Below are 72,089 nucleotides of genomic sequence, written 5' to 3'. Positions count from 1 at the left end.
CGGGCATGGTGGCGCATGCCTGTAGTCCCAGCTACTCGGGAGGCTGAGGCAGGAGGATCGCTTGAGCCCAGGAGTTTGAGGTTGCTGTGAGCTAGGCTGATGCCACGGCACTCACGCTAGCCTGGGCAACAGAGTGAGACTCTGTCTCAAAAAAAAAAAAAAAGAAAAGAAATTTAGAGGACGATGAGGTTGGAGCGTGAAATGACGTGATCCAGGTCTCATGTGCTATGCTAAGGATTTCATAAGTTTCCAGGAAGTTTTCAAGAGTTTTAAGCAAGAGGGACATAATCAGTTTCATTTTTAATCTATCCTCTCAGCTGCCAGTGTTGGGTGAAAGGGTGAATGAATGGTTTCACAAGAAACTCCCATGACAGGGCAGGAGGCACTGAAACCCCATTTAAGAGAGCTGAATCCTCAAAGCTGGATTTTCCATCTTTCTCTTATAAGTGGTACATTATTACTATCTTTTAAAATAGTCTTCATCTGGGCATGGTGGCTTATGCCTGTAATCCTAGCACTTTGGGGACTAAGGTGGGAGGATCCCTTGAGGACAGGAGTTCAAGACAAGCCTGGGCAACATATGGATACACCACCGCTCCACCCCCTACAAAAAATACAAGCATGGTGACACAGGCCTTGAGCCAGGAGATCACTTGAGACCAGGAGTTTGAGGTTGCCGTGAGCTTTGATTATACCCCTGCACCCTAGTACCTGCAACAGGGCAAGACACCATCTCAAAATAAAATAAAATGTTCTTCAGAAGATGAAATCTTAAATTATCCTTCCTATAACGTAACTTTTATGACCAATTACACTAAAATGCAGTATTATTGTATTTTTAGAGAAGAAGAACTTGGAGAAACTGCCCAAGTTTACTGAAAAATTGACAATAATGCCATTTAGCAAGTTGATGGAAGTAAATCCTTCAATTTTGGTAAGATAATAGCATCAAAAATTAGCTTGCTATTCTTTTGCTATTAAGAGTACAGAAGGCTTATCAATAATACTAGATCAGACTAAGGCTTTTGTAAACTGCTTCACTGAAAATGAAAAATTGTTTAGCCATCATGTATGATAGGTGAGATAATAAATTGATATTTAAAGCACAGTTATATATTTTGTATCCAGACAGATTCCAGACCCCCATGTGCAACCACTATGGCCTACTGCCTTGTAAAAACACACAGGATCATTAACTTGTAGTATATTTTTTGTCTTTGAGGACCAAAACATTTTACCTGAAGGAGAGGTTTTTTCAAAGGACCAAAAAGTTGAAGAAAATACTGTCTTAAATATTTTATCATCCTAGATTGACAATTTTATTTCTTTGGGCAATTACTAGTTCAGAATGAAAACACATTTGATTTGTTTGGTTTAACTTCAAATGTGTTGTTGTTTTGTACATCATGTCTTTCATAGTAATGAAACTACTAAAAATGTGTATGAAGAAATAGCAGCACCAATGATCAATTCTGCCATACAAGGCTACAATAGTTTGTATTCACTCAGTGTTGCAGAAACATTTTAGTCTTGGGTGTCTGTGCAACAGGTATTGATAGTTTTACCCACTGCAGATTCATTTTTGATATTTGTGTTTGTGTGTATTTTGTTTGTTCAGGTACTACATTTGCCTATGGGCAGACTGCTTCAGGAAAAACGTATACTATGACAGGTTCAGAAGATTACTTAGGACTTATGCCCAGGGCAATTCATGACATTTTCCAAAAAATTAAGAAGGTAAATAACTTAGCTGAATTTCTAGTATATACTGGTAAAAGTAGCAACAATCTTAGTGTTTTTCTTGTGTAATAATAAAAGGAAGTAAATTTACAGTTATCTCTTGATTATCCATGAGGAAAGAAGAGAGGCATAACATAGATTTACTTTTATCCCAACAAACTTACTTTTTAAAGCTTAAAGTTCTTTTATTCTTTCCCTTGAATCCTGCAACAGTAATACTTCCAACAAAAAGTCATCATTAAGGAACAGGAAAATCTTATCAGAATGGTTTAGCTCCTGATTGCCTTTGTTTAACTACTAGTGATTATAAAGGAACAGTAAAAAGTGGGTGTAGGTAAAGAAAAAGGGAAGTAGAAGGCCAGGGTAGGCAACTTAATTAGTTAAGAGTTGGTTTTAAATTAGCATTTTCATTGAAATAAGAACATCTAATGGTAGAGTTTTATTTTGAGCCTGGAGAGTTGGAAAGAGTGCTCTCTTCTAATTTTACGATGTTACTTTTCATTATTTCTGAAACAATGCTTTTATATTTTTGTGTTTATTATTGTCAACATCGAATCATGGGTTTTGTTTTACAAACATAACTTCCTTCTTTAGCTCTGTCATATAAGCAAACAAGCATAAAATACTAGGTTTTCGTAATTTGATGCTCACTGATGTTTTTACATATTTTTTCTTCCAGTTTCCTGATAGGGAATTTCTCTTGCATGTGTCTTACATGGAGATATACAAGGAAACCATTACAGATTTATTCTGTGGCACTCAAAAAATGAAACCTTTAATAATTCGAGAAGATGTCAGTGAATAACAAACATTATAATCAACTTACTTATTGGGATTATTGTTCTTGAATATTTACCTTTAATTTTTAAAGTGTCTGCTGTTTCTGTGGTTTTCTTTCTTTTCTTTTTTGAAGTATTTATAGAGATTCATTTTTTAAATAATATGTATAGTTTTAAAATACTGGTAGCTCTAATAGGCTTAAGTGCCTAAAAATAGCAATATGGAAGTATCAAGTTAGAATTTAGTGTGCTTTGGTATAGGAAATAAATTGTATTCATGGAGTTGCTTGTTATATTCTTATAGAATAATGATTCCATTTTCCACCTTTAACTTCCACAAATGAAGTCTGTAATAGTTTGTACCTTCTTTTTGAAAAGCAGACTGTTAAGTGACTTTTATTTCTTTAATCTTTCCACAATTAAACTTGTTTCAGAGGAATGTGTATGTTGCTGATCTTACAGAAGAAGTGGTTTATACATCAGAAATGGCTTTTGGATTACAAAGGGAGAAAGTAAGACTTTCTGCTGTAATTCTTTAAAACCCTTATAAAAGGTATCTTTTCAATCAAGTGTGTTTAGGCTTCAAATAATACTTTATTAAGTTAAAATAACAATTACTGTTTTTCGTTGGATTTTAATATATGTGCAGCTGAAATATAACTCATTTTTACAGGGAACAGCGATTATGGAAAAACAAAAATGAATCAGAGAAGCAGTCGTTCTCATACAATTTTTAAGATGGTAGGTAATATTCACTCTCTCTCTGTCTGTCTTTCTCTCTCTTTTATAACATCTGATGGTAGGGTTTTACTTTGAGCCTAGAGAGTTGAACTGGATGTACTCCTCTTCTTACTTTATGATACTTTATTTTTCATTATCCCACGTAAGAATGCACTAATTTTTATACGTTGCCTTTTCTATCTAGATTTTGGAGAGCAGAGAGAAGGATGAGCCTTCTAATTGTGAAGGGTCTGTGAAGGTGTCCCACTTGGTGAGTATAAATGAGCTAAGATAATGTACTGTATGGGCCAAAATAACAGTTAATTTAGCTGCTGGGTATTTGGTTTAATATGAACTGTTAATTAAATGCGGGGCAGGGGAACTATAAATTGGCAGTTTCATCTTGTCAGTAGCATCAAATTACTAGCTGAAATGTTGTAGGAAAAATTCAGAGGGTCTTTCTTGCCGTTATGTTATGGCTGTCATCTCCTAAAAGTTAGATGTAGGAACTATAGGAGTTGAGGCTTTCTCTACCCACTGAAGTAGGGTTTTTTTTTCTGTACACATTTAAGAGTTTAAGTGCTCTTAGAATTTGGGGATTTTTTTTTTTTAATCTCAGCCAATATCATTTAGACTTGTGTGGTTAACAAAAATCTAGGTGGGATGGTTAAAAAATAAATCACATTATTGAAGAATTTTCTTAAGTATAAGATAATATATTTAGTATCATAAACATAGTGTTTTAGGCTACAAATCTCTTAAAGATGGAAGAGTGATACTGCATTCATGTTTGTAGCCCCAACACATGTATATTACATAGTTTATGTTCAATACATGTTTGTTGAATAAGTGAATATAAGCATTATGCAAACATTCCTTTTTTTCCACAAAGTAAACTTCCCATTTCCTTCTTGCTGCACAGTATCACTGTCTTTCTTACTCCTTTTCTCTCCTTTACCTTTATTGCTTTATTCTCTCTCTTCAGGGCCTTAGTTCTTTAGCTTGATGTGGATATGATTTAAAAAACTTCAGGGGAAGAAAGTAATAATGTTTATTCATTTTCATATTTTGTAAAATCATATTCTTAATATCCAATCCTAATTTCACCTTAGTTATTTTGCTATAAAAGTATATAACTTATTTTAATCTTTAATTTTTATTTTAATCTTTTGAAATTTAATCTTTAATCTTGTTTTAATTTAACAAAAGAAAAATCTAAAACCTAACTTCTGTTTTGTATTCCAACCCTGGCCTTTGATATTTCACTATAATTTAACATTTCTTTTAATAATTTAGCTTTAATACTCTTGGCATCATCAGTGATGTATTTGGTGATTTTCCTCAGATTCCTTGATGCTCTGTCATTTATGGTCCAGGTGGTCCAACCCTCCAGGCTACCCAATGACTGTAAGAATCTTCTTGGAAAGAAGTCTTCCCCAAAGAGTCATCTTCTGGCTCTTTAGAGGTGGAGATTTATTCTGTCTAGATTTTGAGGTTGTGTCTTGGCCTTGGTGGGACAATAATATTCAGTTTCTCTTAGCTCTGTTCCTTCCCTGTTTTCTGCTGTGGCTTCTTTTGTAATCCCCTACTAACAATAACTCGGAAGTGTTCTGTAGCCTTTCTTGACGTTCTTGCCCTCGGACATTCTATCATCATTTCTGTGTTGATTACTGCCAAATATATATTTTATAGTCTCTAAGTCCTAATTCATATCTTCCTAAAGATTGTTCTAATTGTGTCCCGCTGTTATCTCAAACTTCAGTGTACCTAAAACCAAATTAATTTCTTCCTACCATAATGAATATTCTTTTCTTCTGATAAAACAAAAGCATTATCTCAGTTACCTGGGCTGCATACCTGAGTTTTTGACTCATCTTTTTCTGCCTTTCTCCTTGTTCATTTGTCCCATTTCTTACTGATTCTACCTTTGAACATTCCTATGGGTGTTATACTCATTTAGGTTCTCATCTCTCTTGAATTACTACCTCAGTCTCCTCAACTCTGGTCTTCCTTTCTTCAGTACATCATACAGATTTTCTAATGTACTCACAACTGCTTTGTTATGTTGTCTTCCCTGGACAAGATCTAGCCACTCTTCACCAGTTTAACTTTACTTCCTTCTATTCCACAGGAGCCCCTCTCTCATAGACTGGGCCTCTTAGTGTCTTTGACTATGAAAGCTGGTTGCCATCTATACCTTCCTCCTACTGCCCTCATTACTACTTTGCCCATTTATTATGCATCTAAGTCATGGTAGTGGATATTATGCAAGAAAAATTACACCTCTTTGAGTATTTTAGAGAAAGAAGTATATGAGGTAGTACTTATAAAACAATATCACATAAATACCTGTATACTCTTGAAAATCTCCATAGAGAGAGGTAACTTAAAGCTCATTCTTTTTAAGACAGGGTCTTGCTCTGTTGCCTGGGTTAGAGTGCAGTGGTGTCACCATAGCTCATTGCTACCTCAAATTCCCGGGCTCAACCAATCTTCCGTCCTCAGCCTCCCGAGCTGGAACTACGGACACACTGCCATGCCTGGCTCATTTTTCTGTCTTTTTATAGAGATGGGGTCCCACCATGTTGCTCAGGCTAGTCTTAAACTCCTGTCCTATCCTCCCATCTCAGCCTCCCAAAGTGCTAGGATTACAGGTGTGAGCCACCGTGCTCGGTCTCTAGCTTTCTTTTAACACATTCAGAATACTTAAAGAACCTTTATTATGTTCTGAGCATGCTGCCGGGCTCTAAGATTAAAAGAGTAAACAAGACATCCCTGCGCTAACTCACAGGTAGTCTCCCTGGCCCAAACAGCTGCCACCTCTCACTTGGATCCCTGCACCAGCCTCCTAATGAGGCTGCTTGCTGCCATTCTTGCCCTTCTTGAATCCATCCTCCACCCAGGGGCCACAGTGGATCCTTTAGGAAGTGGAATCAGGTTGTATTACTCCCTTGCATGAAGCCCTCCAATGGCTTCCCAATGCATTTAGAAAATACAGACTTCCTAAGCTTGCTCACAAAGTCCTGCATAATCTGATGCCTACCTACTTCTCTTACCCTATCTTCTCCTGTCTTCACTTCACCAGCTGTCCCACTTTGCTTTTGAACACACCAAGCACATTCTGCTTTGTGACCAGGTGTGCTGGCTGTTCTTTCTGACTAGCCTACAGTTTGCCTTGATCTTTTCAATAACTGGCCCCAACCTCTCTGTCACTTAGATCTTAGATTAATGCCAGGCCTTTCCCTGCCACCCAGTCCAGCGAATCTACTCAATCCCTCCCTCTATCCTCTTCTAACTCTATTATCTCTGTTACACTCATCACAATGTGTTTCTTATTTGTCAATCTTTTTTCTCTTCTAATCAGCAGTCTTTCTGTAGAATGTAAGTTCCATGAGAGCAGAGACCTTATTTGTTTGGTTCATTGCTGTTATCCTCGCACCTAACGCACCACCTGGAGCATGATAAGCAGTCACTTTTTTCAGTAATATTTGTGAAATGAGAGAGAGGTCCATGCTTTTCAAGATGCTGCAGCGCAGTTAGTAACACAAATGACTAGCCCAATAGAATAAGTGCACTGAGAATAAGTCTCATCTGTAAATAAGTCTATAAGTATTTATTAAGAGTTCTGGATATGCAGTTGAAGGAGCAGTTCATTCAAGATGTAGGGGAAGAAGGATAAAGTGTGCGAAGCTATCTTGAGGAGGTAACATTTGCCCTGGTTCTTGAATAAAGAATAAGGGCAGACTGGAACATTAGAACTAACTGAACAAAGGCAATAGCAAAAAGCTGCTGCTTGGAGGTATAGAAGTATGGAGGGGTGTTTGGAGAATAGTGAGTAGTTCGGCTAGAGAGGTAAGGGTAAGGGATGGATAGATATAAAGCTGGAGCAATGGAAGTGCCAGGTTGTGAAGAATCATTCACCATAGCATCGTTTTGGACTTTATGGGAAACAGAACCTACGCTGGCAGAATTATGGAGAATATATTATAAAGAAAGAAGGAAACGTAGAAAACAGTTTGACTCAGAAAAGGGAATGCCTAAACAGTGAGCTGGAAAACAAGGATACAGATGGGATATTCAGATATGCCATGTATATAAAATGTTCTTTAGGTAGTTTGGATTTTATTATATCAAAATACCGTTCCTAAAGATTTATTTCATCTATCTTACAGAATTTGGTTGACCTTGCAGGCAGTGAAAGTGCTGCTCAAACAGGAGCTGAAGGTAATAAAAACTCATGAAATACATTAGTCTTTTTTTTTAATAGGATGCCCAGTTTAATTTGAATTTATAATAGTCAAGGAATATTTTACTATAAGTATTTCTCAAATATTGCATTATGGAAATGCCAAAATGGTATTTAAGGTAATAAAAAATAGCAAATGTACTGAGAGACTATCAAATATTGCATGAGACATACTTAATACTGAAAAATTATTCATTGTTTACCTGGAATTCAAATTTAACTGGACATCCTTTATTTTAATTTGCTAAACCTAATACAATCAAAGAAATAGTCTTAATGTCTTCCTATTCTTTTATTGGATAAAAAGTACCACAGGACATTTTTAGAAACTGATAAAGTAATAATAGTAATCGTTTTCTGATAAAAAGTCTTTAACATAAAAATTAGCATCTGATCAGCATGCAGTGAGATGGGTTTTTTAAAAACATTAGCATTTGGATCTGGCAATGGGTGGCTGCCATTTTGAGCTTGCTGGTGATCAGTGCTGCAAATCAAAGCCATCCCAGTGTTTGAAAAACCCATAACTACAATCTCATTATCAGTCGATGATAGTTTGGCAAAGTCTTTTTTAGCTTACAGGCAGAAGTGAGCTAAGCTCTCATGATAGAATGCAAAATCCAGTTCTAATTCTCACAATAGGAATGTAAATTGAACAATAAAGAAACAATATATAGGCTGGGCGCGGTGGCTCACGCCTGTAATCCTAGCACTCTGGGAGGCCGAGGCGGGTGGATCACTCAAGGTCAGGAGTTCGAGACCAGCCTGAGCAAGAGCGAGCCCCCGTCTCTACTAAAAATAGAAAGACATTATATGGACAACTAAAAAAAATCTATATAAAAAAAAATTAGCCGGGCATAGTGGCGCATGCCTGTAGTCCCAGCTACTTGGGAGGCTGAGGCAGTAGGATCGCTTAAGCCGAGGAGTCTGAGGTTGCTGTGAGCTAAGCTGACGCCACGGCACTCACTCTAGCCTGGGCAACAAAGTGAGACTCTGTCTCAACAACAACAAAAAAAAAAAAAAAAAGAAACAATATATAAAACATATTCTTGACATCTATATGATTAAGGACTCACTTTCTTTTTTGAATTAGTCTTTTCCTAAATAGTTTGCCCTGATGTCTTAATTTGTAGGCTGAGGTAAATGCTGATTTTTACTTGATTTCATAAATATAAGTTAATATTTATTTTAATATCAACTTTTTTTTCATTCTAGACCATTGAAAACCAAGAGGAGTTAAGAATTCTTGGAGATGAACTTAAAAAGCAACAAGAGATAGTTGCCCAAGAAAAGAGTCATACCATAAAGAAAGAAGAAGAGCTTTCTAGGACCTGTGAGAGACTGGCAGAAGTTGAAGAAAAGCTAAAGGAAAAGGTGAATTTTTAAAATTATCTTCCTGGCCATTTTTTCTGACTAAACATTTTTTTGGTAATGTATTTTGATTCCCATAGACCTAAATCCAGAAATAACATGTACCTCCCAATGAACAGATCTTAATGCTAATATTTTATACAATTTCAACTTACACTAAGATCTAAATTAACATACTTTGTAAGGATTATATTATTCTAGAGTCTTTTTTTTTTTTTTTTTTTTTTTTTTTTGAGACAGAGTCTCACTCTGTTGCCCAGGCTAGAGTGAGTGCCGTGGCGTCAGCCTAGCTCACAGCAACCTCAATCTCCTGGGCTTAAGCGATCCTCCTGTCTCAGCCTCCCGAGTAGCTGGGACTACAGGCATGCGCCACCATGCCCGGCTAATTTTTTCTATATATATTTTTAGCTGTCCATATAATTCCTTTCTATTTTTAGTAGAGATGGGGTCTCGCTCTTGCTCAGGCTGGTCTCGAACTCCTGTTTATTCTAGAGTCTTTAGGTGAGAGATGGCCTGTGTCATTTAAAGAAATCATATATATTCATTCATCAAATATATATTGAGCACTACCATGGACCAGGCACTGAGATGCATTAGACAACAAAACAAATATCCTCTCCTTATAAAGATATATTAGTCATTCTCTAAAATGTAAGATTTATGACTATCACTATGTCTTTGATGTCTGCAGTTTCCTGAATCATTTATTTTATACAAGTAAAGTGCTGTTGTAATATTTGCGTAAGAGCTAAGACCCCTGTAACAACCTGGGCATTTTAGCCTGGGTGATTCTAAAATGCACCCACAAAGATATTTCTAGATAAGCTGAGGGCAGTGCCACATGTATTATAGATAATATATTGTGGTTTCTATTGTTCTCCTGTCAAGTGTTTTTTTCCTAATATGTGTTTTCTTTTAATTCTGATCCCTCTCACCATTTCACCTAATTGAGTTTACTAAAACCTTATATCTATTTCATACTTCTCCTAAAGAAGTAAAATCAATAGCCTGTGAAGGTCAATGTCTCAGTATTTTGGGGGGGGTCACCCCTTGTAAGCATTTTATTAGACATGAAAGTAAATTATCCAAAAAGTTTTTAAGAGAGTGAGGAATTAATTATTTGATAGCCATATATGTACATTTAATTAGTCTCTTTGCTTTTTTACTTTATCTCATTTTCCCCTTACCTCCTTAATGAACCTATATCAGTGTCCTAGGGCTGCCAAATCAAATTACCATAAAATTGGTAGCTTACAACAGAAATTTATTCTGTCACAGTTCTAGAAACTGGAAGTCCAGAATTGAAGTGTCAGCAGTGCCATGTTCCTTCTGAAGGCTCTAGGGAAGACTTGTAGAGTAGCACTATTTAGGAATAAAGAAGAAAAAAAAGACTGTAAAGCAGCAATCCCCCACCTTTTTGGCACCAGGGCCTGGTTTCATGGAAGACAATTTTTCCATGGACCAGGATAGGGGGGATGGTTTTGGGATGATTCAAGTGCATTACATTTATTGTACAGTTTATTTCTACATTATTAAGTTGTCACTTGCCACTCCCTGATAGGGTTTTGATATTAGTCTGCAAGCAATTGATTTATTACAGTCTCTGTGCAGTCAAACCTCTCTGCTAACGACCCCTTGCATGTGCAGTTTACAGTAGGGTTGGAGCTCTTATGAGAATCTAATTCCACTGCTGATCTGACAGGAGGCGGAGCTCGGGCAGTGATGCAAGTGATGGGGAGCAGCTATAAATACAGATGAAACTTTGCTCATTCACCCACTGCTCGCCTCCTGTTGTACAGCCCAGTTCCTAATAGGCCACAGACTGGTATCAGTCTGTGGTCTGAGGGGTCGGGGACTGCAGCTGTAAAGGGTTGGCAAAGAGCCTAAAGTTAAAAAGAATGAGTTTCTCTTTAGCTAAGTCTACAGAGATCTAGACTTACCCCCAGGAACAACTGGAATTGTACAAAAGCATGTTAGGGTGGATCCAAGGTTAAAAACAATTCAGATTACTGCTCTCATTCCCACTTCAAGATTGCTGATACTGGAGTTATGTATTCTACAAAGCTACTTATAGCAACATGGCATGTACAAAGACCATTTAAGGGAGCAATCAAGAAAACTAACCTTCTGGTCAAAAGAAAAAAACTCACTGTCTTGCTCAGATCCCAGCTGCCTTGGCCTAGTTCTGGGCAATCTAGGGACAGAGATGGCTGAGTTGATTTCTTTGTTTGTGCTTTTCTCCAAATTATTCAAACTAGTTTTATTCCCATATTTGGAGGCAAGTGGTGATGGGTATTCTCCAGGAGTTTTAACAAGCCACACATTTACTGATTTTCCATTTATTTCTAGCCCATTCATTTGTTTCACAGCCATCCTTGCGTCACTGTTTTTTTTGAAAGCAAGAGATGCATATCTAAAGTAGAAATGCAGAAAACCAAAAGGTTTTTCATTAATGACTTTAAATTACCTCAAACTTAATTTTATAACCACTAGCTCAAATATAGTTTTCACAATCATAAATGCTCTTATAAGGGTTGATGTACTTAGCTTGAAATCAGGAAGAATGTTTATTTGGGATAACTAAATAAAAACCAAATTAAAGATGGGAAATAAAAGATAGCATTTCTCATGAATTATCTCCTATTTTATATTAAAATTTAATGTAAAACATTTGCAAAGCTGATATATGATAAAGTTGCAGAGATTAGCAATCTGGGGACTAGTTATTTATACTAAAAAAATTAAAATTAATTCCTATATTCAAACATAACCTCCAGATGACTCAAAGGCTTGCAATGTGAAGGCCAAAATTTAAAAAATTTACCAGAATATTTAAGAGAATATCTTTAAGGCTTTGTTGTGGGAAAACATGTAGACCAAAAAAAAAAAAGAGTTGGAAAATCTAATCAGAATTTTAACCATATAATTGAGAAAGTCAGGCAAGAGCTACTCCTATAAAAGCACCAGACCTAGTCGGTGTCAGTGGAAGGATACATACCAAATCTGAAGAGTGGTTGTTTTCAAATGATGGGACTATGGATAATTTTTTATAACCTCCTTGTATTTTTGCATTTAATTATATTTTCTAGATTTCTACACAGTATGTATAATATTTAAGAAAAAAAAAGTTTTTTTAAGGATTCAACAAGATACTTGAATCTTTCACATCAGGTAATACTAATAGGATTATAATACTACTTTAATATAAATGAAATGTATTAATACCACATTAATGAGTAAATTTAAAAAGCATATACTCTTAGGTGACTCCATTAAATAAAATTAAACACCCATTTTTTAACAAATTTCAACCCCAACTACAAACAGGATTCTTTCTTAATTGATAAAGATTTTTCATATCTGAAATGAACAGCCATCATTTTTTATCAGAAGACAGTAAAGGTATTTCCATCACCATTGTGATTTGAATGATCTGACAACATCACCAAATAGAAAGTAGCAACATACATATTGGAAGAGATTATATATAGATGATGTAGCTATCTACCTAAAAAGTATAAAAGTGTCATCTAAAAAGTAATTAAAATCAGAAATAATAGAATGCAATTTTCTGTGCATCTACTATGTGCCAGGCTTTACTCCTAGTGCTTTACCTATTTAACTCATAGTTTCACAACAACGCTATGACAGTACTGCTAACCTCACTTTATAGACAAAGAGGCTGAGGTACAAAAATGTTAAGTAAATTGCCCAAATTTATTCATCAAGTTGGTGACAGACCTGGGAATTGAACCAAAGTTATCTATTTCTGGAGCCCATTTTCCTTAACTAAGGCACTCTACTTTCCCTGTGAAACAGTACGTAACAAGATAAAGTACACGAACGTCAGTAAGTCTGCTATGTACCACTAATAACAAGCTACAAAGTATAATCAAAGAAAGATCTGATTAAGAACAGCACGAACTAATGACTGCAGCTATTTGTGTATAATGACTGCAACTATTTGTCTACGTGTCCCCCTATACTAGCCTGGGACACTCCTGTGGGAATGGCCTTTGACTTTATCACCACTGTGGCTGATGTCTGGTACAGAACCTCTAGTGAACAGCAGGCACACAGTAATGCACATTGGACTGAATTTGGGAAACACACCTGTAATTAGTAGAAGAATCATAAATTGGAATTTCAGAAACTTGGTATTTCTGGAAATGAGACTTTAAATCAGCCTAAAAAAAGAGAAATAAGTTTGTGAAAAGTAGAAAAATAACAAATAATCGTAATATGAACAATTAATAAATTTAAAAATAAAGTTCAAAAAAGAAATCTTGACATACCTCAGATACTGAAGGGCAAAGGCCACCAACATGTATCAAATAACCTTTATCTCTTCATAAGTGTTCAATATTCATTTCTGCTTGTAGAAAAACACAATATACCACAGAAATGATCATCATTGTACTGAGATGTTTAAGAGAAAATGAAAAATTGCTAAATATTTCAGGGTTTCTTTTTACTATCACAAAGCTTATTATAAAGTTATCAGCAACTATCAGCATGACTAGACTGAAGACCAAAAGCCTGGAGTACAGTGTTAAGATTTCTGGGCCTTAATCATACCATCTTAAAAAATAAATGGGTTGGATTAGTTGACATTAAGTCTCTCATAGCTCAAATGAATAAATTACATCTAACCGGAGTAATCAGTTACAGCTGTCCCTTGCTATCCCTGGAGGACTGGTTCTAGGACTCCCTGCAGATACCAAGATCTGAGGATGCTCAAATCCCTTATATAAAATGACATAGTATTTGCATATAATCCACACATATCCTCCTTGTATGCCTTAAATCATCTCTAGATTACTTATAAGACCTAATACAATGTAAACTCTATGTAAATAGTTGTTATGCTGTATTGTTTAGGAAATAATGACAAGAAAGTTGGCTGAATCCATGAATACAGAACCCATGGGCTGACTGTACATCATGACGAAAAAAGTCTGTCATTTGTCCCTGGTTCAGAGAAGTGCTATGAGAACACTGGATGTACACAGGATCTTAACTCCTTAGTGATAGTGCTGGCTAGATCTAGTGGTTTGAGAGACCTCTTTACACACATTCCTTTGCTAGGGAAATAGTGCACCAAGAAAACCTTTCAATCAGACAAATATCGACAGCAGATATTATATAGCTTGTGATGCTAAGAGCACATAAGAAAAAAAAAATTAATTAGCATGATTTTGGAAACCACAAATACTAGGATTATAGATAATTGTTTTCTTGCTTGACAAAAAAATTCAAAATTCTTAGACTGCAATCTTATAGTCACTATTGTGAAGGGAACCTGGTCTGAAATAAAAAAAAGATTCACTAAATTGAGATTTGAATTACCAGCAAATCCTATACCTGGCACATAGGGAGTACACAAATGTTGTTGCATGAATCCATGAGTACTTTTACTTATGTTTTAATAATTTTTAAATAATGGGCGATTTGTAAATTTTATTGTTTTCATTAAGTAATTATAGTAATAAGAGTAGCCTAGCACTTATTGAATGCTCTGCTCCAGGCAATATGCTAAGCACTTTATATACATATCACCTCACATGATTCTCCCAACCACCCCATGAGGCAGCTATTATTATTTCCATTTTACAGATGATGATACCGAGGTCATAGGAGTTTAGGTCACAAGTCTGTTAAGTATTAGTGCTAGAATTCAGGCAGAGTCTTTCATCTTTAGGTAATTAATACCTAACCTTCTTCATTAACTTCATTTAATTTGTTAATCTCTTTGGATTACAAATGTATTCTACAGAGAAAATAGTGAAACTATCTAGTTTTACATTTTTATATTGCAGTGAAAAAGAAGTAAAGAGATATAGTACAGTAAAGGAGTCAGAAGGTATACATTACGCCTATCACCTAACCCTTCACTAATGCAATATAAAATATCTACTGGATACCCTATGGGCTGCATGCTGTACTTGGCAGTGAACAAAAATCCCTGATCTTGCTAAGCTAATATGTAAGGGGGGGAAGGCAGTCAACCAAGTAATCAATCAAGTATCAAGTAAGCAAAACACACAGTATTGTGACAAGCGATATGGAGAAAAATAATGCAAGGAAAGAAAAAAATAGTTACAATAAAATCAGATGATATAATATTTTAAGTTGTATATATGTATTAATAAATGCATAAAGAAATGCATTGAAATGGTCACTAAAATATTCATAGTGGTTACTGCAGGTTGGAGAAACTTCAGGTAATTTTAATTTTCTTATATTTTCATATTTTATTTAAAAATCTTAAGCCTGTTTTTCCATTCTTGGGATACTTCACTTAATATAATGGGTTCCAACTCTCTCCAGGAAAACCAAAGAGATGTCGTATCACTTATTTCTTATAGCTGAGTAATACTCCATGGTATACATATACCATAATTTACTAATCCAATCATGAATTGATGGGCATTTGGGTTCCAGAAAATTGGTTTCCCTGATCATCACCTAAATTCACATCTGGGAATGATACCAATCGGATATCAGATTGAGGTGGGGGGAGGGGGAGGGGATGGGTGTATGCCTACATGATCAGTGCATTGCGCACCGTTTGGGGAATGGTCACGCTTGAAGGTGCTGACTGGGGGGGGGGGGGTGCGAGGAGGGGATGGGTGTATACCTACATGATGAGTGCAATGTGCACTGTCTGGGGAATGGACACGTCTGGAGCTCTGACTTGGGGGGATAGGTGGTACATGGGCAACATATGTAACCTGAACTTTTGTACCCCCCATAATAAGCTGAAATTAAAAAAAAAAAAAATCTTAAGCCATTATTATACAAGCAGAAAAAAAATAAAACCATTGCTAATATGGAAAATTTAAAAACCCACAGAAATATACAGATAAAAATAAAGGAAGGTAGCGTAACTATCACAAGAAATGATAGAATAATCACAGGCACTAGAGAAAATTCTAACTATTATAAGCATTTAAGGACTATCTAAAGATGAAAATATTCCTGAAATAGATGAAATTATTAAAGTGAGGGAAAGCAAATAGTTTTCATCACTAATACCGTACTGGTTACGTGATGAAAACTGAGAAGTTGGTTTTGTTCACCAGGTAACCGCACCTGGAAAGTGTCCAATGAGGGCTCAGTGCAAAAGAATGCAGGTTATCTACTTGCTAACTAAATCTTGGATTTAAGCTTTTAGCAATTTTATGCTCTTTAAAAAGTTGACCTCCAACTGGCCAATTTCTCATTTTGTATAAAGAAAAGCCACAAATAGGAAAAAAATATTAAAACAGCTCAGGCACCCAACACAACACAGAAGCAGGTAAGTATTATTTTACAAACAGGTTAGGATTTCTCAGTAAATTGTTAAACCAACCTAGCGTAAACTTCGGATTCCATCTATCTTGTTTTATTTGATTTTCTTGCTTTCCTGAGAAGTCAACTCCTGTCAGGTTTTCTTTAGCATCAAATCAGTCTTCACTTATTTCTTGGTAATTTCTACAGTGTCATAAATTGAAAACAATGAGCTATGAATTACCTATAATGTTTAACCCTCTGAAAGGTTATCTAAAAAACATGATGAATCACTATAATAATTACTTGTTTTATATATAAATCTAAAGATGAATATTAAGCAAAATAAGAGAACCAAGCATAAAGATTCTGTGAGAAGGGATTTCAGCAGTCCCGAAATAAAAATTTCTTTTCAGTTTGAGTGATCTGCTTCCTAGTTTCCCTTTAATTAATACTGATTCCCAGTTTATTAAAACTCTTACTTTTCTGATTTTTCGATTGTTCTTTATTGGAAAAAAGACATTATCTTTATATACAGAATAACATAAAACTTCTTTAAAAGGACTAAATAGTGCTGCAGCTCTTTATATCATTAAAATTAATGATCTTTTTGGAATGACCATAATCTCTTTTCATAGAAGACAAAACCAAAAAAACATACACAATTTACAGAGATACAATTAGACACAAGAAAGAGTTTTCATATTGGAAACATGAAGCAGAAGAATAAAAGTCCATATTATTATTCAGCATTATCAGATATATTAGGTGACTTTAAATACAAGTCAAGCAAAAATAATAAGAACATACTTAACATTCACAATCAGAAAGATGCCATTTTAGTCAATTAAAAATATTTATTTTGATCTAATGAATAAACACTAGAGATATTTTCAACCTTAATTGTTTTCTGACAACTATGAAAGATAATATATTTTTATACTAACCTTTATCATCAAGTTTCAGTTGATCAAAGTCTACATTTATATCACCATTTTTTGAACCATCTTTCTGAGGTGATGTATGTTGTTTAGGATGACTATTGTTAGATAATAAAGATATCTGAGGATTAAGATAATAAAGCAACAATAAGGACTAAGAATTATTTCACTCTTACTATGTGACAGGCACTCTTCACTGGCATTATTTAGCCCTTACAATAACGAAGGCTATGAGAGTAAAAACATCAACTTGACTTCACAGATGAGGAAACTGAATCTAAGAAACTCATTGTGCCAAGTCACAGTTAACAAGAATTAGGATTTGAATCCAGTCTGTGTATAGTTACCATGTGCTAATACTAGTATTTTGCAAAGTGTAGCATATACACACTAGAAGTACTTGAGATGATTTTTGGAGGTATATATAAATATTGATAACATTAACCTTTAACAATTACATATTTAATTTAGTGTATGCTTATGTATATCTTTTATTTATGGGAAGTAATATTTCTTTCCTATATGTAAGAGTGAATTATTCTTCACACTTAAATTTTTGTAAAAAGGAGAATCATTTAAAGAAAAATACAGAATAACATTACAGGTAATATAGGACTATAGTAAATTGTGAAGATGGTACATGAATAGCTGAAATTTAGAAATACTACACTACACTATACTGGTAAGATTATAAAAATCATGTTATGTCTGCATCTTGTACTTTTAAAAATAATTTATTGTTCTCCCTAAATAAGCAGGTTATACCATTGGTACCATTACAATGAAAATAAAACCCTTAAGAATTATCATATAGTACTAAATGTACAAATTGTTTAAGCAAAGTATTAATATGTAAGAATTTTAAGTACATAAAAATCTAGTTATGAATCTTTTAATTGTGCATAATTTGTGGATAACTGAGATTTTTAAAAAAAGAATTTAACAATAGAATAATTTATTAAAGCAATTTACTTTTTACCATTCATGTTAGTAGAAAGGAACATATATTAATCAAGTATTTCACTTTGGACTTGGGAATCCATCTTGGGGGAGTACCTAAGACCACTCAAATAATGAAACCCTAAGGTTAAAACCAAAGTCAGAAAAACAGAAATAAACTTCAGCTTTCCTATCCCATTGCCTCCTCACTTGATAATGGAATGTAACTTATGTTACTATAACACTTTATAATTTGCAGGGTGTTCTTATATAGATTAAACCATCTTTCTTGATTGTCATCTGACCAAGATTCCCTTGGGGGAACAAGAGAGAATGAGAAAAACCTATGAGAGGCATTTAAAAACTATTTTCATCATTTCAACAAAGGAGAAATTGGCCGGGCGCGGTGGCTCACGCCTGTAATCCTAGCACTCTGGGAGGCCGAGGCGGGTGGATCGCTCGAGGTCAGGAGTTCGTGACCAGCCTGAGCAAGAGCGAGACCCCGTCTCTACTAAAAATAGAAATTATATGGACAACTAAAATATATATACACAAAAAATTAGCCGGGCATGGTGGCACATGCCTGTAGTCCCAGCTACTCGGGAGGCTGAGGCAGTAGGATCGCTTAAGCCCAGGAGTTTGAGGTTGCTGTGAGCTAGGCTGACGCCACGGCACTCACTCTAGCCCGGGCAACAGAGTGAGACTCTGTCTCAAAAAAAAAAAAAAAAACAAAGGAGAAATTAAAACTTTGCCCTGCCTAAAATAAATGAAACATTACTTTATTCTACCTCATGATATGAAGGTGCAAAATATTAGTTTTAACTACACTCATGCAGCACGATGGTGGCCATATATCACGGATTTGCCTGGGACAGTCCAGATTTATACCTCTTGCTGTGGTGAATGATTAACATTACTCTCTTTCATCCTCAAAAGTCTACTGATTTGGTGATAAATTATATGCTTATCCTACTCAAGATATATTGCTGATATCTGTTTGATTAGGCTTAAATACACCATTATGTTCCTCCTAGTTATATCTCTCAAATGGTCGCATGTAAAGTAAGCTAGTTGAGTGAAAAGAAGGATGTTGGAGTCTCTGAAAATTATAGTTTACTTAAGCCATAAAATTAAAGATTTATACAGATGAACTTTCTAAAAATCTTGAGAGAGTGTCTTTTTTAGGTTCGAAGAAACATCAACATCCTGAGCACTCTGATTATCTAGTTCAGAATCTGCTCCTGAAAAGCTAAACACTTCAGAAGGAATAAGATCTAATGTTTGATAGCAGCCTATGGTTAACAATGTATTTTATATTTCAAAATAGCTAGAAGAGAAGACTTGAAATGTTCCCAACACAGAAATAATAAATATTAAAATATATGAGGTGATGGATATCCTAAATACCCTGAACTTGATTATTACACATCCTATGCATGTAACAAAATATTGCATGTACCCTATAAATATGTACAAATACTACATATCAGTAAAAAAGACAATAAACACTTCATTAAAGAATTCATCAATGTTTTAAATAGGGACCAAAACAGAAAATTTAAAGTTAACTGGATTAAGTGATTTGAAAGATGTAATGAGTTCTAAATTAGATGAAATCAACTCACACATATGATTCTTCTTTCATCAGCTGTAAAGACAGAAAAGCAAAATCTCTGTCTAAAATGTTTTCTGTCTAAATGAAGTAAAATTTGTATTACTAAAATAAATATACATGCGCTGGAAGGAAAAGTAGAGAAGGTAGATAACAATTTTGATTCTACTGACAGTGGGGGTAGCTCTTCCGGGGTATGCCCTTGTGTATTTTTTCTTTCAAACTCACATAGCTTTTACATCTCCCAAAAGAGATAGTAGCGCCAATCCTAATTCCTTCTTAGCAGAATTACTTGATAAATTCCTGTTCAAAATTTAAGTTCACAAAACGAAATTATTTAGCCCAAGTCATCCATTTAACACTAATATTAATATATTACACACTTAGTTCTAACTCCCTAGATCTTAAATTTTTTTCTTTTAAATGTTGAGTAAAACAAAGTGAACCACAATTAATGTGCTTTTCTAAGGGCAGTACAAACATCTCTCAACAAATAAACCAGAGGGAATCTGGTAGAATGTCATGCAAAACCTCCCTGACTTCATTCTTACTTGGACTTTACATAAAGTTCAAACATATTACTTTTTCTAGGAAAAGTCCGTTACCCCTAGCCCAGCTAACAAGCCCAGTTACAATCTACCCCTCATTCTGCCCTTCAAAAATGAAAATTAAAAAAAAAAAAATTCCAAAATAAACTTAAAGGTAGTGATACATTTCTTAAAAAATACAGATTTAGGCCGGGCGCGGTGGCTCACGCCTGTAATCCTAGCACTCTGGGAGGCCGAGGTGGGCGGATCATTTGAGCTCAGGAGTTCGAGACCAGCCTGAGCAAGAGTGAGACCCCATCTCTACTAAAAAAAATATAGAAAGAAATTATATGGACAACTAAAAATATATAGAAAAATTAGCCGGGCATAGTGGCGCATGCCTGTAGTCCCAGCTACTCGGGAGGCTGAGGCAGGAGGATCGCTTGAGCTCAGGAGTTTGAGGTTGCTGTGAGCTAGGCTAACGCCACGGCACTCACTCTAGCCTGGGCAACAGAGTGAGACTCTGTCTCAAAAAAAAAAAAAAAATACAGATTTAAAATCAATAAACACCTATTTAATCCCTCCCTATTTTCCATTCCAAGTTTGTAAATATCACAACAATGATGATGACACATCTGATAGTAAACATTTAAAAGTTGCAGCTCTGCTTTCATGGCTCTCTGCATTATTTTCTGACAGCACACTGATGGCAAATTCTCCATCTCTTTAAAAAGTTGAAATTTCCTTTAAAATAAAAAAAACGATTAGGTTAAGATTCCAAACATTTTTCTATAGCAATGACAGGCCTCTAGAAACATTTTACATTTCTTGCATTTCCCTGTCAAGTTTAAATCAATTCTACTCAGGATAGAGAAGCTGTAGAAACACATAATAGCTTCAGAAAACAAGGACATCAAGAATTATGACTAAATATATTCTTTCTAGAAGTCAAGGAAGTAAACAATTCTCAAATTCATACTTTCTTTTACCAAAAAAGGATTCCAATCTAAGGTAATAACTTTATCCAGAATCAATGTATTTTTCAACCTAAATCAAACTTCGGCCAAGATTTTTTTAAGTTGTAAGCATTTTGGATGGAAATGGTTCTTAAACATATTATCTTTTTAACAGAAAATAATTTACATTTTCCTTAACATAAGCAAATATTTTGCTGTGCTATTACAATATATCCATCGAAAAGCCCCAAGTCACTACATCTTTTTGAGTGTTAATGTTATTGGAAGTCTTCCCTTGTTTCCAGTTGCCACTTCCAGCTGTTTTTTTTTTTTTTTTTTTTTATTTGAGAGAGAGTCTCACTCTGTTGCCTGGGCTAGAGTGCTATGGCATCAGCCTAGCTCACGGCAACCTCAAATTCCTGGGCTCAGCAATCCTTCTGCCTCAGCCTCCCGAGTAGCTGGTACTACAGGCATGTGCCACCATGCCCAGCTAATTTTTTCTATATATATCTTTAGTTGTCTGGTTAATTTATTTCTATTTTTTAGTAGAGACAGGGGTCTCACTCTTGCTCAGGCTGGTCTTGAACTCCTGACCTGAAGCAATCCTCCCGGCTAGGCCTCCCAGAGTGCTAGGATTACAGGTATGAGATACCGCACCCAGCCCACTTTCAGCTATTCTCAATACTTCTGCTTCTGGAGTTGAGATGCCAGAATAAACTCATTAGAAGAATGAAGGAAGGAAGGAAAAAGTAAATGACCTCAGAACATTATAACTAATTTGGCTTCTTAGACACCTCCCTGTTTCTCTACCTTCCCACTTGCTCGTTCTTCATTGTGCTCTGAATTATAAGGATATCTTAATAAATGCAAAGCAAATTATATAATAAATTAAAATCAAGATTAAAATGCACCAGTGAAAGTAGCTATTTACTTCTTCAAATTTATGACATTTTCAAAAAACATTCTTCGTTTTTGTCTACAGGGGAATAAAATGAAAGAAAACAGAAAATTAAATCAGTATGAGTTTGGGTTGAACAGTTAAGATGCCAGGAGTTTCTGATGAAATTGAGACTGAAATCGCAAGAAAAGAAGAGCTTTAATATTCTATATTGTTTTATTTATTTGTCTGAAGGCAAATGGCTGAAGCAGATGATTTCTTAAGGTTCCTTTTAGCTATTATTCTGTATGGTTAAATATTCTACACAGAAAACAAATACTATTTTGATTCCCCCCCCCCCCCCCACGTATCTGCAAGCTCATACATTTGACATACCTCTCAGGATGTTTCTTGAAGTCTGTGATATCAGATGTTTCTCTTAATTCCAGGGAATCCTGAAAACATGATTTTAAATTAAATTGTAAATATATGATAAATAACACATGGTCTATCTGGAGTTCCAAATTATTATTAATAAAATGTAAAATTCAACTTCTAATGCACTTTGTGGCAATAGCAGCCATGAGAGGATAGAGCTGGTAATAATCTATATACCCTTTCCCCTCATCTAGCATTTTCTCACAAAAGCCTCAATATAATCAATGAACCAAACACATTTGTTAGTATATACTATCTCTTTATAAAGTCAAATAAAATTTTGTTATTAATCATATTGATTTTCCCTTATTTAGAAAATTTCCATTAGGTTTTAAACTGTCAACTGAGGGAGATTTTCCTGATCCTTTTATCACAGCCATCTGAGGATCTACACAATCTTGACCCTATGACCACTCTGTATTACAAGCTGCACTTCTTTGTTACTCTCTTTGCCATTCGCCAGGCCACTTTTTATTCATCATTTTAATCTCTGTGTTGCTTGATGCAGATGCTACAGAAGATCTTGCACTTGTTGCCCTGCTGGTTGTGAAACAAGCCCTAAAATCAGTGCTAACATCCACAGTCTGATTAATTGTGACTGTGCAACTTGCTGCATCTGTCACTGATTTAGGATTTATTCCTTCCATATTGTGAAGGCATGTTTTATTTGTGGCACTGCTACTGGCAACTTTTAGGGAACTACCCTCCTCTATTGCCTGAATATCTCTGACTGTGACCCTTGGTAGGGTAATAGAAAAATCAAAGGCTGGGTCAGGGGTGTCTTGTAGGCTTTTATAATGTGAATATTCACAGGCAGAAATTACTGAATCATCAAAAACAGAGGTCCAGGAAGTTTGACAATCTTTACAGGGTTGTAGTAATGTCTCCAAAGCTCTGTCTTGTGGTAATGTGCTAGAATTTTTAAGGTGCTGTAATATTTTGCTCTCAACAATTGTATTTCCACAAAAGTCTTTACTTTCAGTTATATGAGATTTCATTTTTTCAGTATAAATCTTAGTTTTTAATGCTTTTTGAGAGTTCAAGAAACCACTCATAGATTGAGATTCCTGGTTTCCAAGGGAACTGCTTCTTAGTATACTGTCATCAAATACTGTGTGGTACATTAAATTAGTCTCTTGTTCCTTACACTTTTCATAATATTCTCTTAACATGACACAGTTCTGAAATTTGGAGACATGAGGTGAATCTTCTCCTCCATAAACATCAAGTGAATCTAAAGAAAAGATAGAACCACTTTCCAGTTTAACACGATTATCTTCTGGATTGCTAGCACATTTAACTTCATAACCTGAATTTCTTAATTTAACAACTTCCAGATTAGATATATTTAATGTTTTTGTACTATCAAAAGATAAATGGTTACTCATATATTCTTGTTCTTCTGCACTGTGATATTCCTGCTGTGAGTTTTCATCTGTATCACGCTTTTGCATACCTTCAGCAGTTTCTTTATATTCACCACCTGAAATCTTGTACATTCTTTCCAAGTCAACAGTCTTATTACCTTGATGTTCCAAAATATCAAAAAACACCTACTTTCTTTTCTGCATTTCAGGATCTAATTGGGAACTTAAAAGAATAAGACTTTCATGCTTTAGTTTTGACTCTGAATACAGAGTATGTTTCATTTAAGGAAGCATAGTCAGTACTGTCTTCAGACTCACTTGACTGAGACTGAGTACTCTCTCTGTTAGTATCTTGACTCACTGAAAAAGATGGCTCCAATAAATCTATCTTGTCAATGTTGCTGATTTCTTTGTCATTAGCTCTTTGCTCTAGTGCCAAGGAATCCCAGTCATCAAAGTCAATTTGACTTCATTACAATCATTGGAAGATAACAAATTTGCTTTCTTAGTTTTAGAAGGTTTATCTGATTAAAAAAAGGGATAAAATGTTAACAGCAGCAACATTATATAATTTAAACACTAAAAAAACTTTAGATACCATCTGGTCCAAGCTTTTCCCAGTACACAAATATTTTTTATATTATCCATGACAAATATCCCTTATAGTAGCTGTTACAGACTGAACTGTGTCCCCCCACAATTCCCAAATTCATATATTGAAGCCCTAATCCACAATGTGATGGTATTTGGAGCTGGGGCCTTTGGGAGGTAATTATGTTTAGATGATTAGCACCCTTGTACGGGATAGGAGAGAGCTTTCTTCCCCTCTCTTATGTGAGGACACAGCAAGAAGGCGGCCATCTACAAGCCAGGAAGAGATCTCTCACCAGAACCTGACCATGGGGGCACCTTGATCTCAGACTTCCAGCCTCCAAAACTATGAGAAAGTGAACTTCTGTTGTTTTAGCCACTCAGTCTATGGTATTTTGTTATGGTTGCCTGAGAAGACTAAGATAGTAGCCAAGATTCTGCTTGAATTTTCAATGGCAAGGAGTTGACTATTTATAGGGCAGCCACTCTGTTTGTAGGCAGGTCTAATAAGAAACTTTTTTCTTATAAAATTATTTAGTAAATCTTTGAGTGCTCCTACTGCCAGCCCTAGGCATGGTAAAAACAAAGAAAAAGAAAACATGAGTGTTGCCCTCAAATGCTTATGGATTTCATAAGAGTCACAAATAAGCACACAAAAATGTACTAAAGATAAAAGTGTTGACAGAGTTGTGCTGACAGAGCAGGTAAATGCTTGAGAAGAAAGAAGTAGATTTCAGAGAAACTTTATATTTAAAAAGTGTTTTGAAACAAAATAGACAAAATCATTTTAGGCAGATCCAACAGCAAGTACAGTTAGCTGTGTGAAAGGAAATTCTAAGTTAGCTTGTCTGGAGTGACAGAGCTCGATGGGAGTGACAAGACCTGTGAACTGAAAGAAGCCTTTTCTGATGTGCTAAGGAGTAGGGGCTCTTATTCTAAGGCAATGGAAGACCACTGACAGCTCCTTCAATGAGTAATCATGTGACTGGAATTGGAATACTGGCAACAGTAAGAACGAAGGCTTGAAGGAAGAGAGTAAAGGCAGGTAGACCAAAAGAGTGCAGAAGTGAGACTGGAAAACAGACTGGTATAAAATTTCCATAACTGACCAAGTCTTGGTGGCTCATTAGAATTGGCAGTGAGAGGAAGAGAGATATCAGTAGTTTTCAAATATTTTTTTGACTAAGATAACAATTTGAAACACATTTTATATCATGACCCAGTACACACATTTGACAATATATGTGTATATAAGTAAAATGAAAATTTTTACAAAACAGTAAGTACTCCATTTCCAATGTGTTCTGTTATTTTCTATTTTATTTCATTTCATTAGAAAAACCTGATCACGGCCGGGCGCGGTGGCTCACGCCTGTAATCCTAGCACTCTGGGAGGCCGAGGTGGGCGGATCATTTGAGCTCAGGAGTTCGAGACCAGCCTGAGCAAGAGCGAGACCCCACCTCTACTAAAAATAGAAAGAAATTATATGGACAGCTAAAAATATATATAGAAAAAATTAGCCGGGCATGGTGGCGCATGCCTGTAGTCCCAGCTACTCGGGAGGCTGAGACAGGAGGATCCCTTGAGCTCAGGAGTTTGAGGTTGCTGTGAGCTAGGCTGACGCCACGGCACTCACTCTAGCCTGGGCAACAGAGTGAGACTCTGTCTCAAAAAAAAAAAAAAAAAAAGAAAAACCTGATCACAATCAGCTAAACTGATTTCATGACTCACCAATTAGCCACTATCTGCTTAATAATTCTAAGATAATACTACGGTTTACAACTTCGTACTACAGTTCAATGGGAATACTCATTGCTAATGAGATAGAGACTTTATGAGGAACAGATTTAGAGGGTAAAGAGGAAAAGTGAGGAGGAGGGAGAAGATAATGAGTTCAATTCCAGACAAGTGAACTTTGAGGTTAGTGATAGAACACCCAGATGTAAATGTCCAATAAGCTGTTATAAATATGGGGTTGGAGATAAGAGATCTGTTTAGGAGTTCTTTATATATTGTAAATACTAATTCTTGTTTTTTTAAATGTATAACATAAGTGAATTTTCCTAGTTTATTATCTTTTAATATTTTTATTTTTATTTATTTTTTTTATTTCAGCTTATGATGGGGGTACAAAAGTTCACATTATATATATTGCCCATGCGCCCCCCATCCCCCTGAGTCTGAGCTTCAAGCATGTCCATTCCCCAGACAGTGCACATCGCATTCTTCATGTAGGTATACACCCATCCCCTCCCCCCACCCCCCACCTCTGTCCGATACCCAATTGGTGTTATTCCCAAATGTGCACTTAGGTGATGATCAGGGAAACCAATTTGCTGGTAAGTACATATGGTGCTTATTTTTCCATTCTTGGGATACTTCACTTAATAGAATGGGTTCCAACTCTCTCCAGGAGAACAAAAGAGATGCCATATCACTGTTATTTCTTATAGCTGAGTAATACTCCATGGTATACATATACCACATTTTACTAATCCACTCATGAATTGATGGGCATTTGGGTTGTTTCCACATCTTTGCATTTGTGAATTGTGCTGCCATAAACTTTCGGCATTCTATAATTTTTTTTATTTTTTAAGAGATAAGGTCTTGCTTTGTTGCTCAGGTTGGACTTGAACTCTTCGGCTTAAGCTATCTTCTTGCCTCAGATAGGGCTATAGGCAAGTGCCATAGCACCTGGCTTAAACTTTTTATAGCACTTGTTATACCAAAATCTTTGAGGTTAGTTAGTTAAATGATTTGGTCTTTTCTTTTATGACTTCTGGGTTTTGTGTCTGGCCTTTCATACCAAGTAATTATTAAAAAATTATCCTATAATTTATTCTAATTCTATGTGTTTCTATAGGGTTAACACTTAGCCTTTCTACATTATGTAGAATTCATTTTTCTCTCTAACAAAAGGTAGGAATATAACTTAATTTCCTTCCAGAATGGATAGTCAATTGTCCTAACACCATTTGCTAAATAATCCATTGGTTTCCTTCTGAGTTGAAACATCATCTTTATCATATCCTGCAATCTATTTCTGTTTCATAATTTTCTAAGAGTCTACTTGTATTTATTCTGTTTCATTAATCTATTATCTTTTGTTTAACAGCATTATACTGTTTTAATTATTATAGCATCATAGGATATTTTTGTATCTGGTAGGTTAAGCTTCTTCTGTTTTTGTTTTATTTATTTTATAGTCTCTCCCCCAAATTAAATTTTTTAAACTCAATTTTTGTGGAAACATTTTGAATTGGATGAAAAATCCTATTGATAGTTACTGGGAAAGAGAGAGAACCATTATCATGTCCAATCTCTAGCAACCTTTCCTTAATTCCAACATTTAATGTATGAATAGAAAGTTTGTTTCATTAGGGTTCATGGCTGATGTCTTCATTGTATGATATATTCATCATCTAATACTTTATCACTTTTAAATGGCCTTCTTTATCTTCTTATAATGGTTTTTGCATCAATTATACTATATTAATACTTAAGATTAAGTTCATTTTTTTAAGTTCATTTGTTTCTTAACTTGCCTACCCTTTTATTTTAAACCTTTCTTTTCTGTTTTAAATATGTCTCATGAACAGTATAGGATGGGATTTTTGTTTTGACCTAGAATCTCTCTTAATAGTTTAAACCACAAGCCAGGCATAGTGGTGTGTGCCTACACTCCCAACTATCAAGATACTGAGGCGGGGAGGATCCCTTGAGCTGCAGTGAGCTATGATCACACCACTGCACTCCAGCCTGGGTGACAGAGCAAGACACCATCACAAAAAAAAAAAAAAAAAAAAAATAGTTTAAGCCACATATATTCATGGGCACATAAACTTTAGTCACTTACTTTTTATGTTCTTGCTATTTCTTATTTTCTTTCTACCATTAACAAAAAGAAATTTTGGATTTATGGGAAGAAAGAAACGTATATAACTTGTTAGGCAGCAGAAGTCAACCTGCCCACTTTCCACCTATTACTCAAATGCAACTGTACCTGTCAACAGTTCTGGAAAGCCTGGCTGGACAGAAACCCTGCTTCCTGCTCCCCTTCCCCTCCCTAAATCTTCCATTTCCCTGAAAGGTCTTGCCTAGACTGTCTATATCCACCAAAGATCACCTCAGTGAATTTGCCCAGTTATAAACACACTGAATCTTACTATCTCATGGGACGAAGGCTTAAAAACTACCAACACTGGAGGAGGAACTGTTTGACACAATTACATTTATCACCCCTTCCCACCCAGAATAAAGGCAGCTGGCCTGCACCCTCACCTTTTTGGAGGTTTCCTCCATTCCTGTGGTAGTCTTTACCAGAAGCTGTCTCCACCACTGCAGTGGCCTGCGTCACTCCAGGATATATAGTCTAGAAAAGGTATAAATATTGAACTATTATTATACTTGACATTATATATTTTAAAAACTATTAGAAATACAAGAAGGATAGGATAAAGCAGCAGTTATAGTCAAAGATTCTAGTATCAGAGGGCTAATAAATAATAAAACTGGTAGAACATATGAGTAACTTAAAAAAAAGCATGAATTGACAGTGACATAGAGAACAAAGGCATTCTTTTAACATTCTAAGGAACATCTAAGAAACCACCAATGTGTTAGGTAACCAAGAAAAGTCAAAAGCCAAAAAAACAGAATCTTAAAGACTATAATGTGACCCTATTTATGTCAAACCTAGATAAAAAAATATTTTCAAAACAAATTGTACAATTATTAAAAACCAATGACACGATATATCCATACAGTGGAGTATTTTTCAACAAAAAAAAAGGAACAAACTACTGAAACATTACCTCATGGATTAATCTCAAAAACATTATGTTGAATGAAAAAAGCCAGACAAAAGAGGTTACATACTGTATGATTCCATTTAAATAAAATGTCCAGAAAAAGCAAATTTGTAGAGAAAGTAGATTAACGGCTGCCTGGGATGGAGGAGCAGGGGGGTGGTGGAGAAATTAACTATAAATGGGCATGAGGGATCTTATTTGGGTGATACAAATGTTCTAAAACTGATTTATGGTTTTATGTGATGGTTGCACCACTTGATAAAGTCACTAAAAAAATCACTGAACTGAGTAAAATATACCTCAATAAAGCTATTTAGATGAGAAAGCCCAAGCTAGTCACTAAAAGGGAAACCAAGACACTCCAGTGGACACATGAAGAGTCCCAAAGGAGACCAACAGGAAAGATGTCCAGCTAACTCACATCATTTTAACAATTTTTTTTTTTTTTTTTTTTTTTTTTTTTTTTGAGACAGAGTCTCACTCTGTTGCCCAGGCTAGAGTGAGTGCCGTGGCGTCAGCCTAGCTCACAGCAACCTCAAACTCCTGAGCTCAAGCGATCCTCCTGTCTCAGCCTCCCGAGTAGCTGGGACTACAGGCATGCACCACCATGCCCGGCTAATTTTTTCTATATATATTTTTAGCTGTCCATATAATTTCTTTCTATTTTTAGTAGAGGTGGGGTCTCGCTCTTGCTCAGGCTGGTCTCGAACTCCTGAGCTCAAACGATCCGCCCACCTCGGCCTCCCAGAGTGCTAGGATTACAGGCGTGAGCCACCGCGCCCGGCCATAACTCACATCATTTTGAGCCTCTCATCCCTACTTATCTTTACTGTCCATACTTCCAAAAAGCTGAGGTGTCTTCAATGGAAGTCTGGTGATCAGGTATTAGAAAGGTTCCTGGTGAGTTTGGAAAAAAAAAGTTGACTTTAATTCTCAATGAACTATTTCAATAAACCATCCTGAAAAAATCATCTACGTTCACTCTGCTATAATACTATGAGAAGACATTATAAAGTAGAAGATCTCATTCCATGCAGACAGCCTATCTAGCTTTGAATCCTGACTTTGGTACTGCATAAGCAGTGTGGATTTTGATAACTGAAAAAAATTAATGATAATAACAAAGACTACCAAAACCTATGGGACATGGTCAAAGTTATCACCAAAAGAAGCCATAGATTTAGAGGCTTTTTACTAAATAAAACTGGAATTAAGCCATCAACTCAAGAATCTAAAAAAGAACTAAAAATAAATGAAAAAGGTTGAGAATACAATTAGTTAAGACAAAGACAGAAGGAACCGATTTAAAAACAGTAAAAATTGTACCTAAAATCATGAACTATTCTTTTAAAAGACTAATAGAAGTAGACAAATACCAGAAAAATCTAAGAGAGGACTAAAACAGAAATTAATAATGAGAAAAGGAGTATTTTAACAAGAGATGAAGAAGTACTTTTAAAAACTAAGATTGTCATATACACCCCTGATGGATAACTTGAAAACTTAACAAGAAATAGGCAATTTTCTAAGAAAACACATTTTAAAAAAGACTCAGAAACAGGTGAACAGAGAATCAACCATAGAAAGAACTGAAAAGGCTAAATATATATCCTGTAACAATTCTTATGAAACCTTTGAACAAAGAGAAATGGTTACAGGCAACCTTAAAAACTAAGCTGGGCAGGGTGGCATGTGCCTATAGTCCCAGCTACTAGGGAGGCCGAGGTGGGAAGATCATTTGAGCCCAGAAGTTTGAAAGTGCCACAAGGCCGGGCGCGGTGGCTCACGCCTGTAATCCTAGCACTCTGGGAGGCCGAGGTGGGCGGATCATTTGAGCTCAGGAGTTCGAGACCAGTCTGAGCAAGAGCGAGACCCCATCTCTACTAAAAATAGAAAGAAATTATATAGACAGCTAAAAATATATATAGAAAAAATTAGCCGGGCATGGTGGCGCATGCCTGTAGTCCCAGCTACTCGGGAGGCTGAGACAGGAGGATCCCTTGAGCTCAGGAGTTTGAGGTTGCTGTGAGCTAGGCTGACGCCACGGCACTCACTCTAGCCTGGGCAACAGAGTGAGACTCTGTCTCAAAAAAAAAAAAAAAAAGAAAGTGCCACAAAAACAAAAACCCTAAAACAATAAATAAATAAAGCATTGAAGGGAGAAGGGAATACCGATTTACATGGGTATGTATTTATATGTGTAAGGAGAAGAGGTTTCCACTTTTTATTATTTATTTATTTGAGACAGGGTCTCACTCTGTTGCCTCGGCTAGAATGCAGTGGCATCATCATAGCTTATGGTAACCTCAAACTCCTAGGCTCAAGCAATCCTCCTGGCTCAGCCTCCCAAGTAGCTAGGACTACAGGAGCACACCACCACACTTAGCTAATTTTTTAAAATTTTTTGTAGAGATGGGTCTTGCTTTGTTGCCCAGGCTGGTCTCGAATCTCTTGGTCTCAAGTGATCCTCCCACCTTGACCTTCCAAAGTGCTGGCAGTACAGGTGTGAGCCACTGTGCCCAGCCAGGTTTGCACTTTAAACAAGGTAGTCAAGGAACACTTCTCTGATAAGGTGAGACTTGAAAAAACTGAAGGAGGAGAGGAAGAGAGTCATGTGGCTATCTAATCAGTCAGGAGGCTAGTGTAATAACCTAGGCAAGAGATAGTGATGGCCAGGACCACAGTGACTGCAGCAGGGGACGTAAGAACTGATAAGATCCTGGATCTACTGATGTTAGAACTTAAAAGATTTGTTTTTGTTGGAATGGATATGAATTGCGAGAAACACATTAATTCTGAGACATATATTAGACATTCAAATGGAGATACAGAGGTCTGGAAATCAGTGAAGTTAACTAGAGTTGCACTGTCCAGTAGCCACATGTGGCTATTAAGCACTTGAAATGTGGCTAATCCGAATTGAGATGTACTGTAAATGTAAAACACACACCAGATTTCAAAGACTTCATATGAAAAAAATATAAACATTGACCTAGTTACTGATGTAAATTTGGGATTCATTAGAATGGAGATTTAAATCTATGAATTGAATATAATCACCTACTGACTGCAGAAAGACAGAAGAGACTCAAGGATTAAGCACTGAAGCACTCCAAAATAGAAAACGGTTGAGGAGATGAAAAGGAACCAACAAAGGAGACTGAGTAGGACGAATATGTGTAGCAGGGGAACAACCAGTAGATGCAGATATGGAACAGTGGAAGACAACAGAAGAGGGTGTGTAAAGGAGGAGGGGATGACTACTGTAGGGTACGATGAAGATTGAAACTCATCACGGAATTTGGTGGCACAGGGGTCATTTATAACCTACAGAAACCGATTTGGTCAAATGATGGGAATGAGTGCCTGTTGGGAGTAGATTCACAAGAACTGGAGACAGTGAGTGCACACAATCCATTCAAAATTTTTTGCTGTAAGGGAAACAAAGAAATAAGGAGGTATGAAAGGGAGTTCAAGAAAAATTTAAAAATTTCTTTGACACAATTAGAACCAAGAATAAAATTAAACAAAATGCTAAACTAAGGAAAATTATTTCGAACAAGGAGGTAATAGACTTAATGCATAAAGTGTTCCTACAAACTAGTAATATGCCAAAAATATATAAAAGCTGTGTTTGGACAACTCCTAAGACTTGGAAGAGTCAAATATATTTTAAAAAGATGTATAAATGCATTACTATCAAAAATGCAAATTAAAATGGATGGATTTTTACCTATCAAATTGGCAAAGACTAATCTTATGTTGTATTATTAAGGGTGATGAAATGGACATTCATATATCATGAGAATTTAAATTCTCCCAGCCCTTTTAAGTATAATGGAATACCTACCATGCAGCTTATAAAAAAAGAGATAGATCTTTATTTACTGACATGGAACATGTTTATAAAATACTGAGGATTTTTAGAAGCAATTTCCTTCATGGGACTTCAGTTAAACCTATGTTAGACCTTTTCAATATCCGTCACATCTCCTTGCTTCTGTAGTTTTCCATCCTTTCGTCTCCCCCATGCTTCAGTCTGGACAGTTTCTTATAACCTACCTTCCATTTCACAAATTCTTTCTACAGTTCTAATTCTGATGTGGAATCCATCTATTAAGTTCCTAAGTTTGTTTACCTGAATTTTTCAGTTCTAGAATTTTACTCAGTTTTTTCCAAGTCTGTTATGCCATTTTTAATGTTGTCTAGTTTGTGGTAAATTTTTTAACATTACCTGTTTTCTCCTAAAAGATAGTAAATATAGTTGTTTTACAGTCTGTATTTAATAATTCCAGTAAGTGGAATCCCTGTGGATATGTTTGTATTGTCTATTGTTTTCTGGCTCATGATGTCATTTTGGGTTCCTGGTTATGTTTTGATTAAGTGCTAGACACTGTATTTGATAAGTTGTGCACATAAATAATTTGAACTCAAGGATGATGTCACTTTTCCTCAGAGAGAAATTTTGTTTGCTACTGCCAGGCGCCACAGGGAACTAGTTATCTGGAATCCCTTTATTCTGACCAAAATTTGAGATTTCTCTAGGCTACTCACATAACTATAGTCTGGGAAGGGCGAGTTTACTTTAATTCTAGGGCACAGCCCTTTGGAATCCCCTCCTAGTAAGCACATTGGAAGGTGTAGATTACCTGGCTCCCACCTTTGACAGACCAAAGACTCTGATTTTTGTCCTTTTATTGTCAGGAGGCTGTCAAAAGCATAGCCTGCTCTCTGGTATTTCTTCTAAATTATTATAACAGAGAGTAGGCTAAGCTTTTCAAGGCAAAAGTTGTTCCTAATGCTAGGCTTACTTCTCGGGGTTCCCATCCTTTCCCAGGTTGTGGCCTGGTAATTTCTCCTTATCTGGCCAGTTCTTAGATGCCTTTAAGAAGATTTTAAAAATATTTTTCTGGGTTTTTTAATTGTCTTCAATGGGTAGGAGGTCTAATTACTCCACCTGCCATTATCCTTACTTTTAAAGTTTAAGTACATTTCTTATGTGACACAAGTAAAATCTCTTGATTTACAGAAATAGGCATTTTAGAGAATTTATGGAAATGATTTAACAACCTTACAAAATTGAGAAATATTAAAAAGTAGACATTATGGCAGCAACAGTGGGATTCAAAACTTTTCTTTTTTGCTCCCCATAGTCCCCACCACACTTTCAAAACTCCTTGCCAGGTGACTACTTCTGGGCAGAGTGCTCTGAGCAGAAGGAATGTACATTATTTTAATGTTAAAGCATAAAATAGCTTCATGGAGTTTTACCTACAAATAAACACATTAGTATCTGTCAAGGATCAAAGGGGTCTCCCTGCAGATTTCTGGAGCTCTTTTTCTACATAATTCCCTTCTCCCAGGAACACCACCCTACAATTTCTAACTGCCTTAGCCTTTCTGAACTCCAATTTCTGCCTTACTCAGGGAGACCTCTGCTTTGCTTGAAGTCTCTGTCTTTGCTCCATGGTCTGCAGGGTGCTTCCAAGCAGGAAGCGACGCTGCCGTAGGGCTAACGTTGGATGTTTCCTTTCTCTCAGAGATCACGGTCCTATACTGCCTGTTGTCTGGTGTGTTGCTCTATCATGGCCAGAAGCTGCAATATGCTTGAGAGTATGTGCTCTGACTACAGTATAATTAAGAATAAAAAAGATAAATAACTTCCCTAATATTTGGAAATTAAGCAACACACTTATAAATAATCCATGGGTGAAAGAATGTATCACAATGAAAGAAATTATTTTGAACTAAATGATTATGAAAATACCACATATCAAAATGTGCAGGATGCAGCTAAAACAGTGCTTAGAGAGTTTATAGCTTTAAATCCTTATATTAGAAAAAAAGAAAGGTTTAAAATCAATGATCTTAGGTTCTATCTTAAGAAACTAGAAAAGGCAAAAAAATTAAGCCCAAAGAAAGTAGGATGGAAATAGAAAAAGGAGAAGTAAACAAAACAAAAATAGATGAAGAGATAAAAATAAACAAAACCAAAAGTTGTTTCTTTAAAAAGATTAATAAAATTTATAAATGCTTCACAAAACTTATCTAAGAAAAAGAGAAAAAACATATTATGAATGTCATGAATAATAAAGGGAACATTACTACAGAACATACAGACATTAAAATAAGGGGGTATAATAAACAAGTTCATCTGACAATTTCTATAACTCAGATGGACATAACTTCCTTGAAAGCCACAATCTTCTAAAATGGATACAGGAAGAAATAAATCATATGAATAGTCCTGTCTCTTAAGGAAATTAAATCTATAATTAAAAATTTCCCCTCAAGGAAAATGGCAGGCATCGATGGTTTCACTGAATTCCATCAATCAATTAACCTAGAAATAAAGCTGGAATTCAATCTTAACTAACTCCTTTAGTGAAGTGAGGAAGAGGGAAGACTTCTCAGTATGTTTGTTTCACAGGGCCAGCATAATGTTAATACCAAAACCTGAAAAGAACATTCCAAGAAAAAAAAAAGCAATACATTTTATACACAGACTATTATATTCTAAATTAATTGTTTTACAAAGCAAAAAAAGGCTAATACATCTGGATCAAGTGGAGTTTACCCCAGGAAGATAAGGGCAGTCCAAAATTTGTAAATCAATCGATATTATTCACCACAGTAAAAGAATAATGGAAAAAAACCACATGATCATTTCAATAGATGCAGAAAAAGAATTTTGATAACATTTGTTAAAACTCAAAACCCATTCATGACAAAAAGCTCTCAGCAAATCATGAATAGTAGGAAGCTTCCTCAATCTCATAATGGCTATCTACAAGAAAAACCCCAAAACCTATAGCCAATATCACACTGGGTACTGAAATACTAATTTCTGTCAAAAACAATAAATTTGTTCTCTTATCCCTTATATTTATTATACCAGAGGTCCTAGCCAGTGCAATAATGGAAAAGAGGTAAAACTGCCTTTATTCACAGGTCACATTATAATGTACAGAGAAAAAAAGGAGATATACAAAGAAACTATTGGAACTAATAAGTCGATTTAGTAAGGATGAAGGATACAAAGGTCAATATACAAAAAAAATCAACTATATTTCTATATTCTAGCAACAATTGTAAAATGAAAATGTAAAATAGTACCTACCATTTATAAAAACATAAAATATTTGGTGATTAAAGGTAATAAAATATGTGCAAGACTTCTATATTAAAAATTATAAAACATTGATGAAATTAAGGAGGAACTAAAATAAATGAAGAGCTATACCATGTTCACAGACCAAGAGACTTAACATTGCTGAGATCTGTTCTCCAAAAATGGAGCTGTAGATTCAACACAGTTAAAATAAAAATTGCAGAAGAATTTGTTTAGAAGTTGACGGATTGATTGCAAGTTAATATGGAAATGCAATGAACCTAGAATAATGAAAACAATCTAGAAGTTAGATGACATATATTTTAAGAATTGTAAAACTATAGCTATTGACAGTACAGTATGTCGGATTAAAAGATTAATGGAACAAATTATGAGTCCAGAAAGAGAGCTACATGTATATGGTCACTTTGTTTTTGAGAAGGTCACTATTTCAAGTCAATGTGGAAAAGAAAGTATAAGGTATATTCAATAAATGGTACTGGCACACCTAGATTTTACAATGTAGTTTTTTTTTTCTAGAGGAAAACAAATGCCTAGACCTGTATCTCATACCACACCCAATAATAAAAGCAAGATGAATCATGTTTCTAAATGTGAAAAACAAACCTATCACATTTCTGAAAACATAGAATATATTTATGATTTTGTGGTGGGCAAAGATTTATCAGCTAGAACACTAAGGCATTAATTGAATAGTTATTGATTTCCCGCATTCAGTGGCTCATACCTGTAATCTCAGCACTTTGGGAAGCCCAGGTGGGAGTTCAAGACTAGCCTTTGCAACAGTGAGATCCCATCTTTACAAAAAGTTAAAAAAAATTAGCCAAGCACGGTGGCAGGCACATGTAGTCCTAGCTACTCGGGAGGCTGAGACAGGAGGATGGCTTGAACCCAGGCGTTTGAGGTTGCAACTGCACTCAAACTGAGCTATGATAATGCCACTGCACTCTAGCCTGGGCAACAGAGGGAGACCCTGCCGCAAAAAAAAAAAAAAAAAAAAAAAAAAGTTGTTGATTTTGATTCAGCAAAGTTAAACTTCTGCTCACCAGAAGACATTACTAACAAAATGAAAACACAAGCCAAAGACTAGGAGAAAATATTCACTCTCCATATTCAACAGAAGGCTCTTGTTCAGATTATGTAAAGAACTTGTACAAATAGACTTTTTAAAAATCTAACATAAAAGGGAAAAATTCAAGCATTTAATATGAATGGCTCTCATGTGTATCAAAAAGTGCTCAACATCATTAGTCATCAGGGAAATGCAAATTTAAGCCACCCAAGGTGCCACTTCACATTAGAATGGCTTTTTTAAAAAAAAAAAAAAAAAGGCTGATAACACCAGATATTGGTGAGGATGTGGACAAACTGGGACTCTTACACATTGCTAGAGGGAATACAAATTGTTAAAACCATTTTGGAAAATTGTCTCCAAGTTTCTAATGATGTTAAACATACACCTACCCCATTACCAAGCAAGTACATTTCCATTTTCAGGAATGAATGCATTTCTCTGGAGAATCATTCTTTGATATATGATTCAATAATGACTGAACCTCTATTTGCTAAGTCATTTGCTAAATGTTGAGGACATACAGGTGATCAGTCTCTGCCTCTATGAAGCATAATAAGCACACAATTTCCAAAAGTAGGGTAGGAGGAGGGGAAGGAAGCATATAAATCTTATTATAGAGTACCTTTCTCAAAACTTGCCTGATATAAGAATCACTTGCGGAGCTCAATAAAAACACAGATTCCACAGTCTAAGGGTTAGTGAAGGCCTTTGAGAATGTCATTTAAACTGAGATTGGAAAGATGAGCCAGTGGGAGTTAGCCACAGGAGGAAGGACTCCTTTAGTATTGATTTTGACAGAAAGGGTAAGGAGAGGAATGATATAGAACAACTACATATGTCTTTTATATAAAAATGAAATTATCATCATTGATTTATATTTACTGAACTAGGAACCTACGTAGAGAAATAGTTTTCTGTTTCTAATGTTATTTTGCTTTCAGGTGAGGAGCAATGGAGATGATGAGTTCATTTTTATACATAAATTCTAGGTGCCTATAATACATATGAATGGAAAAGATACATAGATGTGAAGCTTAGTAATTAGACTGAACTGGAAGTATTCAACCCCCAATGTACATATGTATGTATGTATGCATTTGTTTACTTTTTGAGACAGGGTCTTGTTGTCATCCAGGCTAGAGTGCAGTGGTGTCATCACAGCTCACTGCAACCTCAAACTCCTGAGCTTAAGTGATCCTTTTGCCTCAGCCTCCCGAGTAGCTGGGACTACGGGTCTATGTTTATGTAATTTAAAAAAAATTTTTTGGAGACAGGGTCTTGCTCTTAAATAAACATTTCTCCAAAGATATACAAATGGCCAAGAAACACATGAAAAGATGCTCAATATATATCACAGTTATAAGGGAAATGCAAAGCAAAACAAAATACCAGTTCACACCCACTAGGATGGCAATAATAGTAACGGATAACAAGTGTTGGCAAGGATACGGAGAAATCAGAACTCCCATCCATTGCTGGTGGAAATGTTGTGGCCACTTTGGAAAACAGCCTGGCAAGTCCCTCATAAAGTTAAATACAGCATGACCACATGACCCAGCAATTCCACTTCTAGGCATGTACCCATTTTTATTCTGTTCTTGGAGTTCTCATTTACCAAACTAGCTCCTCCAATGTTCTCAATCTCATTGAATGGTACCACCTGAACCGAGCCAGAAATTGCAGAACGCGCCCTTGCCACACCCCTCCTCCTCACCAGGTCTTGTCAATTTTAACCCCTGACTCTCACAGCTATCCTGGCAATAATCTCCCATTTGGCCAAAATACTCTTTCCAAAATGCTTATCTGACCACTTCACTCTACCGCTTGAAACTCAGCAAAAGACTGTCATTGTTTTCAGGTAGATTAAAACCTCAGTACATCTCTTAAGACCCCACAGCGGTCTGGACTCTGCATTAAGCTGGGCGCTTTTGTCTCCCAGATACACCGGCCTTCCCGTTTCCTTAAACAAGTCGGCACGTGCGTTTTCTCGCCTGCCGCGCCCCCTACCTGACCTTTAGTTCCCGCTCAACCTTCAGATGTCATCGCAAACACCCACTTTTTAGGGAAACCTTCCTGGCCCTACACGCTGGCTCAGGAACTTCTCCGGTCCGGTCGTGCGGCCCACACTGGGGTAAGGGATTCACCTCCTTCCTCCCTCGGGCCGGGTCTGGGCCGCTGCACCGGAGCCTGCGCAGCTCGGTGCGGGCACACACAGGAGCGGGTTTCCATCCTTCCCTGGGGAAGCAACTGCCTCGGAAAGACGGTCTCGGGCTTTGCTAGACAAGCTTTTGGGGTGCAGGTCGCTCGGCGCCCGCGAGGTGGAGCTGGAAGAGCCCTCTTGAAACCGGCGTGAAACTCAGAACCCCGAGGCCGCCCGGGGAACGCGCAAGGCCGCGGCCCCTCCTGCACCTCGCGGCCTCACCCCACCGCCGCTTGGCGTCCCGCGTGCCTCAGCCGGAGGGGCCTCGGGCGTTACCCGGCCACACAGGGGTTCACCGCCCCCGACCTGCTGAAGCCCAGCGGCCGGGCCCTGCCCCGCCTCACTGCCCAATTTACCGTCCCACGTCCACGCCCGTCGCCCCTGCGAACAGCGCTGCTGCCACCGCCACACGTGAGGGGTCTATTCTCCACAGCCGCCTCAGGGCAAATGGCTTTGGTAACGCTGCCTCGGCACCCATTGGGTAATGGCTGCCGGTGGCCCGCCCACCGCCTGACGAGGCACGCTCCTATTGGTCATCACGAACAGGACGACACCGTGATTGGCCGGGCGTGTGGGCGCCAAAGCGTGGGAAGGTGGCCGCATATTTGGATTTTGCACGTTTGCGGGGAGCAAACGGCTGGGTGGGCAGAGCCACCTGTGAAGATTTTCCTGCTGTAGGCTGGACCGCGCGGCTCTGTAAAGCCAACATGTGAAAATACTGGGGGCACTGCCCCTGCCAGCAGAGGACAAACTGCCTCCATTTGGGACCAGTGCGGGCCACAGCCCGCCGCCCTCAGTGGCCAGATGGGGCCTGGCCGCCTTCCTTGCGGGACTGTGTCCACCACCGCGTGGGCGGTGGGAGCGGCGGCGCACGGTCGCTGGAGGCCAGGCTGGGGTCTGTGCCTGTCGGGGGTGGGGCGGTACAGCAGGCGACCCTGGGAGCGAGGCCACCACTGCCTCAACAGGTCCTCGCGGGTCTCTGGGACTGTCCTGTGGGGCCCACCGCCTTCCTCCCGCCAGAGCTCTGGTTAGAAGATGCTGGGCCGCGCTGGGATGAGGGGGCTCCTTGGGGGCGGCCGGGCGCGAACTTTCCCGTGCACTGTCCTCGCTCGCGCTTTCCTTCGGAGCCAGGCCGTGGCGGCGCTGGCGGTGTGTGTGCTTTGCGGTGTGTGCACAGCACCTGGCGTTTTACACGGTGCATACCCAGTACTCAGCGTTCTATGCGGCATTGTATGTGGTATGTACTCAGAGTCACGCTGCGTGTACACGGGATCCTTGTCACTTAAGCTGTGTATGCAGTACCAAGTGTCATATACAGTATTACACAGTACCCAATGCCATGTACAGTGCGTACATAGTACCTAGTGTCATATACAGTGTGTGTGCAGTACCTGATGCTCTATGCTGTGTGTGCAAGGTACCGTGCTGTCATGTACAGTATGTATGCAGTACTCAGTGTCATACAGTGTGTACCTAGCACAGTACCTGGTGTCACATATAGTGTGTCTGTAGTACCTGATGTCATATTTGCTGTGTACGTAGTATCCTTGTCACATAAGCTGTGCACCCAGCACCCACTGTCAGATGCAGTGTGTACACAGTCCCCAGTGTCCTATCCAGAGCATGTAGTACTGCATGTCATATGAAGTGTAAACATTGTCCCTGGTAATAAGTGTGTTTGTGAGGTTGGAAGTGATGCCCAGGTGGCCCCTTCAAAAGGGGCGGGTATCCTCCAGGCAGGCTGGGTTTTTAGGGAGGTCGCGAGTCCTTGCTCTGCCTCACTGTGGCGTTCTGCACCCCACGGCCAGCTGTGTCTCATGGAGGCAAGAGCATTCTTAAAAATAATCTGTCCACAGGCAGAAAATGTTTACTTGTTTACTTTTACACTGAGAAGCAGAGTAGTGTCAGCTTACTAATTATGGGATGTGTAAACTTTTCAGATTTTGGGGTCATTGGTTCTAATTAATGGTTTGAAGTTTTCAGAGAGAGAATGTTGGTTGTACTTTAAATTTAGAGTGCTTTCCAGTAGGCAAGGTCATCTATGTAATTATTCTGAATGTCTGATTTATACAGGCAGGAGATAAAATATGATTTTCTATACAGGTATAAATATTTTCCTTGTCTTTGACTAATTAATGCAGATTACATTACAGTTGTTATTTTGGTTGACTCATCTTTATAGGATGAGCAGGATACAGAATCAGAGATCAGAAGGTACAGGATGTAATTATGACAGAATCAAAATATTTTTCTTATTTAACTATGTGGTTAAAAGGATTTCTATATTTTACAATGTCCTTGTTTTCCATAGAAATTGCTGATATGAAAACTGAATCTCCCTTTTACATTCTCTAAATTGGGCACCTTATTTTTGCAATTACCGTTTGTGAGGTATTTAAATAAGCATATATGTCCTTCCAGCTTTACAAAGAAAAATCAATTAAAATGTTAAAATTTCTTTAGTTCATACTAAACATTCCTAGGATGTGGTTATGTTGGTGCTTTGAATAGATGTCAACTTGCATGCTTCAGTAAATGACATACGTTTGTTTGAACTCTTATGCTTTTGTAACCCCTCCCCCCTTTTTCTTTTTAGGGTTGTTCATATAGTGTATAATAGGGGCATTCATACCCTTTGGCATACCTTGAGACACTAATTGGAGCGAACTAAGAATTTTAACATTTGTAATAGAAGTATCAAATGCTGCTCTAACTTGCTTACTTAAAGCCCTAACCCTCTAATGTCATATTGTCTTTGTCTTCCTTGTCCTTCAATTGAATTCTACACAGAGAGCGTCATTACATTTAAGCAAAGAGGATGTGTTTTCAAAAAAAAATGGAAAAAATAGTTTTATCCTTGATAGTGAAAAACTTTTCAATGTTTTCAAACCTTAACTTGGACTTAACATTTATTTTTTTTACAGGGTGATGAGGGTTTTTTGTTTGTTTGGCTTTTTTTTCCCTTTGTCATTAGAGAGGTAGCATGGTAAAATGATGAAGAGCACAGACTTTGAGATGCAACAGCACAGGTTTGAATCTCACCTCTGTCCTTTACTAGCAGAGTGACCTTGAGCAAATCACTTTAACTTGCCATGCCTTATCTCAGTTTCCTTATATGAAAAACAAGGGGGATAGTAATTGCAGTAAACTCTTAGATGAGTTGCCATTTTTAAAGCACTTGAAACAGTGCCTGGCTCATAATGAGCACTGCAAAGATAGGTAAACACAAGTTGAGCTCCTTCTTACAATACATTATTTTCAAGTTGATTTAGGAAAACACAGATCCTCAACTTGTAATCTCAATAAAGGTATTTCTGTACTGTGTTCTGATATAGGCTGTCTTGTGTTCCCAGTGACGGTCTAACCTTAAGAATTCTTTCTAAATTTATTTGCTCTTTTCTTCATTCTAGTAGGAGAAGGAACATGTGTAATGCATGACCATCACTATTTTTTAAAAGCTGCCAGTATAAAAGTTGCCCATTGGAAATGGTAGTTTTAGTATTTGGATCTCAAGTACCATGTACCTTAGGCTTTGAAACCTCATGTGCCCACAGTATGGATTTAAATGAAATTTATAGATAATCTAAAACCTCATTCACCATTGATTTTGACTGTTGTTTCCTATGGTAGAAGTTATACATAGACAGTTTCTGTTTTCAGTTTGTTTTGTTTCTGCTTTGCTTTTCTCGGTGTGCTCTTATTATTATTATTTTTATAAGTCATATTAAGAATAGAAAGAAGGAGAAAATGGACTGTCATATACATAGAAGGTACTTATAATGGTTTATGAGTCAGATCTAATTCAGGAAAATAGTAATTAAACTAGTGTGGAAAGGGATGAGATCTGAAGTTATAGTATGACATATTCACATGTTATATGCCTTATCTTATTAATTTGTATTTAACTCTCATAACGTACATCTGAATCTCTGCTTTTGCACATTAGTTATCTCCGAATGTTGGAAAATAAACATTCGTTATAATCCTCAGGGCTTGTTTACCTGAAGCAATTTTAATGTTTTTATCATTACTCAATCTTAGACAAATAAAAAAATAAAAATATCTGAAATACACAGTGTGAGAGTTCTTATTTTAACTATTGTTTTGTTGTTGTTTTTGTTTTTGAGACAGAGTCTTGCTCTGTTGCCCAGGCTAGAGTCCTGTGGCATCAGCCTAGCTCACAGCAACCTCAAACTCCTGGGCTCAAGTGACCCTTCTGCCTCAGCTTCCTGAGTAGCTGGGACTACAGGCATGCGCCACCATGCCTGGCTAGTTTTTTCTTTTTTATATATATATATATATATATATATAAATTTTTTTTTTTTTTTTTTAGTTGTCCAGCTAATTTCTTTCTATTTTTAGTAGAGACAAGGTCTCATTCTTGCTCAGGATGGTCTCAAACTCCTGAACGCAAACAATCCACCTGCCTCAGCCTCCCAGAGTGTTGGGATTACAGGTGTGAGCCACCGTGCCCGGCCTAACCATTGCTTTTAAATTAATATTTTCCCCCCACATCTGTCACCCTGTCGGTAATTGTTTCAGGTTGTATGTTTTATATTTGTTTGAAACAGACTTTCTGAATAAAGAAAAACTCCTTGTCATCTCTTCATTTGATCATCGTTAATCCCTTACCAACATTTTTACTAGGAATTTTCACAAGAAATAAAAAGTAACAGATGTGAGTTCAATGTCTACCTGTATCTCTCACGTAATAACTTTGAGTTACTTACTTGCAGTGCCACTGTCGCATTTCAAAACAAGTATGAATCTGCTTTGGCTCGGAGACTCTGTGCAGAGGTTGCACTGCAGGTTGTCAGTGTTTTTTTTGCCCCCCAGTAGTCTTGGTCTTTGCAATGTTTTGGTGTCTACAATTTTATAACACAGATGAGTTACAATAATGTGTATTAATATCATGTATTGTCTGTCTACTGTATATCAGCCACTGTGCAATTATTTACATACATCATCTCACTTAAAAAAAAAAACCCTTACATATTATCATCTTAAAAGCATAGCAGTCCTCCTTTAAGTTATAGAAGGTTCCCCTCCTTGTAGCACACCCCTCATCCCATCCCATTGCATGACAAACAGAAAAACACACACTGAGAAGAGAAGGGGGGAATCAGATGTTTTGAGAGAGAATGTGATTACTGAAGGAAGCACAATAAAGTGTAACAGAAGAGAGGAAGTCCAGGGTACTGTGGAACAGTGTCTGAATTAAGATACATTGTATTTGAGTTAAGATTACTTGTGAGGTGTTAGCATTGATGATTTAAAATTTATTTGTAACTTTGAGATTTACTGTATTAACCACCTGAGGGTTTTTTTTTTTTCACTAGGTACTGCTACTTTATTTTAAAAAATACAACTAGATTAAATGTGAACTGATAGTCCATGAGTGAATATTAAACTACCTTCCCCCAAAAGAAATGGCCATAAGTTGTGCTCTGCCAGAGAATTCTGCCATTCCCAGGAAAGACATTCCATCCAACCTTATAAAAAAATAAAAACCCAAGCAAATAAACATACAAAATAAAGCAATAGCAACAAAAGAAATAAAAAAAACCCAAACAAACAAAACCTTGTGACAATTAGTACCAAAAGTACAGTTACAAATTCTAAAAAATTGCTTGTGTACAACAACAGTACAGTGCAGTGTAAATTTCTTCTTGGCAGCCATCTACAAGGGACTGAAGTGGACATATACTGGGGATCGTTCACTAAAGCCACAAATAATAATGGCCAGTGCCATTATTCAGGTTTGTTGACTGAATATTACTCTTGGGAAAGACTTAGACTCTGGACTTTTTTCTTAAGTAGTTTCCCATTTATTTATTTATTTATTTATTTATTTCATCTTATTGTTATGGGGGATACAGAATTGCAGGTTACATACGTTGCCCCACCTGAGGGTTTTTAAAAGCAACTTTCTTTTGTTAATTTTTTACAGTACTCTGTTAAAAAGTAGACTTGTATTAAATATCAAACATATATTATGTTCTCCAGGTATTATCTGAGCATTTAAGGGAAAGGTAGACCCACTTAAAAGTTTTAGTGGTTTTTTTGTTTGTTTGTTTGGTTTGGTCAGCTTGTATGTTAATTTAAAATATAATTTAGAGATACTGTGCTTGAAGTAGTGGGTGCACCAATATGTCCTGTGGTTCCAGCGCCCATTTTGATCGCCATATTACCATTTTTTCACCCGAGGGCTGGCTCTACCAAGTAGAATATGCTTTTAAAGCTATTAACTGGGGTGGCCTTACATCAGTAGCTGTCCGAGGGAAAGACTGTGCAGTAATTGTTACACAGAAGAAAGTACATTTTAAGTTATTGGATTCCAGCACAGTGACTCACTTATTCAAGATAACCGAAAACATTGGCTGTGTGATGACAGGAATGACAGCTGTCAGCAGATCCCAGGTACAGAGGGCACGCTATGTGGCAGCTAATTGGAAATACAAGTATGGCTATGAGATTCCTGTGGACATGCTGTGTAAAAGAATTGCTGACATTTCTCCGGTCTACACACAGAATGCTGAAATGAGGCCTCTTGGTTGTTGTGTGATTTTAATTGGTATAGACGAAGAACAAGGCCCTCAGGTGTACAAGTGTGATCCTGCAGGTTACTACTGTGGGTTTAAAGCCACTGCAGCAGGAGTTAAACAAACTGAGTCAACCAGCTTCCTTGAAAAAAAAGTGAAGGAGAAATTTGATTGGACATTTGAACAGACAGTAGAAACTGCAATGACATGTCTGTCTACCATTCTAGCAATTGATTTCAAACCTTCAGAAATAGAAGTTGGAGTAGTTACAGTTGAAAATCCTAAATTCAGGATTCTTACAGAAGCAGAGATTGAATGCTCACCTTGTTGCTCTAGCAGAGAGAGATTAAACATTGTTACTAGTTTATCAAATCCATGATGCCACTTGCCTGTGTTTGGCAACAACAAATCAACATTATGGAGGCCCCTGGATTGGGAAAGGAACCTCTCCCACTCCTCCTACCTGTGTGAAGTGGTTAGGACTCTGTGTAAATAAAAACAATCCTTTTGGGAAAAAAAAATAATAAAATAAAATATAATTTAAAGAATACAGGATCTTCTTTCTTAGTTTAAGCATTTATCATATGGACATAAAAGCAAGATATATAAATATTTTTAAATGGATTTCTGTGAGAGCTTGTCACATATTCTCATAAGTGGAATTAAAAATACTATTTAAAAAATTCAGTTAGATACTATGGCTTATAGCAAGAGAATCTGACGTATATACATTTTAATTTGACTATGCACATTAGATCACTTTGAAGGTCCACTTTGCAAGCAGTTTCTAGCAAGCTAGGTTTTATCACAAACAGTGCCTGTGGCACTACCATTTTTTTTAAGATGTCCATCATTGAGCATCTTCCATACTAGGCAGTGTACATTTTCCATTTAGTCTTCACACAGCATCATGAGGGGAATGTTGTTATAATGATTTTACAATAAGGGAAGAGACACAGACAAATTGCTGGTACCCAAGGTCACACAGGCATAATCAAATTGGTTTCCATCCATGTGTATGACTACCAAACCTGTAGTATGTTATGCTAGCCTGTCTCCCTAAAACCCATCAACCTCTTGGGTCTTTGTACTGATATGCCTTCATCTTCCCAATGTACATTTATAAGTCTGCAAAAGTATATAATATTAACAGAATGTAAAACTATGCTCATTCTACCTACAAAAGCAGGAGGTGGAAAGGCAGAGATACTAGGAAACTCCTGGTAATCAAAACATTCCATACATAAAGTTCTGGTTAATTCCAATTTCACTGGTGATGATAGCTGGCAGTCTAAGAACAAGAGTAGATAATTGGCTCATTTTCTTGCTGTCACTATGGTAGCTCACGTTATAAAGATAACTTGAGGCAGGAGCAGTGGAGGTGGGGAGACCTATGATCTTTATTTTAATACTTATGTAATGGAGAAAAATGTTTGAAAGCACTTGAAATTAATTCCAACATTAAAGCATTCTTGTCTTCAAAGGGGAAGTCATTGTCTTGAGGAATCTTTTAACATTCCTTCTATTGGATAAGTTCTATTTGGATTGAAATAACTAATTTCTTGAAAGCTGCGGTAAATGCTAAGGCTTCAGAATTCCATTAAATGTGTACTGTCATCTAAAATAAAATAATACCATTTCATGAGAAGCATGTGGTGAAGAGAGTAACAGATCAAGTGAGTTATAGCATCCACAGATCCAGATCATCCTGACAGCCATCAATAGTAACGTTGCAGTGGGTTATCAAATATGATTTTCTCATATTTGATAGCTATGGAAAGATTTTTAAAAAGAAATTTTTTAATGATGGCTAAGTATAGAGAAGCTCTCTCAATTTGAAAGCTATTGTGAATTTTTTAGTTTTCTCTTTTTGTAGATTCTTGATTTACCTGCTTATTGTTTATTTTTCTATCTGAAAAATGCTGTTTGAGAGATCAAGTCCTTAATTTTCAATTGAATTTTGACATGGGGCCCTTCCCCAATTAATATAAAATATGCCTATTTTAACTGCCCAGTCAAAAAATAAGAATAATTTATTTGGGGTTTCCATTGATGGCAAATTTAATAGGTTTTGAGAGAAGGTGTACTTACCATTAAAGATGTTGTCTTTTAAAATTATAGACAATATAAAGTCTAAAGTAATTTTTTTCTACTGTACTTATAATTTATCATTTCTCTTATATGTTTGGAAATACCAACTTTAATATCTTTTAATATCAACATACCTGATATGTTTCTTTTGAAATACGTACTTATTTACCACTCTACACATATGTATTCTACACAATCTTAAGAAGCCTCTTATTTATGATTAATATTCATGTTGATCTGTTTCAGGCAAGAAATTGCCATTTGAATCGTTTGAAAGTTAAATTTTATTTTTGTTAAGGACTATTCAAATAAAACTAGTTTTAGACCCAGTTGCTTCCAAATGACTTAAAAGCCAAACAACCAACAGTCTAATATAAAGTTGGACTTTCTCTTGGTTCATCTGCATTTTTTAGACAAATGCTGATGAAAAGTGTACTATTGTAAGCCTTAGTTACAGTAGTTTTTGTACCGTATTTGTTCTTTTAAATGAATTCTTTGGAATTTTAGGTGACAGTGCTACACAAGTCACATTAGGAAGAAACAATATTTAGCATGCTGGTTCTCAATCATGAGTGAGCATCTGAATTGCTTTTTAAATTTTGTTTTACAAAAACATTAAATCAGAATCTCTGGGGATGGATCTAAGCTCTAATTTTTAAAAGTTACACTTTTTTAATGTTTCACATTTCAAATTTTTTATTTTTCTAAGTAGGCAGTGATATTCATGCTTTCTTTTTAAATATTTCTTTTTGAAATAGATTATAGAAAATGGTGTACCCTGGGACCTTTAGCTCTAAATATCAGAAATTCTCTTTCAAGAATCAGATTAAAACCACAATGAGATATCACTTAACTCCAGTGAGAATGGCCTTTATCAAAAAGTCCCAAAACAACACATGTTGGCGTGGATGTGGAGAGACAGGAACACTCATACACTGCTGGTGGGACTATAAACTAGTGCAACCCCTGTGGAAAGCAATGTGGAGATACCTTAAACAGATTCAAGTAGACCTACCATTCAATCCAGCAATCCCATTATTGGGCATCTACCCAGAAGAACAAAAGTCATTCTATAAAAAAGACACCTGCACCCGAATGTTTATAGCAGCACAAATCACAATTGCAAAGATGTGGAAACAACCCAAATGCCCATCAATTCATGAATGGATTAGTAAAATGTGGTATATGTATACCATGGAGTATTACTCAGCTATAAGAAATAACGGTGATATGGCATCTCTTTGGTTCTCCTGGAGAGAGTTGGAACCCATTCTACTAAGTGAAGTATCCCAAGAATGGAAAAATAAGCACCACATGTACTCACCAGCAAACTGGTTTCCCTGATCACCTAAGTGCACATTTGGGAATAACACCAGTTGGGTATCAGACAGAGGTGGGGGGAGGGGGGAGGGGATGGGTGTATACCTACATGATGAGTGCGATTCGCACTGTCTGGGGAATGGACACACTTGAAGTTCTGACTGGGGAGGATGGGGGAGGGGAGGGGATGGGTGTATACCTATGTGATGAATGCGATGTGCACTATCTAAGGAATGAACACGCTTGAAGCTCAGACTCGGGGGTGGGGGGGCATGGGCAATATATATAACCTGAACTTTTGTACCCCAATAATAAGCTGAAATAATTAAAAAAAAAAAAGAATCAGATCAATTAAGTTTCCTGGAGGAAAAAAGATGATAATCAAAACAACCTGGGGGGGGGGTACCTAAAAAATAAATGCATCCTGGAAGAAAGCCTTAAGTCTTTTCAGGTTCCTCAGAAATGCTACTGTGTTGCTAGGTAAGATGCATATCAAAGGTACCATTGACTGATGTTCCCTGATGGGCTCAGATATAGCTATAATCACAGGTAAATATATACCGTATCTGGAGGTAGGTAATATTCAGGAGACAGGCTGACATCCAGTTTGAATGTCTGGGCATTCCAGTAATTGGACTGAAAAGCAGCAGCATGGTGTTCCTGCCCATCCTGTCCTCAGTGCTCCAAATTCCTGGTAATCCTGTAGGGATCAGAAAAGCTTGGGTGCCTTTCCCTGGGGCAGTCAGACCAGCCGTCTTGGGGCCACATCTGCAGTCCATGGTGAGATAACCTGAGAAAGTTTTCCAGGCTCTGCCCTGCTCTCTGGCCAGCCTCCTCTTTTCCTTGGCCTTTATCTGGGTTTCAGATGATTCTTCCTGTTCCTTCAGGTTCGGGGTGGCATTTCCACCTACAGGTAGTTCAGTGGGGATGGCCATCCAGAGGAGGAGATTCAAAGTCTTTCAGCTGAGTTCTAGAAGATTATGACTTACTTCCTTTGCCCTGGGAAGAAGTCCTTGAGCTGCAAGACCCATCCACAGCAATAGATTCAAAGCCTTTGGGCTGAGTATGAGGAGAGTATGACTTAATTCCTTTGTTCTGGGAAGACGTCCTTGAGCTGTAAGACTCACTGTGGCTTCAGCCACTGCTGGACAATATCTGTGTTCACTCCTTGCTAACTGTATTTCTCACACAAGCATTTTGAGGCTTCATAGTGATCCTAGGACCTAGGCAGTTGTGATAATCTCCACAGGTTTCTTTAATTCCTCTCTAATATAGGTTCATAATTCTCCACCAGTTTCACAAAAGTCAAGGTCCATGGCAGGTGGGTTTTAAAGGAAGAGGGACATCTAGGAAGGGACAGGAAAGCCTCCCTGGGCCGGGTACTGTTGACAGGGAGTTCAGCAGAGTCTGGTCCATGCTCTCTATTTGCTTCTCCCGCTGTATGGCATGGCCCTTCCCCAGGTGGCTGGATTCCCAGTGGTGTCAGTGTTCTGTCTTCTCAGTTTGCCTCAGGGGAGAACACACAAAGTTCTGTGTTTTTAAAGTGTGTTCAGTCAAATTTTCTAAATACACATAATTTTCTCAGTTTCAGATTATCAGATACAGTCAAGAATTATATTCTTAATTGCTGCTGTTATGTAGAGCAGGAAGGAAAGAGCAGGAAGGAAAACAGGAGTAACTTCATGACAGACTGGACCTCCTAGGAAAGGCCTAAGTTTCAGTTTCCCCAACGCAGGCCCTCCCCAGAATGCCGCTAGTAACAACTGAGAGCCCCGGCTTGGAAACCGGCCAATCAGGAGCCAAAGCCCTGGCTTGGAAACTGGCCAATCAGGAGCCAGAGCCCCGGCTTGGAAACCGGCCAATCAGGAGCCAATACTATCAGCCACTTTTGAAAGAGCAAATGAACTAAAAGGGGGGTGGGGGGGGTGTGCCCGATACATGTAACCTATTGATAAGTATAAAAGCTTTGTTTCCACCCCAGGGCGGGGTCCGGGCTTGTGGAGAGACCACTGCGCTGGTGCTCTGAGCCTTGGACCCTAGCCCGGGCTAGAAAATAAACTCCTTTGTCTGTTGCAGCCTTGGTGACTTTGCCTATCTGTTCCTGGGGCTGAGGGAAACCGGTTCTTACAGTTAGAATTGCATTTTAAAGAGAATATTTTTACAAAATTTGATCTTGAACAGAATAGAAAATGTTAGGTGGTTATACTATTGTGAGTCAGTATTCTTAAGTAGGTACCATTTCATACAATTATCCTAAATATTGTAAATAATAGAAACGGAAAAGAATCTGAAGTATGAATCATAGAAAATAATTGGCTTTGAAAAATATGAATTCTCTGAAAAAAAGGCTAAACTGAAAATTGGCCACTTCAGTCTCTGGTCTCTGTCTCTGCAGCTCAGTCTTTAGGCTCCTTCTGGAGTCTCCGTCCCTGCACTGTGGCCCGAGAACTGCTTCAAGGCAGTGAACTCGTTATTATTTTAAAAATAGAGTTTACATTTGGAAGAGCAACACACTAGTAAAGTATAACTAAATATATTCAGTTACCTTACATTTTAAATATTTGTACTCTACATTCTGGGTATGTTTTAGTGTGTATGGGGATGAATTTTATACTTTATCAAGCCTTACACTTTAAGTAGACATTGTATCACTTAAGAGAATGGCATTTTATGTGAGAAAGGACAAAGGCTGAAACGGTCTAATGAAGTGCATTATTTTCACTCTTCTTTCTCTTCCTTTTTTACGGAACCCTGCTCCTTACATGATGTAATGGTCACTAGTTACCTTGCCCACCCTATCTTCAAAGATAGTGAAGGGGAAAGTTTGAGAAATGTCATTGTGAGTGAAGGAAATAGTTTGCCAGAATTCACCCAAAGTTAGCCCGAAAGCATTACATGACTGGCCCAGCACCATCCTGGCAGGTTTGAGTGATTAGCCCTGCCTCAGGCTGTGGCCTGTGTCTTGGCAATTTCAGGAAAATAATTTGGATTTAAAATACATGGCACATGTTAATAAACTATTGTAGCACAAAAGGCATATATAATTCTCTCTACTTTTGTATGCTTGAAAAATGTCCGTAATACTTTTAAAAGTTAAAAGTAACAGTAACAACGATGAAAACTTTCCTAGAGGGTGGGGGAAAGCCTCAGAGGAAGGGGAGACACATGGGCAAATCAGGAATCATTGAAAATTCTTTGTAAATTGATAAATAGAAGCTACAAAAATAATCGTCTGCTGACTCCCCACTTGAATAAAGTGACATGTGAATTGGCTCCAGTGACTTTTTTCTTTAAATATACAGTTCAGTGGTGTCTAGCATATTTACAAGGTTTTGCAACTGTTACTAGTATCTGATTCCAGAACATTTTCACTGTCCCCAAAAGAAACCCCAGATGCAATATCAGTCATCTCCCATTCTCTTCTCACCCCAGCCCCTGGCATTCACTATTCTACTTTCTGTCTCTGGATTCGTGTATTCTGGACATTTCATATGGGTGAAATCATATAATATATGTCCTTTTGTATCTGGCTTCTTTTACTTAGAATGTTTTCAAGGTTCATCCGTGTTGTAGCATGTATCAGTACTTCATTCCTTTTTATGACTGAATAATGTTTCATTGTATGAATAACATTCCATTGGATATAACACATTTTGTTTATCCATTCATCAGTTGATGGACATTTTTTTCCCACTTTTTGGCTATTATGAATAATAGTGCAGCTGTGAATATACATGTACATGTTTCTGTGTCAACATATATTTTCAGTTCTTTTGGGCATATATGTAGAAGTAGAATTGCTGTGGTCATGTGGCAACTCTGTTTTCTTTTTGAGGAACTGCTGAACTGCTTTTGAAAGCAGCTGTACCATTTTACATTCCTACCAGCAATGTATGAGAATACCAGTTTCTCTGCATCTTTGTCAGCACTTGTTATTGTCTGGATTTCCTGACTACAGCTATCCTGGTGGTTGTAAAGTGGCATCTCATTGTGATTTTCATTTGCATTTCTCTAATGACTAGTGATGTTGAGCATCCTAGTGCTTATTGGCCGTTTGTTTATCTTCTTTGAATAAATGTCTGTTCACATCCTTTGTCCATGTTTTAGTTGGGTTGTCTTTTTGTTGAGTTGCAAAAACCTTTTATGTGGTCTGAGTAGAAGTCTTTTATCAGATGTAGGATTTGCAGGTCTTTTCAACCATTCTATGGTGGTCATTTTCTGGATGGTGTCTTTTGAAGCATAAAAGTTTTTAATGTTGATGTAGTCCACTTTATGCATTAATATTTTTTCTTTGGTTGCCTTTTGACATGATATGATCCCTTTTTTCTAGTTTGTTTGCATTCCACTGTGTGGATGCCCTGCACTGTATTCCACCAGTTCCTTGCGGATTTACTATGACAAATACTGCTATAAGACATGAATGTGTATGTACATTATTTTGTGATTTTGCCAGTGGGATTGCTGGGTTAAAGAGAAAATGCATGTGTAATTTTGGTGGTTATTGCCACATTCCCCTCCATAAAGACTGTGACATTTTCTGTTCCCGCCACTGCTGTATGAGAATCCCTGTTTCTGTACAGTTGTACAACAGAGTACATTGCCAGGCTTTTATAGTTTTGCTAGTCTGATAGGTATTAAATAGAAATGGTATATTAGATGTAGTTTAGAAATTGGTATTCTCTAAGAGAAATTAAGTGTCTTTCTATAACTTGACCTTTTGTGCTCTGTTTTCTGTTTGTCCATATCTTTTCCTCATTTTTTTCATTGGGTTTTGGGGGCTTTTTCTGAACTTTTAGGTTTTTTGCTTTTTTTTTTTTTTTTTAACATACCAGGGCTATTAACCCTTAATTTATAATTTAATTTGCAAATGTGTCTTTTATTTTTACCTATCCTATTTGTCATTGATATTTTTACCTTGTTTATGATGTGTTTTGGACATGTAAAAGGTTTTGATTTTGCTTGTTTGTTTTTAGGTTTTGTGGGGGAATTTCGTGTTTGTGTGTGTGTGTGTGTGTGTGTGTGTGATGGTAGTCCCATTTGTCAGCCTTTCGCCAATTGCTTTGCTTCTGGATTTTGAGTCATAGGAAACACTGAGGCAGGAGGATCTCTTGAGGTCAGGAGTTTAAAACCAGCTGGAGCAACATACCAAGACCCTGTCCCTATAAAAAAATAGAAAAATTAGATGAGTGGGGTGACATGTGCCTGTAGTCCCAGCTACTTGAGAGGCTAAGATAGGAGGATGGCTTGAGCCAAGGAGTTTGAGGTTGCAGGGAGCTATGATGATGTCACTGCACTGTAGCTCAGGCAAGAGTGCAGGACCCTGTCTCCAAAAAAACAAAAACAAAAACAATTGGAGTCTGTCTTCTCAAACCCTGCCACTGCTCTATCAATTAAATTTATTAAATCCTTTGTTGTCATTTCAATGATATTCCCTGTATCTTCACCAGGAGTAGATTCTATTGCAAGAAACCACTTTCTTTGCTCATTCATAACAAGCAACTTTTCATGTGTTAAAGTTTTATACTGAGATTGTAGCAATTCAGTCACATCTTCATGTTCCACTTCTTTTTTTTTTTTTTTTTTTTTTGAATTTAGAAGGCATTCACCCATGATTTTCTAGCTTCCAGGTTGCTACTGAGAAATCTGATACCAGTTTGTTTTATGACCTCTCCTGTCACCCAGTGTGGGGAGCCTTTCATCTCCTCTTCTTACCACCAGTGTTTGACTTTCCAGGTGGATGTGCTTTGCGCTTCCTTCCATTCATATGCTGGGCATTTCATGGTCTTTTTTCCATTTGCAGATGCCTATTTTTCATTGGTAGGTACTTTTCTTGAATAATTTTTTCCATCTCTTTTCATTCTGTAGCTCTTGTTATTCAGATATTGTATCACAAAGTTTTTTTGTCTTATCTCCTATGTACTACACCATATTAGCATAATGAAGGAAAAATATCACATCATCATATCAATTCTTACAGAAGGAGCTTTAAACAAAATACAACACCATTTTATTATCTAAAAACCAAACAAGCTAGGAATAGAATGCAATTTTATTAGCATGATAAAAAGCATTTATGGAAAACACACAATGAACATCATCTCAATGTGAGGACTGAGAGCTTAGATCAGGCACAAAGCAAAGATGCTCACTTTCACCTCTGCATGAAACATTATACTGAACAACAAATCTGGAGGTATGACATTACCTGATGTCAAATTATACTACAAAGCTACACTAACAAAAACAGCATGGTACCAGTGTAAAAAACTGAGACTAATCCAAGGGAACAAAATAGAGAAGCCAGACATAAAACCATCTACCTAGCACCAACTGATTTTTGACAAAGCAGAAAACATACAGAGGAAAGGAAGCCCCATTCAATAAATAGTGCTGGGAAAACTGGATATCCATACGCAGAAGACGGAAACAGGATCCCTCTCTCACTATATACAAAAATCAATTCAAGATGATTAAAGACTTAAATGAAAAGCATGAAACCATAAAAATTCTAGAAAAAAGTAGGAAAAACTTTTGAGACTTCAGCCAAGTCAAAGAATTTATGACTAAGACCCCAAAGACAAATAGCAAAAACAAAAATAAATAAATGGGACTTAATTAAATTAGGAAACTTCTACACAGCAAAGGAAATAACCAACACCCTGAACAGACAACCTACACAATGGGAGAAATACTCATAAACTACACATCGGACAAAAGACTGATATCCAGAATCTACAAAGAACTCAAACAAATCAGCAAGAACAAAATGAACACCCTCATCTGAGAATGGGCAAAAGACTGAAACAGACGTTCTTGGAAAGAAGAGAGACAAATGGCCAAGAAACATGAAAAACTGCTCAACATCACTAATCATCAGAGAAATGCAAATTAAAATTACAACAACGTACCACCTTACCCCAATCAGAACAGCCATTATTAAAAAGTCAAAAAACAATAGATGCTGCCACAGATGCAGAGAGAAAGGAACGCTGATACACTGGGGGGACTGAAAATTAGTAGAAACTCTATGGAAAACAGAATGGAGAGTCCTCAAGGAAACAAATGTAGACCTACCATTCGATCTAGCAACCCCACTCCTGGGTATCTACCCAAAGGAAACGAAGTCATTTTATCCTGCACTGGAATGTTTATAGCAGAACAATTCACAATTGCAAAGATGTGGAATCAACGTAAGTGCACCTCAATTCATGAGGGGACAAAAATGTGTGTGTGTGTGTGTGTGTGTGTGTGTGTGTATAAATCATGAAGTACTGTTCAGCCATAAAAAGAAGGGAAACACCAGCCAGAGCAAGAGTGAGACCCAGTCTCTAAAAAAAAAAAAAAAAAAGGAAATAAAAATAAGGCAGGCATGGTGTCATGTCCCTGTAGTCCCAGCTACTCAGGAGGCTGAGACAGGACGATCACTTCAGCCCTGGAGTGTGAGATTGCAGTGAGCTGTGATCATGCCATTGCCTTCTATCCCAGGAAACAGAGCACGACCCTATCTCTAAAAAAAAAGTATTGAAGTAATGTCATTTTCAGCAATGTGGAGGGAACCAGAAACCATTATCCTAAGTGAACTATCTCAGGAATGGAAAACCAAAGACCATATGTTCTCACTAATAAGTGGGAGCTACTAGATGGATATACATGGGCACAAAGCAATATAAAAAGATATGAAAAACCTATAAGTGGGGAGAGAGGGAGAGTGGTTATAAGATAAAAACTTGCCCACAATGAACACTATTCTGGTGATGGACACACCAAAACCCCTGACTTCAGCATCATACAAGACATCCATGTAACAAAACACCTGTACCACCTTAATTAGTATTTTGAAATAAAAAATAACATTGTACTGAAAGTTCTCTCCAGAACATTTACATAAGAACAGGAAATAAAAGGCATCCATATGTGAAAGGAAAGTAAAACTATTCACAGATTCCAAATCACATGATCTTAAAGTATAGAAAATCCTAAGGAATTCAAAAAAATTATTTGAGCTAGCAAGCAAATACAGCTTAGTCACAGAACAACATATCAATGCACAGAAATCTATTTTATTTCTATACACTAGTAATCAACAACTGGGAAATAAAATTAAGAAATAAATTCCATTTGAATAACATCAACAACAATAATCCAGCTGGGAAAAAACTTAACCAAGGCGCAAACCTGTATGTGGAAAATTACAAAATGCTACTGAAAAAAATTAAAGAAAATCTAAATAAATGTAAAGACATTCCATGCTCATGGACTGGAGACTTAATGTGTTTGAAGATGGCCATACCACACAAAGTGCTCTCAAATTCAATGCAATTCCTACAAAAATCCAAAATGGCCTTTTGGCAGAAATGGGCAGACTGATCCTAACATTCAAATGGAATTTTAAGGGAACACAAATAAACAAAACCTTCTTGAAACAGAAAGACACACTTGGAGGTTCACACTTCTCAATTTTAAATCTTAAACCTTACTACAAAGCAGCAGCAATCAAAACAGGATGATACCTGTGTGAGGGTACACATATAGACCAATGGAATTGAACTGAGAGTCCAGAAAGAATTCCATACCTTTAAGGTCAAGTGATTGTAAACAAGGCCTGAGGTCATTAAATTCAACAAGTGACGTTAGAGAACTATCCACAGGCACAGGAATGAAACTGTACCCTTACATCACACCACACAGAAAAATTTAACTAAAAATGGTCCAAAGGCCTAAATGTAAGAGATAAAAACATAAACTCTAGAAGAAAACATGGAGATAACAATGGTTTCTTAGATCTGACACCATAAGCACAGCAAGTAAAGAAAAATTTCCTCAAAATTAAAAACTTCTGGGAATCCAAACACACCACCAAGAAAGTACGAGGACAACCCACAAAGGCACGTTATATATCTGATGAGGGTCCATTATCAGAGTATGTAAGTAACTCTGCCTACACGCTGGCTAGGGAAACGGAGACACCAGGTGCCTTGCAAACTTCTCCTTGGGCAATGCCTGTTCTTCCTACCATAGATTCAATCTTTGGGACAAAATCACTGGCCTTATAAGACCTTGGAAAGTACACTAATTATTACCAACCAAACTGGGAAGTGAGACCCCAACATGCTGTGGATGTCCTTTGTCACCCCCCCACCCCTGAATTCAGTTTCCACCCTTCCACAGGACAGGTTAGAACCTGTTCTGTGCTCAGACACCTGTTACTGCAGACAGCAGCACCTGGGCTTTCTTCTCTCTGCCTTTCTATGTGGTTTTAATAACAAGATGCATTGTCAGGAGATACGGGGCAGAAGAAGAGAAGTTAAGGTGTTTCTTTGCCATTCTCCATTCCTGCTTGAGATCCATGTTTCTCTCAGTGGTTAACTCTTCCAGGACCGCAGCTGCTATTGTATAATCCCTCCCTGATGTTTCAAGCTCTCACTGCACTCCAGGAACGTGATTCCTCCCCTTAAGTCTTCATCCTTAGGGATAGAACAGCCTGTTGCTAGTCTCTGGGCGCCATGTTTCTTGTTAGGTTTTTTAAGCCCTATCCACAACTTCCTAGGTTGTCCGTTTATCATAGTCTCTACATTTGAACCATCTTGGGTGACTTTTGTTTCCTGCCTTGACTCTGTCTGATAGAAACATACAATCTAAGTTCAGTAGAAATAAGGAACCCTGAGGTTAAAGTAGTCAGGGAAGTCTTACCTGGGAGAGGTGGAGCTTGAGCTGTAGCTTGAAGGAATTTTATCTATCTGGATTTTGAGTTAATTTTCTGCCATTTGCAACTTGAGCAAGCTGGCTTAAGCAGAGAAATTTTTACTTTATATAACAAAAAAATTAAAGGTTTCAGGCATGGATGAATCCAGGACCTCAAATGAAATCATTCTCTTTTTATCTCTTAGCTCTGTTTCTTTCTTTCTTTTTTTTTTTTTAATTGATTGAGACACTTGGACAATTTATTGTTCCTTCAAAAATAGCTTTAAAGTTACATAGTTAATACAAAATTACATAGTTGTAAGAAATATAGATAATTATAAAAAGCAAACAAATTTTTAAAAATCACCCAAATTTCTACTATCCAACATAAACTGCTATTAATATTGATGTTTTTCCTTTTTCCTTCCTTTATGGAAGAATGCTATACATACTATTTTATAGCTTGTGGTCACTTAACAACCAATTATTAACATGTTTTTTAGGTTGTTAAATAGTATTCCACAATATCATTTTGATGCCCTCATACAGCTTTGTTGTGTGGATATAACATAATTTAAGTGGCAATCCTCTATTTTTTTTCTTTTTTTAAATTTCAGAATATTATGGGGATACAAACGTTTTGGTTACCTGCAATGCCTTTGCTTCACCCGAGCCGGGGTTAGAAGCGTGCCCTTCCCCCGTACAGTGTTCTCTGTCTCCACTAGTTGTGAGTTTACCCACCCCCACGCACCCACCTGACCGGCACCCAATGAATCTTACTACCATGTGAGCACCTTAGTGTTGATCAGTTAGTACCAATTGGATGGCGAGTACATGTGGCATTATGTTCATTCTCTGGCAAGTTCTCTCTGCTGCAAAACTGACCCCAGGAAGCTCCAGAAATAATTCATGCCATAAGATCTGAGTCTCAGAGGAGAGAAATGCTTTCTCTTCTAACACCCAAGTCAACTTCTTCCAAAGGACCCATGGGTCTTATCTGGCTCATGCCCCTCTCCCCCCTCACTCTACTCAGACCAATCATTATGTCCAGAGGATTAGGCCATTCTAATTGACTCACCTTCCCACGCCTATGGTCAGGAAATAGGGGCCTTCAGACTGAGTTGCCACCACGTTGGCAAGGGAGTTTTGAGAAGGAAGGGATGTGGAAGAGGGAAAAAAAGTTAAAGACATCCACGACAGATCCCAACTTTTCCACCTACCTACCTAGCCTTAAAGCCAACCCAGGCCCATTGTAATGATGCTTAAAAATCTACTTTTCTGAAAATAATAAGCTGATTCTCAACTCAAACATGGACCTGTAAGTCTAATGGAAGGATTTGTATGAGATGTCATGACTTGGAAAAGCACTTTGCTGTGTGAGTCTCCTCTGTCCCTGGGACTTTCTTGAAAACTTTTAGTCCATAGATGTACTTGACACAGAGGCCTACAATTCGATTCTGAAGGTTAAGGAATTAAAAGTAATGAAATAAAATCAAACATTTCTTCCACCCACCCAGAGGAACAGTCTTGCAAACAACAACAAAGTTTGTCTTAGAATTTGATCTATAACCATAGCCAAATGGCTCTCCCAAGCTTCAGCTCCTCAACTTTACTTTAATCATCTTTGTTCTTAATGGATCGTTCAGTAATTTCCAGGGAAGTAGACTATGACTTTCTGGGACATTTGTAGTTTTAACATTTAACTTATTGGTAGCTTTGGGAAAAGGGAAACTGCCTTAGAACAATAGAGCATTTAGCCCACCCTTCCGAGAGAGAGACAGTGGCAGCCTCTGATGAATTTCATCTGGGAAGTTTTCAGAGGTAGGAAACACGTATGTGTTGGGTTAGAGGGCAGTGGGGAAATGGGGCACAGTGGCCTGCATCTGGGGGGCTTAAGACTATTTCTAACATGTCACGGCTTCAAAGGGCACTTTTCTAGGTGATCTGAGGAAACAGCATGTCTGGCAGTGGAAGCAACTGAGGCCTAGAGAAGGGAAACGGCCACCCAGCAGGGAAGCGGCAGGCCCAGGGCTTGACCTGTGGACTCTTGCTGCCGAATGCAGGTGTTTCCCAAAGAACATTGCAAAGACATAGAAAAGCAGTGACTGTGTTCTAAACCCGAATTATGGCTCATGTTTGATTATATGTATAGAAAACCTAGGTATAGATAATATGAATATGAAAATACAACTCTACTTTCAAGGAGCTTTTGATCTAACTATGGAGGAAACTATAGCGAGCTTACGTGCCAGGCATGGTGCAAAGCTTTCCTGGGTTGTAGCAGTGGAGAAGCCCATACAGTTCCTGCCTCACGCAGCTAATGATCCGGTAAGGAAGTGGAATACAAGTCCATACAAGTATGATGAGCATCGCAAACAAGTTACCCGGTGTTATCTATTAAATACCAAACGAGTGTTTTCCAAAAATGGCTAAAGAAAAAAATAAAAGAGGGGCTTCCTAACCGGAGAGAGTTCTCATGCAAATTTTGTTTCTTAATTATCCTAGGAAGGATTCCAAGAAGGCTTATAGCAAGACATTTCTGGTTGAAATATCCTACAGTGTTCTTTTGGTATAGCTAATTTAATCCCCTAAGCACAAAGGTGGACTTTGAAGTCACACAGTTAAAAACTAGGCATTGTCTTTACTAGAGGTAAGTTAAAAGTGCTGAGCCTCAATTTTTTCATATGTGAAGGGAGTAATCATACCTATGAGAGCAGGAGAACATGTGGGTCACATCCTGGCCTGCTGTTACCATCTGATAACTGTTCCTCAGATTCCAAACCCCTTCTCCAGTGTTATTCCAGAGAAGATAAATGTTACCAATGTCTATGTGAAAATAACGATCAGACGCTGCTTTGTCCCCCCTGGCCTACACTATGTTTTTCGGAAGTTGGTGGAAAGAGCACAGGTTTTGAACTCTGACAAAACTGGATTCAATTTCATGCTTTGCCACTTACCATCTGTCTGGTCTTGGACCAGTTGTTTAAACTCTCAGTCTTGATTTCCTCAGTTGTAAAATGGGAATTAAAAACTATTTCACAGTTACTGTAACGATAAGGGAAATATCACTGTGTAAAGCCCTGCTTCCCAAAGTGCAACCCATGAAGTAACATCTTCAGCAGCCCTTGTGAGCTCGTTAGAAATGCAGAATTCTGGGTTGCACTCTAGACCTGCTGCATAGGAATCTGCGTTTGAACCATATCTGGGGTGATTTGTTTATACATCATAGCTTAGAAGCACTGATGTTCAGCACTTTGTATTGGTTTCCATTGTCCCAATAACAAATTACCACAAACTCACTGGCTGAAAATAACACAAATGTATAATCTTACAAGTACAGAGGCCAAATGTCCAAAATCAGTCTCATCAATCTAATATCAAGGTGTCAGAGGGCTGGTCTGTTCTGGAGGCTCTAGGGGGAGACTGTTTCCTTGACGTTTGCCAGCTTCTAGAGATAACCGTCTTCCTTGGTTCCGTCCTTCAGCTTTAAAGCCAGCAGGAGTGAAAGAGTGGGTGACTAATACTTTGAAAGCTCTAAAGCAGAACAGAAGCCTGAGTAAAAGCTCCCTCTGGTGTTCTGTCAGCAGCAGGCAGCTTCAGATGTTAATAGATTGGTTTGAAAATTGGCTCTTTCCTGCCTGAGCTAGCACAGCCTGGTGAACATTCCTGATTCTTTGTCTAACACCAGTATTTCTTTCCAGAATGCAAGAACACCAGAAACTAATAGGCTGTTAATATTATTTTTTACAGTCTTGAATTGAAGAAGCAGCAGAACATTTGCGAGGCAAATTCAGGCGACCCGGGTTTGGGTTTGTGTTCTTGCATTTACGCTTACAATGTGACCATGGGAAAAAGCGCACATTCTCTGAGTTTGGGTCTCGCCATCTATCTCACAGGGATGATGTCAGCACCAATTCATCAGGCAATTTACATACAGTACTTAGCGCCGTGACTGGCACAGATGGCAGTCAGCAAACGGTAATTATCAATTGAAGAATCCAGTGACTCTGACTTGCTGAACTGAGGTCTAGCTTTGTTTCTGCATCTATGTTTGACACTTTCCCCATCTGATGCACACTCAGCCGCCCTAAGGAAATCCAAGGTCCAGCATCTCTTAGAGTTCCCTAGCTCCTTACTTGCATAAATCCAATTTGAGGGTTGTTTGAGGGGCTGGGAAGACACAAAATGTTTCCTTGTGTTTCTACTTAGTAGAACTAATTATGACAAACAGGAAAACATCCTTACTTATTTATTGATGCAGAACAAATAATCAAAACAGTAAAACCAACCTCACAGGAAGTTTATAAACACAGAAAAGAAATGAAGAATACTCCGGAAACAGGAGGTGCTGTCTTTGTTCATTTGTCTGAAATAAAAATGTGCTGCTCATCTGCAATCCCTGTCATCACACCCTGTGATGAGGGGATCCAGTGGGTTCTCACTGTCGATTTCCTCTCGTTCCACTGAAAGGAAAAACATTTAGGTTTTTTGTTTGATGCTCACAATTGGACTTTTTATGCAATTGAAACCTCCCTGAGGGGTTAGAAACCCCAACATCCCATGTCTAAAGCAAAATGTCTGTTCTCCTGCGAAGGGCTCCGTGAAGCGTGTTTATTGTCGAGGTCAATATCTTCTGCCCTGACTTCCCCTTGCCAAAGCACACTTACAGAGAGTCAGGTCTGACACGTTGCTGGAGCGTCTGCAATCTGACCGTCTTACTGCTTTCCTCCGTGACAGCAAGCTTGCCAGTTTTATTTTGCACTTTATCTTTTTTTCCAATCAATAACTAGTGTTTGAGATACTACAGTAGATACTGAGGCCAGCAGACAGTATATGCTAATCAATTTTTAATTATAGCTTTAATTTTATATGACGCCATTTAATTTTATTGGATGTATTAAAGTGAAGCTGTCAGATCACAGGATCTACTGCTCGGGCCAGGGTGAGAAATGTCCCCGGGGTCGCATGCAGGTGTATGACACTATTAAGAAGGTCATAAGCGAGTGAGTGTTACAGGGTGCATATTGTGCCCATAAATGTCACATATTGCCTGAGTGACTGGAGCGGTCTTCTCACGGGCAGCGTATGAGCGAGTGGAGCTCCGAGCTCCGTGCAGCTCAAAGACTGAGCGGGACCTGAGCCGCAGGCTGAGAGTGAGATCCGGTGTTGCCACCAACTTGCCTCGTGGCCTTGGTTAAGTATGTCATTTTACTTTTTTGAGCCTCAGATTCTACATCAGTAAAATGGGGATAATGTCAGCTTATGCTTCTTAAGGAAAAACAAAAAGCAATCCAGACTGAGCTAGGATTGTTGCCGTTAACCATCCTGCCCCAAACTTGAAAGGAAGGGCAGAAGGAAAGAAGTGGGGGGAGGGAGGGAGTGAAGGGGGGGAAGGAAGGACATGAGGGACAGGGCTGGTGCCCCGCCCTCCTCCCCACAGTCCCTCCCCCAGGCTCCCGTTTCCTTTAGTTTCCGACAGTCTGAGCACTGCCTGCAGGTCAGGGCCACTCTACCTCCAAGAGCAGAGACTGGATTGTATTCCTGCAAATTCTACCTGCAAATTCCCAGATATGAGTTCTGTTCCAGAGCCCTCCTCAGGACCACGTGGAAGCTGTGACTTCTGAAATGCCATCCTTGCCGCGCTTCGTCCCCCTTGAGTTCTGCCTCCCGTACTGTCTGCGGAGCTCTCCAGAGCATACTTTCTTAGTAAAGTCCTTGCACACGAATCCTTTATTCAGTAAATGAGGAAAAATGGATCTAAGACCGGGAAAAAGAGCTGGAAAGGCAGATCCGGTCACAGGCCAAGAGAAATCTTTATCCAAGATTTGAAAGGCAGAGATACTTTACACCAAGATTTCTCCATCAATTGTCATCCGTATGTGTGTGGGTGTGTACATATGTTTGTGCAGAATGTTACAGACTGTTCTCTCATTGTAGCAGGCTCTAAAGCTCCTGAACAAAGAATCAAGTGGGATGGAATGGCATTGAGATAACATCCAATTGTCTAACAGAAGCAGTATTGTCAGAAGGAATCTGTATTCCTATGATAGAACTACCTGACTGGGTTTCCAGAACTGGCCACAAATGCCACATGTAGCCAACCATTAATCAAATAGAAAGGGTTCACCTGCACAGAAAATAGAATGTGGAGCTTCCTAAAGTGGCATGTAATCAATTAAGCAGAGCAACGTAATGACCAGTGGCATAAAATTGCATTGAATGTGTTTCCAAATGGCAGAGAAATGTGTGAAGTTGCTTACTGTCTTAATTTCTACCGTGATTCCTGTCCATGAGGCAGAAGGAACACACTCTTTAGACTCGTGGGATTTGGAAAGACTTTCAAGAGATTTTTGACAGTCATCTTTGGGCAGACTTGAGGCTCCCTGAGAGACATCAGTCCAGGAGGTTTGTTTTGCTGCCTTCTCTGTTGATTTCCTTTGACCCAGCCTACATGTCATCTTGCCCAGGAAACCCCTGTTCTCCTGAATAGAATGAATGACGCCCCTGCCAAGCACCTCCCAATTTTATTTGCACTTTTCCTGTGGCACTTATGTCTTTACACTGACTGGCTGGGTACACACTCGTCTCTCTAATGCAGCTCTTCTCAATCTTGCGTTCATTCTGTTGATCACTACTAAGCATACCGAGCGGTCAGTGTGCAGACCATGCATCTAAGCGTGCTACTCTGTCTGCTTCGTGTCCACACTCTGCTAAGCACAAGGTGATTGGAGGCGAACAAAGCACCGAGGCTCCTGCCCGGGCACCTGGCTGTCTATTGAGGGGAGAAAGTCGTAGCTGAAATAATTCCTGGTCAAGAGCCACAGTGGAAATGAAATCAAATGATGTGATAGGAAGTAGCTGTGAGGAAGATAGTGGGAACTGGGTTTCAGGAACACTTCAAGGAGGAGACACTTTAACAGAGAGAAGCTAGGCAGGAGAAGGTGTTGGCAGGGGGAGTGAGCCAGGGAAAGGGAGAAGCAATTTGCTGAGAAGCTTCCTGAAACAAGGAGAAGAACAGCGTGACTGAGGCATAGTGGGGAGGGTGCAAACTGGCAGGTAATAAGGTCAGGAAGGTGGCAGGAGCCAGACCAGCAGGACCGTGTGACTGTAGGAGGAAGCTTAGATTTCCTACGACAGGAAGCCATGCTGGGACATTCTTTTTGTTTCCTCTGTGTGATCTGTCCTTGAGAGATGGTCACTAATGTGTGCCCAGGTACCTGGATAATTTCAAGTGCTGTAAGTCAGCAGGTGAGGACCTGCCAGAGAGCAGGCCGCTGCCGTTAAGCGGGCAGCATTCCTTTAGCTAAAGCTTTAGGCTGAGACCTATGGCTTCCAACAGAAAACTCACCAGACAGAGGGCCTCCGTCCCACCTCAGCCCAGGGTGCCCACTCGACCCCACGGCCCCTCATTCTAGGTCAGACTCTCCAGATTCATACCCTATTCCGATGGGTTTTTTTTTTCTTTCTGTTGCTTCATCTCAGAAGTTGGGACTGCATCTCACTAGCTCCTATGGCAGGTGTGTGGCAGACAAATACTAAATCAGGAGTTGCAGACTCAAATACCTGTAGGGCCAGGGGAGTGGCGTGGATGAGCCAAGAGGCCCCGGCAGGAGCCACGGTGTCTGGGAGGGAGACCCTGGCCTCAGGAGTCAGCTGCTGCCCATTCAGACGTGTCAGCACTGGCAAAACATCTGAGTTTTCGTGAAGAGCTGGAAATCCATACCACTACATAAACTCTCTGGATCGGGAATATTCATAATTAATTCACCTTTTTAACACTGTGTGGGTTAGATACGTCTATTAGCCAAATAATAATAAGAACAAACAGAATAATTACCGAGTGCCAGGGACCCTTGCAAGCATTTCCGCATCTATTAACTGCAGTAACCCTAACGGCCCTGGGAGGCAGGCACCATCTTACCCCCATTTTCTGGGTGGGAAAACTGCAGTACAGACAGATTAAGTAATTTGCCTAAAGTCACTTAGCAGGCGAGTGAGAGCCTGGGGTCTGGAGCGAGCCTGAGTGTGACTTGAAGGCCCTGCTCTTTGGGGCTATGCCATCTGCAGGTCGGGCTGGGCAGCTTCCACCCAGAGCACACTGTGCCCATGTGGCACCTAAAACGGAGCTCTGGCTCCTCTCTGTCACCTGCTGGGCAGTCGGCCTGAAGACCAGAGCTGGCTGGCCAAGACGGGCCGAGAGCATTTCCTGAGTGGGGAGCAGCTTCACCCTGGACATTCAGGCCTCCTCAGGACCCGAGGTGGCGCAGTGCCCCATTCAACTGCCACCCTTGCTGTTTCAGCCGGGAGGCATGAGGTCACCCTTAGCTCCATCATGCACCGGCAGTGTGATCGTGGGTTGCACAGCCAACTCTGCACTGGCAAGACCTGAGAGTGTCTCCTAAAATGCCGCGCCCTGGGAGGTCATCTCGCCTCACCCTCCGAGACAACAGGAGAGGGCTTGGCACCCTGCTGGGCTCCGAGGAAACACTGAGTAACTGTTAGCTGTTGTTGAGCATCCGCTGCCTGGCCTTCAGGGATGGTACCTTGTCTGCAAAATGGTACCGAGAATGAGAGTGTGCGACAGCCACCTCTGGGCTGTGGGGTCCCGTGGAATACCTGACGGGAGGCTGGGACCGGGCACGGCACACAGTGAGCACACGGAGCGCGTTCCCAGCCCTTGGTGCAGCCGTCACCTCCTGCCCGGTCGGGCATCGTGGGTGCCTAGCAGTGCCTGGCAGCAAAGGTTCCTTTCACAGGATGCCACCAGCTCTGACCACACTATTTGGATGTGTCCCTCAGTCTGAAAACAGCTCTGCGTGATAAGCATTTCTGCCCAATTCCTTGCGGTTGACACACAATGCTGCCTTGATGCAGCTGGTCTTGAAAGGAAAGGGTCGCACAAACACGTGTTTCCTCCCGCAGAGCTTTCGAGGGAGGGCTTGGCCCTGCTGGTTGGGGGAACATGGAATACGGTGTGGGGCACGGGGCAGGTCTGGGATCCCAGCTGCTAGGCAGGACTCCGCCTGAACCAGCCACCCAGGAGGTGGCGCTGTGCCCAAGGGCCCACATGCACCTTCCCGTCCATTCAGCCGCAGCTCCAGGATCTGCGTCAGGAACAGGAAGAGAAAGGCACAGCCCTCATCCCAGGACAGCTCACGGAGGAGACAGGCCCTTAGCAAGTCAGGGTGGCCTAGGTGTACCATGGAGTTCTGCTCAGCCACGAAAAACAGTGGTGATCTAGCACCTCTGTATTATCCTGGATAGAGCTGGAGCCCATTCTTCGAAATGAAATATCACAAGAATGGAAAAGCAAGCACCACAGGTACTCGCCATCAAATTAGTATTAACTGATTAACACTTAAGTGCACATATAGTAACAACTTTCATCAGGTGTTGGGCAGGTGGGAGGGGGAGGAGGGGACGGGTATTTTCACACCTAATGGGTGCGGTGCGCACCGTCTAGGGGATGGCCGCGCTTGAAGCTCTGACTCGGGTGGGGCAAAGGCAATGTATGTAACCCACACATTTGTACCCCTGTAATATGCTGAAATAAAAAAAAATTTTTTTTTTTTTTTTGAGACAGAGTCTCACTCTGTTGCCCAGGCTAGAGTGAGTGCCGTGGCATCAGCCTAGCTCACAGCAACCTCAAACTCCTGAGCTCAAGCAATCCTCCTGTCTCAGCCTCCCGAGTAGCTGGGACTACAGGCATGCGCCACCATGCCCGGCTAATTTTTTCTATATATATTTTTAGCTGTCCATATAATTTCTTTCTATTTTTAGTAGAGATGGGGTCTCGCTCTTGCTCAGGCTGGTCTCGAACTCCTGAGCTCAAACGATCCGCCCACCTCGGCCTCCCAGAGTGCTAGGATTACAGGCGTGAGCCACCGCGCCCGGCCGAAATAAAAAAAATTTTAAAAAAAGAAGGTGGTATGAGATTCACTGCTGTGAGGGAGGGAAAGGCCAGGTCCAATCTGCAGGCTTCCCTGCCAGATTAGCAACTCCTCAAAACAAGCACCTACCTTAGACATCTTCACATGAGTAATCAGAGCTGAAGGTGTAATAGATGCCCAGTAAAAATCTGTGGATTCAAAACGCAAGTACACAACAACGCAAGGTGACTCCAGATTTAGAAATCTCAACACATACAAACACCAGATTAGAGATATTTTACAAAAGGAACCTTCCCACGTCCTGAACATTTGCCGCATGATCCTTGTAAACCCCCACCACTCACACGTAGTGTTTAACAAAAAAGGAGCCGGTGATGGCTACGAAGGCCTTCAGGAGCCCGGAAGCCGGCAAAGGAAGTTGCCCCTCTGAATGTGGGGAGTCAAAGCCACGGTGGGATTTGGTATTTATACAAATCCTCTTGCTGTGAAACAAGCAGTTGGCCCTTCTGGGGAGAGCTGCGTCTCCTCGGGGACTTTTTGTTCAGAGTGGCCAGAAAGTTGGCAACAGCCAAGTCTTTCAGTAGTTAATTATGGCTCCAAAGCGCAGGGCAAGGAAACCAGTGGGTGGGGAACGGCCTCCCGGCTGGGCTGGGTCCAAGGCTGCCAGTTCCCAGGACTTCGTCTAGGTCATCTCAGGCCCAAGCTTTGGGCAAGTTTCCAAAACTGGGGCCTCCCTGGGAGCTTGGGAACGAGGCCAGGTTCCTGTGCATCCTCTGTCAAGACAAGGTTGTAGGCCGGGCGCGGTGGCTCACGCCTGTAATCCTAGCACTCTGGGAGGCCGAGGCGGGTGGATCGCTCGAGGTCAGGAGTTCAAGACCAGCCTGAGCAAGAGCGAGACCCCGTCTCTACGAAAAATAGAAAGACATTATATGGACAACTAAAAATCTATATAGAAAAAATTAGCCAGGCATAGTGGCGCATGCCTGTAGTCCCAGCTCCTCGGGAGGCTGAGGCAGTAGGATCGCTTAAGCCGAGGAGTCTGAGGTTGCTGTGAGCTAGGCTGACGCCACGGCACTCACTCTAGCCTGGGCAACAAAGTGAGACTCTGTCTCAACAACAACAACAAAAAAAAGACAAGGTTGTAAAATGAGTCTCCTAGTTTCATACTGCGATGAAAAGCTGAGAGTGCAGAACTTGAAAAACAATTAAAAGCTCTGAAGAATGTTGAAGAATTGAGCAGTTAGAATACATGAATGGATGCATTAAAAATGACAGTAATAATTAGTCCTTGAATATATACCACTTATATAACTTTGCATTTCTCACATATTATCTCATTAATTCTCATTTTTAATAATTTATTTATTTATTTATTTTGAGACAGAGTCTCACTCTGTTGCCTGGGCTAGAGTGCCATGGCATCAGCCTAGCTCAAAGCAACCTTAAACTCGTGGGCTCAAGCGATCCTCCTGCCTCAGCCTCCCGAGTAGCTGGGACTACAGCCATGCGCCACCATGCCCGGCTGATTTTTTTTTTCTATATGTATTTTTATCTGTCCAAATCATTTCTTTCTATTTTTAGTGGAGACAGGGTCTCACTCTTGCTCAGGCTGGTCTGGAACTCCTGACCTCAAGTGATCCTCCTGCCTCGGCCTCCCAGAGTGCTAGGATTACAGGCATGAGCCTCATTTTTAATAATTTAAAATTGAGTTTGTGTGCACGTGAGTTTTCATGGAAGCTTCATGATCATGCTGGGTTATTTTCACAGGACTGTAGAAGCCTTTGCAGAGACATTGTAAAGATTTGTCCTAATTCATGAAGCAAAGAAATTTTGAAGGAAAAAGTTAACCTGCTATTTCCTGTTTCTCCCCACCCAATACCAGGAATCCATTTTGCTCCCTTGGGGCTCCCCCCAGGCTTTGCTTGCCCTTGCCTTCCCCCAAGCCTCCAACTCTGACACTAGGTTTGTGTACCTGCTTCTCACATCCTCAGGGACTCCTGCAAGATCCCAGGCCTGGCCGTTTATTTTTGAGCCTCTGGTGCCTAGTCCAATGCTCATTAAATGCACAAATTAATGGATGGCTCATAAATGAGTGAATACTGACATAATCAATACTGTGGTATCATAAGGAATATGTTTGTTCTTTTTCATTGTTCTTGTCACAGAGCTCTTAAAACCCTCGGAATTTTCTGAGTGATAGGTGTGTCTTTTATCCATAGCGAGCTCCCTTCCCTAATACCTGAGTTTATGCTAACAAGGTGACTTAGGGTGGGGCCCCTAGATCGCCCCAGGGTGGAGCTAGCCAACAAGACCAGGTGAGGAGGGGTGAGCTTTCAGTGCCACCGCAGACCCATAGAGAGGAGTAAGGCAGGCTGCAGAGCAAGCGCTATAAAAACTCCCAGACGACAGGACGCCGTGAGCTTCGGGGCTGCTGAGCACTTGCAGGTGCCGAGAGGGCGGCCACCCAGAGACGGCCTGGGGACTCCGGCCCCGGGTCTATCCTGTGCGGCTCTCGACCGGCTCTTCATCTGTGTCCTTTACGCCATCCTTTATGATAACTGGCAAACGTGTTTCCCTGAGTCTTGTGAGCCGTCCCAGCAAATTAATCAAACCCAAGGAAAGAGTGGTTCGAACCCCAAATTTATAGCCGGACTGGCCAGAAATACAGAGGCACCCCACTGCCCGTGATTAGTGTCTGACGTGGGGGGCAGCCTTGTGGGGCTGAGCCCTTACCCTGTGGGACCTGAAACTAATGCTGCAGATGAGAGACAGTAACAGACCTGTTAAGATTAAACTAGCAGAGTCTGGGGATCGATCTGGGCCTGGGGGAGGAGGCGATGGGAAGGAGGCAGGGAGGACCAGCAAGTCTTTAGATGGCCAAGTCGGCTACTAGGTAGATGGGGAGGCCCACCTGCAACGAAGTTGGTTTATGGGACACAGAGATGACCTCCTTTCCTTTCAGACACTGAG

The 72,089-nt window shown here is 38.8% G+C and overlaps 1 protein-coding gene, 1 long non-coding RNA gene and 1 pseudogene across 2 annotated transcripts; 2 read left to right on the top strand and 1 right to left on the bottom strand.

Annotated features, from left to right (window-relative positions):
* Nucleotides 1-3,205: 3,205 nt before the first annotated feature.
* LOC138401390 (uncharacterized) lies at nt 3,206-7,445 on the top strand. The gene is made up of 3 exons (XR_011236515.1): nt 3,206-3,260; nt 3,445-3,510; nt 7,412-7,445. It is a non-coding gene; the product is annotated as an uncharacterized lncRNA (long non-coding RNA).
* Nucleotides 7,446-15,899: 8,454 nt separating this feature from the next.
* LOC138401665 (RNA-binding protein 44-like) lies at nt 15,900-40,796 on the bottom strand. The gene is given in 9 exon segments (XM_069497161.1): nt 15,900-15,948; nt 20,694-20,888; nt 22,374-22,434; nt 22,723-24,050; nt 24,052-24,238; nt 24,241-24,306; nt 28,659-28,749; nt 39,952-40,083; nt 40,599-40,796. Coding segments are annotated over 9 exon segments (2,307 nt in total).
* A 4,949-nt stretch (nt 40,797-45,745) lies between these two features.
* Nucleotides 45,746-46,562, top strand: LOC138401750 (proteasome subunit alpha type-6 pseudogene; annotated as a pseudogene).
* The last annotated feature ends 25,527 nt before the right edge of the window (nt 46,563-72,089 follow it).

This window comes from Eulemur rufifrons, chromosome 21, assembly GCF_041146395.1.
Source record: "Eulemur rufifrons isolate Redbay chromosome 21, OSU_ERuf_1, whole genome shotgun sequence".
In the NCBI taxonomy this organism is placed as follows: Eukaryota; Metazoa; Chordata; class Mammalia; order Primates; family Lemuridae; genus Eulemur; species Eulemur rufifrons.
This window is presented reverse-complemented; position numbering and strand designations above follow the sequence as displayed.